Genomic DNA, 70,711 nt, shown 5'->3' on the forward strand with positions numbered 1-70,711 from the left:
TAAAATTGAACCACATGTTAGTCCCAAAATGACCTAATTTGTATCTAGTGGAAGTTAAACCCCATTTCTCTCTATCTCTCTTATCTAAAAAGTGTTTTCTTTTGATGATAGATATTGAAATGGGTTCTGTCTGTCTCTTGTTTTGGTTCCGGAGCATACCTTATTCTGTAATCCAAGAAAGTTCTTCAGGATTTTCTGAGCATTTTACATATAAAGGAAGTAAAATTAATAGCAAAGACTTCTGTGTTCAAAAGGATTAGTCCTCTAGTTATTCTTTTAACAAAACATGTGCGTGCATACGAGTACAAACATGCGTCTTCTTGACCTTTGGATATATTGAACAATCTGAATATTGAAATATGCATGGAGTTTAATATAAATATCACGATATTGACAACTGATGATGTCACAAGAGATTAATATCCAAAATAACAAAGGGTTCAAAGAGATAATTGCACTGTGGTTTGTATTCTGGAATTATGGTCATCTTAGACATCATCTTGAACTTTATCCGTGTGAAATCTTTTAGGGGAATATAAATCATTCAATTAGCTTATTACGTTGATATCCTATCCGTAATATTTATCTTTCGTTGTCATGCAAAGGGAATATAATGCCATTGGCCTAGGATAAAATTCACCGGGATTTACCGGTGCGGTTCCCCCTTGTCAGTGCTGTAGGACTGTATATTCGCTCCGATGGGACAACAATCGAGGTCCCGTGTACACATTGGTGTGTACGTAAAAGAACCCTTGGCAGTTGGAATTCGATATAAGAGCAGGTCTTAGCGCCGATGTCCGGGAAAAATTTCCCTCATAGCACACTGCATGGTGTATGCCCGTCTTCATTAGCCCAGTACGGAGCAGAACAGTAAGACGTTAAATCCCTATTTCATTTCATTGGCCGTATCGGTTTCTGCACCAGGCTGGCTAATGAAGACGAGCCATGAACGACAGCGGTGTTTGTGCCTACTAGCCTGTCCTTTATCGAATTCCAATGTCAACGGTTATTTTACGTTCACGAATATCAGTTTTTCGTCCTGGACCACTGACATGGGGAAACCGCCGTTGAAAATTCCCAAGAAACTTTCTGTGCCAACACTGGAATCAAAACCGAGGGCCTTGAGTTTGGTGAGCCCCCGCCTTACTCATTGAGCCATCGTGGCTTATGTAACGGAATGAAAACAAGCAAATGACTGGGAACCACATTGCAACGAACTATTAGCTAATTTGATTACACCATTTAGTTCGAAACAGAGTATTAACTTCCAGTCCACATGTGGGGGGGGGGGGGATAGCCAAGTGGTTAGCGCTGGCGCGTTGTTTCATAAGGTCTGTCATTTGGGTCAATTGGCATGGCTTCAATTGCCCGGTTGTACGTGACAAGGGGTAGGGTCGCCTGTCCAACCTCGTTGGTTTTCTCCGGGTCTTCCGGTTTCCCCCCACTGCTAAACACCCCTACACGCATGCAAATTATTGAAATAAAATTGAACCATGTGGTACTCCCGAAATGACCTAGTTTGTGTCGAGTGGACGTTAAACCCCATTTCTTTCTCTCTGTCTCTATCTCTCCAGTCCACATTTTTATCGAGTATATATAGGCCTATATATGGATCCAGTTCTCTCGTCAGTTATTAGCAGTCGGTTGAAAATGCTTAAAATAATTTACATATATAGCTTCTGTCAGACAATATTTTATTCAACCTTTCAAGGACGGTTGAATGACAGTTTGTTGTGTCTGAAACAGTGACCCATGACCCCATTGAATTGACACTAACATCAACAGCATACATGAAATAACGACGCCTTGGTGTAATATCCTGGATTATGTTCGAGGAGCGCACATCTATAAAATATGTTTTATAATGTAATTACTATGTCTCCATAATAACAAAATGGGTTCACTAAAAATGTCGCGTTCTCTAAAGTAGGAAGTTCACGAAAACACTGCGTTTTACAGGATTAGTTGCAGCGTGCTACCTAGCTACGAGAAGGTAGCTAAAAATGTTGAGATATACCGGTGTGCTTGTTTTTATCTACGATTTGGTGCTTTTAGTTCCAAGTGGCAAACTCGCTTTCTTTATTAATGCATGTAACATCTTAAGATAATATTATACTATTATGACTAATTAAACTTAGAGAGGCCAATGTAGTAGCACAACTATCGCCCAACTCCAAATATTCGCGTTTAAATTAATGAAGCGTTGTTTTTATTCGACATACACCGTCATACATCTCCCGTTTAAAAATGGCGTTCCTAGTAACGGCTTAACGCTTCGATTTTAAATACGATGATTTATACCTATTTAAGGTAGGATTATATGCTTAATTGTAGTTGGATGTGTCAGAAATATTATAAATAACAATAATTAATCGTCGTTTTGATGAAAAACATCGTCAATTTTGCTTACTGAGTCCCGATGTGATTTGCGTTGGCTTTGCTACGTGGAACTATATAGCACCATCTCTTGTCTCGAAACACGGAGGGATGAGGTTCGTTATCTACGTGCTACCCAAGTTTGGATAATTGGCTACACAAAATCGTGAAAATAACCCACTTATTAGTGTTGTCTAAACATGATGCCTAATGGAATATACTAACATTGCTAATCAAGTTGTCCAATTGCTCTGCAAATGTATATATACTGCCCCCCCCCCCTCCGCCATAGAAACCACCCAAAAAACAAACTAAATTAAATAAAACAACTGGTGAGCCAACAAAAAACATAATCTGTCAAACTCCCCCCCCCCCCCCCAAAAAAAAAAAAATTAAATAAAACAACTGGTGAGCCAACAAAAAACATAATCTGTCAAACTCCCCCCCCCCCCAAAAAAAAAAAAAAAATTAAATAAAACAACTGGTGGGCCAACAAAAAACATAATCTGTCAAAAACATAAAGTGTGAGAATAATGGATATCGAACACAGCAAATGGGCTGGTATCCCACTGACTGACAAAATGTTACGGTGAATTAAAATTTTGGGTAAGTACCGGAATCTGTCCGCCACGCATATAACCTGTAATGCATATGCATTGTAGGGGTTAAGTGAGAGGGACGCGATGGCGAGCCTTGCGTTATGGTTTTGAGTTTTTGCGCCCTCTTGAGTTTTTGCGCCCCATCGCAAATGGCAAATAATCACCCGGTTTCAATGCGGTTTTCAACATTATAATCATAATCATTATGCTTAACCAGTGTCAAACATACCGTGGGTCAGATATGCTACAAATCGGCTCTAGCATGTTCCACACAGCCCAATATTAGCCGGCGGCACTGGGGGGGGGGGGGGGTGCCACCCAACCCCCTCCCCCACACACACATACAAATATTGTTTTTTTGGGGGGCCCGCACGGGATCTTCCTCCTCATGCAAAATCGTGTTTCACCACGCCCCTGGTGCAGTGACAGGTGGTTTGAGTACAGGTAAGGAATCCCTTTTTTTTTTAAATCAATAAATATTGCTATTTAACTACTCAGTATTAAATGTTCCCAATTATGTCAGTGTCAGGCCCTAAGCCACTGATTCTCAACCAGTGTGCCTGTGTGCCGCGAGATCTTCCCAAGTGTGCCGCGCAATTTTGAAAGGCACACTAAGAAAATGCGAAAAGCCACATGATCCCAATTGAGTATTCGCTGATAAGTTCATAGATGTGTTTTTCTTTATTTAGTATAAGACATTCTATGTTTCTATGACTAGTCTCGGTCTACGGTTGTATGTCGCCTGACTTGCCATGTTTTTATTTTGCAAAATTCAAATATTTTTCATACATATTTAGCCAGGTTTGCCGCTATTTTTTCATGTGTTCCAAGGTGTGCCGTTGGCAAAAAAAGGTTGAGAACCACTGCCCTAAGCCAAGGATGCATTATTGCTTTGATTACACCGGACCACGGTTTATCGTCCCATGCGAACGACCAGACAATGTTCCTTTCCAGACCCTACTCCCTGTACCACTAACAACGGGAAACCACGCCGAAACATATTCCGTGGAACTTGCTCGGCCAAGACTGGCGAATACTAATATCTATAGTATTATTATATTATATCAAGGAAAAAGTCGAACGTAAAAAAATCTTTTAAAAAGAAAAAACAAATTTATAATTATTGTTTTTTACGGGGGTAGTTTTATATTAAGAAGAACAACGAAGGATAACATTACAAAACAAAACATTATTATTATGTGTGCACGCCAGTAGATTTCCTGCATGAACAATGCTATGACATATTTTCAAGTACAAGAAAATGTTTATCATTCATACTTCCGTACAACAAATTTCACAGTTGTTTTAATTGTTTATAGTTTGAGAATAATAACTCCATTGAATACAAAACAATGTAAACAAAATAAAAAAAAACTAAACCAAAAATATTCAATAATCAGGATAATGAGGACAGGGCATACGTCATGTTGTTTTCTATAAAGGAGATTTTCGATAATTTTTTTAAACGTATTAAGATGCAACACAGTTCGCCACTACTCAAGGCATTACCCAACCATGACGTAACTCGATTTAAATCTGAAATGAAATGGGGTTTAACGTCCTACTTATCTGCACAAATCGGGTTAATGGGGACAGGGCATACGCCATGTTGTTTTCTATGAGGGAAATTTTGCAAGATATCGGCGTTCCCACTTACTTTACATCGAATTTCAACTGTCTCGGTTTTCGTTGGATCCGAACGACTAGACGCATAATTTATTATGTACGTATGTAATTATATGTTAACAAATATTATTTAATGACATACCTTATTATCTGGGGGTGGTGAGGGAAGGGGGGGGGGTGATTAGCGTGTGCGCGCTGTATCATAAGGTCTGTCATTGAGTCAACTGGCGTGGTTTCAATTCCCCGGGTGTACGTGACAAGGAGTGGGGTCGCCTGTCCAACCTCGTGGGTTTTCTCTGGGTCCTCCCGTTTCCTCCCACTGCTAAAGACACCTACGCGCAAGCCAATTATTGAAATAAAATTTAACTATATGTTAGTCCCGAAATGACCTAGTTTGTGTCAAGTGTACGCTAAACCCCATTTCTCTCTCTCACCGTATTATCTAAAGCACACATGTTGAACGACTCGACCAACCAAACCTCTGCTTTCGACTAAACACGTATCTATATTTACGTGATTTGCTCTTCCGAATCCAAATAATTTATTGTGTACTTATGTAATTATAATTTAATAAATAAATATTTATTTAAATCAATAGACGAACAGTCATATAAAATTATGGCTTTAATTAGATTTTTTTCTGAACTGGTCGAATGTGATAACTGTCTCACATTCATGTATTAAAACTTAATTTTAAACCAAATCCAACAGTTAATTTTTATGAAGGCGGTGGCGTACTTGAAGCTGTGTTTTGCACTTGCGTTACAGAGACGCGTGACGAATAAACCAGACGACATTCGATCGTTCAAAAAATAAAATAAGATCATAAACTTTGGCGGACTTAAACCTGGATCTTGAAAATTTAACAAGTACGTTAGCATGTAAAGTGAAATAAGTGGGAAATAGTAGGGCTCCCTGCGGAGTTTCCTTTGTAATGGACTATATAACCAAGTACATGAACCATTGTAAGGTATATATAAGTTAATAATGTAGGTGTTGGACTTCCGTATCATAACATGGGCTGTGGTCAAAGGAATATACAACTTGCCATTTGTTTGACAGTCTTTGATTTTCTGTGCCAATGATAAGACTCTTTTGGATTTATCATAAACACAATGCATTGGAAATTTGTAATCTTTAATCTAGGTAAGTCAGTATTGTTTTTCTTTTTACGCTAATCAAAGGTGCCCGAAAAGATTGATCGTAAAATGTGATGCGATCGGAAAATAGTTTTAAAATTGACGCATATTCTTTTAGATTTATGGAGAACAAATTTATATAATCTTTAGTCCAGGCCAGTTAATTAACGTGTTTGTTTTATATTAATTACAGTTGCCTCAAAAAGATCTAAAGTAAAATATGATCTGATCGGGAAATTGTTTTAAAATATATATAGCCGTAGCCTACATTCTTTTAGATTGACGTAGAAAACAAAAATTGATCATAAGATTAAATCGTGTAGGGAATACAACGTTCATTTGTGGTGGGAAGTTGCTAGGATGCACCATAATATGTCAATTTTTAAAATTATTTTCCATTTTATCTCATTTATGATATAGTATTTTAGTCACGTTGTAAGTATTTTTGCAGGGATTGTCGCCCACATTGCAGTTGGTGTCATCTATGGCAGGGCCGGATGGAGGTGTGTATTTATTTTCTATTATTTTATTATCAATTCAGAGAGAGAGAGAAAGAGAGAGAGAGAGAGAGAGAGAGAGAGAGAGATTTGTTGTTATTTAGGGACTAACATATTGTAGAATTCTATTTCAACAATTCGCTTTCGCGGAAGGGTATTTAGCAGTGTGTGTGTGTGTGGGGGGGGGAGACCCTACTCTTTGTCACGCACAAACTTGGGATCGAAAGCACGCCACTTGACTCAATGACATACCTTATACCTGAAACACACGCGTTAGACCCCGCCCCCACACCCATTATTAATACCTGACAAAGAAACAGGTAAACATTTTCTGGAAATGGCTAAAATCGGTATGTTCACATCAAAATACGAATTATGTGGTTTATGTGATAAAGCCCCTACTCGTGACATGTGCGATTAATAAGAAAAAAATTCCCCAACGGCGTCGGTAACGGCCGATGACTTGAAATTTAATGGCATAAAACCCGGTTTAGCGGCTTACTTTTTCTGCTTATGAAAACGAGCAGACTGTGTGCTATGGTGGAATTTTTTCCCGGTCAGCCTACTGCCTACTCTTATTGGCATGGGGTCTTAAACGTACTGGCTATGCGATACATGGGACATACATGATATTTTGTAACATTAGAATGACAACGCACTGTCCCCTTCTACCCCTTACCTCCTGCGCACCTTCCAAGGCGAAACCGGACCGGAAAGTTACGGGGAACTTTCTCAATTATTATCTGATGGAAAATGGCTTTTGCATACTAGGCCTGCCGCTTGTTGTTTTGTCACGAAATATTTTAAACTGATTCAGCTTATTTCCATCATAGATTTGGTCGAATTTACAGAAGAGCTGTTAAACCATTGCGGTTAAGATATCTGTGGGTAGGTGAACAAGGGGAGATAAGAACTAAACCGGGACCTGACCCTAAAATTATGGTAGCCGCAACTCAACAGACATCGAGATTAGCTCATTATAAGGTAATTTAGAAATACTTAAACATACATTATGCAAGAGCTAAATCTGCCTATTGCATGTCTTTCTTTAGGCCTGAAATGTTTTCTAAATTGTTAATTAGACATTAATTAACTTATCCAGGCCATAATCAACTCTCCATGGCATCGGATTTCTCCGATATTAAATAGATTAGAACAGTTCAGCCCTATGTTGTTTTAAGCTAAAAATGGAGGAGCGAGACTTGGCTTCGAACAACTAGCTCTTTATCTAAATCTTACAAAATGTATCTTTAAAGACTCTGAGCGAGCTTTAAGCAGTATACTAATCCCCTGCAAACTACAATTTGAATTCGTAAATTGTTAATTTATACAGTTTTCTATCAGGACGTCCATTGGCCGACTATCTCCACCAAGAAACGGAATTCAGCAGACGACTACTGCCAAGACAGGTCGCATGATTTCTTTTGCGCCTCTCTACCTAAGTTTTTGTTTGTTATATTTTGAGTATGTGTTTCTTTTTGAGAAAAGCTTGTGTCACAACAGGCCCGGGAGTGTACATCTTGCGAGTGGCCCCCGGATTCATTTGCATGATTTGAAACAATGTTTCTTTTTCATTGCTTGCAAGGTTTGTGTGTTCTGTCCGCAGGTTTGTCTAACAGAATCTGTTTGCATGTAGTGCGGTCCTCCTGCTTGTGCTTCATTATCTGATATTAAATACGTCCAATGAAATCAACCACTTTGACTTCTTCATTGTGATATCCATTAAATCATAATCTAGCTGTCTACATGCTCTAAATGAACGTCTTCGTATGTCATAAACTTGTCCCAGAGCTTCTGACGTTATAAAATTCTCGAGTCATCCCCCCGGCCTCACTCAAAACTTAACCTTGTCTCCACGCCGAAACCTCCCTTCTCAAATTCTGAACACGACCATGGTTAATATATTGCCTGTTGAATCTTGCGTAGGTTTCAATACAGCCGAATATTGCCATTACATTACAGGCGGCTTTATTAACGGGTTTGATGACACGTCACATGCCAGGTTCAGTATTAGAAGACGTAGCGAAAAACAATGGTTCAGTAGGAGTTTTTGCAGCAACTGAACGTCTAAGTGTTTGGCCTGAATATGCTGACCATAGAGATTCCGTCCAGTGTCAAGGTAAAAAATAAACGCAAAATCATTGCTCTTTAATGCTTAGATTAAACTATTTTAGATCAGAGAAACATACGAACTAAGATATGCCTACTTCAGCAACATGTCTAAAAAAATCAAAACAGAAACGAAACAGTTCATCTCCTATTCTCATATTAAGAAACCAAGTATTTTAAGATATATATATAACATGCACATCGTATAACTAATGATTTAGTTGGACACATTTCTTCACTTCTTTAATTCTGGTAAATCAATACGCCTTACGGTACAGACTGTCTCAATCTGATTAAAACCCAGATCCTACTTCGTTTCGTTTTTTATAGTTCAAAATTTCGTTTTACACAAGAGTTGTTATATTAACGTCGTTCTGGTTAAAGCGAGGGATTAGCTAATGAAACGGTCTGTTGCTACGAGTTCTTGGCATTTGATGCACAGAACTGAGGGTAAACCACTAGAAACGCCAACGCTGATTGATAAATCAATGTCTGACGTCATAGGGTCAAAATCCGCTCGTACGACCCCTGGCGCGACCTTCCAGTACAACCCGTCAGATCTTCATGTAGTGTAGGGCATCGAAAGTATAAAAAAAAACGAAACGAAATATAGATCTGTATTTTAATAAGATTGAGACTGACTGATCAGATACCGTACAGTAGGGCAATCATAACTGATTATGTTCAAGTTATAATAAGCACTTGAACGCTAACGTGAAGAATGGGACATTAAACAAAATAACAAATTATATGGAAATAATTATATATACTAAAATAAAACCATGCAAAGATTAATGTCAGTTCATTTTGTAGTCTTAGCCTGTGGATTTATGGGGTGTTGTCCAGATTTATGGGTTGGATTATTGTCCAGATATATGGTTTATAGTCTTATTTTTAATTATATACAATTTGGGGATGATCACACGACAATAATAATAATAACAAAGGTTATATCCGAACGAGTTAAATGAATATGATATATCGTATACTTATTTGGAAAGTAGGTATATTTGAACTCTATGGTCTCTTTCAGGTAAATGTAGCGGTGTTTGTTCTGTAACCTGTTTAACTGACGGCAGAAAAATAGATAACCTGGTCGGTATGGGCAGTCAGATGGCAGTCGTCAGAGAAGATAACCTTCTGTGTTTACCCCAAGATCCTTACAGACACCGAGAAAATATTCTTGTACATGAATTTGCCCACACTATCAGTTATTATTTATCAAAACGATTAAGAACGAAGGTAAATTATTTACAGAGTTTTTGCTCAGGTATGTTACGAGATTTATTAGTCGGGATATGTCGGCAATTTCCGTAAAAAAACAAAACGGGGTGCGTGGTAGTATAAATTGTTTTCATTGAACTGGAAACGGACATGTTACAATTCTATGGAATACAATTACTGTGTATTACCGAGCAAATTTTCGACAACAAACATTCTCAAGCTCAACTGCGTCTAAATTAATCCCGTGGTTTCCAGGCGCTTCGCCAAGTAGCGGTAATCAACGTTCGATTCCATTCGTGATTGGTTGATTAGGGTGACAAAATTATTGTCCACAAGAAGAGACGAAGAGAACGCAAGCAGCGATTAGACCCTGTATCATGGTTACTCCCAAAAGTTAAGGCCCACTGCAAGTTTGGTCAATGAACACGAGATGTAAACAGGGCTAGCGCTAACCCTAAACCTAACCATACCCCGAGACCTAGCCCTAACCCACAATCTCGTTAACATTCACCTACCCTAACTCTATTTACATCTCGCGACATCTCGTGGCCTGGTTCCCAACCGCTACTGCTCTTGTCGTTCTTGTTGTCTTCTTTGGGGCGTCGCGCTTCGAAAAAACCCACGGCTCCGCCAATACGATCGACATGGCACTTGGGATACGTGTGCCGTGAACAGAGTCCCATCGATTGACGCGCTTTGGTTTTTGATTTATCTTCTTGCCCTTAGTATGGGTCTATCTATTATGTTGTGTGTGTATTTTAGATTAAAGACGCGTATATTCATGCTAAAAGAAACAGACTGTGGAACTTGGCATCCTATGCGATGAGTCACCATCTGGAATATTTTGCTGAAGCAACTTCAGCATTTTTTATGGTATCTAGAAGAGGTAGTGCTGGTGACATGAACAAGTAAGTAAACTTTTAAAACAAGTGAATTTAGCGCTCCCGCAATCTCAAGTTTGTTCTTATTTTGAGAAAACAAAGGAAAACGTAATGAATGAATATTAAACCCCAGCTTATCCATAGATTTAACTATTGAGTTACTAGGTTTTTCTGTGACATACTAGGCAAATGAAGGAAGTTATTAGGTTGTGTCATCGGTGTAACTTCTTACAAAATCAAAAGATCGGAATATCTAGTACAACAGGAAGCACATAACCTAGTATCTACAAATTTGGTCCTAACTTAATTTTGATATAAAAAAAAGTGAGCTACTAGGTTTTGCCCTTTGACGGGAGAGCTATAGTACCGTATATAATCCCATTAAAACCCAGATCCTATTTCGTTTCATTTTCTGTACTTCAGGACAGTAGAATCTGCATGTATTTTGTATTTAAAGTAAATTACTTTCACTTTAATATATAAGATGTTAGCCAATATTTAGTCGAGCTTCAAACCAGATGCACTAAATTATGACAGACATATATAACGAAGAAGAGAACAAAGGACAGCAAAAGCTAAATATAAATAGTTTACACCTGACAATCCCGTCCCCACCCCGGCAAACCGACCAGATCCATACCCACCTCTCCCCCACCCCACTAGCAAACGGCCTCATACGGATGCCACACTGTAGCCTGGAGATCGGGTGTTCGATCCCGGCATTGGCCTAGAAAGTTCATCCAGGTTTTCCGGCGTGGTTCCTCCTTGTCAGTGATGCAGAACGGAGGGCCAGACAAGGACAGCTGTCTAGTCGTTCGGATGGGAGGACAGTTGGAATTCGATATAAGAGTAGGCCGTAGTGCCGCTGTCCGGGCAAAATGTCCCTCCTAGCACACTGTATGACGTATGCCTGTCTTCATTAGCCCAGTTCGGATCAGAACAGTAGGACGTTAAACCCCATTTCATTTCATTTCATTTTCTTGGTTTATCTCTAGTAGTCCATACTGTGGTTCTAGTTGTACCAAGACGGGCCTTCAGCAAGTGAAGGTCGCGACCGAACATGCGGCCGCTCTTATTGTGGGTACGGATAGACAGCCACGCGAATTATGTACGTTTTCAATATAACAATGTCCAAAATACAATAATATTATAATTTAGGTATATTTCAGCTCATTTAGTAATTACCCCATGTTAAATTTATGTATGTATACTATCTGTTTAGGTGTGGTGCAACGTACTGTCGAACCGAAATGGACGCCAGAAAACAAATGAAACTAATTGATCCACAACTATATGCTATTCTTTCTGAAGTTTACACGGACAAAAATCCAGATCAAGACAGCAAATTAAAAACATGTATTTAAGTCATAATTTTATTTATTTATTTTTTTTATATAACTCTGTTTTCATTTCCTTATTTATAATAAAAAAACGTATTTTGTTTTATTAATAATATTTGTTTTAAAAATATTTCATTGATGTAAGCCAATAATTTTCATAATTGCATCTCATATTTTTACTGTTCAATTCCACAAGCGAACCATTTTTTATGTTTGAAATAAAAAGTTTATTTAAAAACAATTGCAATTTCATTCCCTGTGTTTATGCATAAAGGGATATTGTACAGTTAACAGAAGTTTGATATTAAAAAATCGTATACGCATGGTTTCTGTGATAATGTTTCCTTAAATGTTAATGATTTTTGCCTAACGTCCTCCCACACAGCGCCCCAGTTCCACATGTCCGTCTCAAACGCTAGAGTGTACAATATGACTTCCATGAAAGAAGTTATTCATTATTTAGGTATAAAATAGTTTCATCATTTAAAAATAAAATAAGGATTTTTCGTTAACACACCGATTGCGTCCTCATGATAACTGGCAGTTAGTGTTCATAGACTAAGTATTTAACATGGTGACAGACAGTTACCCTCATAAAATAGTTGCTTTAAAAGAAACGAACCGAACAGAATATACAAAATCTGCTGTTACTATTTAGTTAATACATAAAACACGATTTTTCCTATTTACCTCCAGGCTTAGTTAAGGTTAACATTAGTATTTTACACTAATACAGCAAATGGTTTATTATGTGTCAAGTTGACGACGTGGGATTACATTGTAGTAGAGCGTATGTTTTGTGGCCTTTATAATAATAATGAAATGAAATGGATTGAACGTCTTACCATCCGGGCTAATGAAGACGGGCATACGCCATGCAGTGTTCTTTGAGGGAAATTTTGACCTACGGCCTACTCTACTATCCGCTGTCAGGGCAATGACGTATACAGTTGGTAACGATGTATCGAAACTGGTTGTGATAATTTGGTAACGACGTATCGAATCTGTTTGCGATAATTTGATAACGATCATCGCGGGTTACGATTCCACCGGAGTACCACACCTTCTAGTTACGATGTGACTCCCCTCCACCATGGCAAATTTCAGCCAATAAGCCTACAATGTAACACTGCAGTGCTCGCCCAATCATGGTCTTGAATGTCTAATAATGGGGACAAATATTGGTAGTTTGCATTTTCAACCAAAGCAAACGAATCAGTAACCTACTGCGCATGTGCTCAGGCGTAAATCTATGACCCATACAGCTTACCGTACTTTAATTTCAAGAAACTTGTAATTGGACACCTCTGTCGTTTACCGTTATGACTGACGATTCCTTCTATTTTCCAAGTAACAAAGGCGTTACTTTGCTTAGTTTTATAAGGAATTGATGTAGGTATATATTCATGGCTTTTATCAAGATTGTTTGGAACTATTTACTAACATACATAATTTTAATATATTTGCACAAGAGCCAGGTTGGTTATCTTATATTAAGGAATTTATGATCAGAAGTTCACGTTAACCCAGATTCCGTTAGTTTATATATTTATGTATGGTAGAACGTACACATCATATTCTGTCTAATAATAGTTGTAGCCTAATACTCGTCTAGTCTATTATACACCATAATTTCAAACACGTGGTTTAACTATAGACGTAAATTACCACTCCTCAAGAAAATGATTATCTAAAAAGTTACGTTTTTAATTCCGTTTAAATATCTTTATATATATATTCACGTTTTGTTTCGCTTTTGAGTTCCGTATAATGAGGTTGTTAGCAAGCTTTAATCAGATGATCGTAAATAATTACAGTAACTGGTTACAATTTCCTTTAAATAAAATGGATGAAAGTCACAGTGACGACATTTGTATGTAAATTTATATAATATAAAAATGAATTATGTAAGATTGAGATCAAGAGCTCGCAGTTCTCGTTGTATAGTTAAAAATAGATAGCAAAAAGGGAATATATTGAAAATTTCAGTCAAATTACTTTATTCTGAGCGTAGTTATGACCGTTTGACGCATAGCCTAGTTTCGGCACCATTGCTACCGTTGTTATGATATAACCATAAATTATTAACTGCAGAGCGTGTTTAAATCCATTGAAAATCACAACCATTCGATGGGCTAGAGAGTTGATTGTGGGCTGGACATGTGATTAAATGTCTAATTAATGATTTATAGAACATTTGAGGCAAAACGAAAGATCTGCGATAGGCAGATTTATCTGTTACATAATGCATCTTTAAAACTATAATATTTTGATCATATAACGTAGAACACTTTTAACGAAGAGGACAATGCATCCGAATATTTCACACACCTCTGAGATGACGGTGATATGTGAAATAATCTTTCATAATTGCACTTTAAAAAATTTAATAAAACGAAATAACATTCGTTGTATCTAAAAACAATATATAATTTGACTGCAATATCGATCATCATTTAGAATCGACCTTTTCAGATCGACGAACTTTTTTTGTTACACTATCAGCATTATCGCCGCGATTCCGGAAGGATTATTTAATCTATCGCCGGGATCCCCATTTCTTTTGTAATGACCCCTCCACACATTTAACTGTGATAATGCAGATCACACTTCGTGTCTATATTCCTAACTATATATGTAGTGTAAACTGTCAGAAAAACGGCTATGGTAAAGCAACATAATATACGATTCATTAAAACATAATATATACATGTAATGCATGTTAGTTAAATACCGCAATGATTAATTTTGTAAATTATATTTAAGGAGCCAAGTCTCCAACCTAATATTTTCTATAATATTCGAAATTAAAAACACAAATTAGAATTCAATTTTGGTCCATTTCAATCTATATTGATGTTGTTATGTTGCCGTGAAAATGTGGGATCCTAATATCCAATATATATGACACAATGAAAGTTTAAAATATGGTACACGAGTCCTGTACCACATCGTTTCGGACGCAAAAGGAATGAACAAAGAAAAACTTATCCTAAATTATAAAGCGACAGTAAATAGTAATGGCTGATTCACAAATGATAAAATAATACTAAAAGAAAACACGTTTAGAACGGACGAAACGGACGTAAACGACTGCCATTCAGTTTGGAATGTTCACGTATTTCACTGAACATAATTGATTAGAAATTACTTTTATTTAAAAATTGAATATAAATCACTTTATATACACTCATATTACATTAATGTGTGCTTTTAGACTCATTTATGGTTCCAAAAAATAGAGCCATACGCCCTTTAAACATACAAGGATCTGCTAATTGCTTGAATCGATTTGGGATAAGGCCACGTATCGGCCCAGTCTGCTCTCCAATTAAATTTCAATTGAAATAAAATATCGTTTAGTTTTATTAAATATAAAGAAGATGCAGAGTTTTTGCACTGTTTAAAAAGAATTGGTGACGCCGACATTCTTAGAAATGATATTCCAAACCATACTTTAACATAGGATTTTAAATAAGTTTTGTTAAAAATGATATTTAGGCTACTATATTTTATCAAAGTATAAGATTTTATATTAGTTCATTTCGTAGACACGGTGATAATGTGTTCAAATAAAATAATTATATATCTCATAAATTCTTTTAAATTATATAAATTTCCTTTTGTCTCTTAAGCTACACAAAAAGTAAACGCCATTCACACAATTATTTGAAGTTTTAAGCTCTTTGTGGTCTGATAAAAAAAAAAATCAATTTTTAAAGTAAAAACTAATTTATTAGTATTTCAAGGTTAGGTCACGCGACATATATCCTGTTCCATGATATATGTCATCCACATACGAACATACACATATGCCTGTTTAATAAAAATATTTAGATTTGGTAAATGTACCACGTGATCTGTTCCGGTTACCTCACTTATATCCTAGACGAAGTTAGCAACATCACGTTGTTGAACTAGGGATTGACATTAATTTCGTGTGGTATTTATCCAAAGTCAAGTAAAAAGTGCGATCTGCTGAAATGGAGAAACAACACGCTATGATGTTAATGTTATTGTTTGTAACTGTACTGGGCAGAGGTAAGTACGATATGATTTGATATATTTTTTTTTTATCAATTGGTCTATATCAGCTAATCATTTATATCGTTTATTCTTTATAAATTTTGAACAAGTTTGGGTTTTAGTACTGCAGTAAGGGGAATACAATGTTGTATAATCTATTTTGTATAATCTATTTTTGTTGATCAATCAGTCAATTATATGCATAGGTTTTTTTTTCTTTTAACGTTTCACGCGCACTTTGACACGGGGAACTAATTTTGCCTCCATTTCATCGTCTTGTCCATTCTTTAAACATTTTTAAAAGAAAGCCACAACTAAAGAAGTCCGGACTTTAGTATTTCTTACCAAACATATTCTAAATATCTAAGCATAGGTGTTGAAATATCTCGGACATCAATAACATCAAATGCCATGATCCACAGCGACCGGACAGGACGACATCCATCTTTTGGTGTAAATACTTCAAGGCGAATAGGCCCGTACATGTGTAATTAAGGTAGGGTTACCCGTACGTGTAGGAATCTGGTAAAACAAGTTGTAAGATATAATACTAGAACACTCAGTATGGATGGATACAAGTTGAAAGATATGTCAATATACTTTGTAATGTAACACCAACGACACTTGTCACTTGTATTTGCTTCCCAGAATAACATCACAAAGAGACCTGTAACTGAAAGTCTAATCATAATCTTTCAGTGGCAGTAATAGCGATCGGGGAACACATTACCAGAACACAGGGTTTTTTTACTGTTATTCTTAATCCATGCAGATGGTTTCTTATTGATTTCATATATATAATCCACAAGTTTACTAAATGTCATTGTGCTTGATAATGATAAGAGGATACTTGTCGAAACGTCGTGCTTTTAGAATAAACTAGTTATTGTACCACATAAATACTCTGTTCTGTTAATGAAAGTCCAATCGTTGGGATGCGAAGAAAAGTTTCGAAAACCGCTGGTGTCCTCGTAAAAGAAAAGAAGGTAGAAATTTCCCACATGCCACACTGTATAGCGTATGCCAACTTCATAAGCCCGGTGCAGAAAATTGGGACGTTAAACTTTATTTCAATTCATTTCGTCACCTGTATTTTCTTCCCAATCTGATTAAAACACAGATTCTATTTCGTTTCGTTTTTTTTATATTTCAAAATTTCGTTTTACTAGCCTTCATTACACTGGGATCTGGAAGAGTTGTTATATAATCCGCGTTCTGTTTGATGTGAGAGATTAGCCAATGAAATTGTCTGTTGTGGCGAGTTCTTGGCGTGTGTGGGTAGACATTCGCAGCGAAGACAAAGCAAAAGTTGTATTTCCAAATACCCACTTGAAACATCAACGCTGATTGGTTAATCAAATGTCTGATGTCATAGGGCCAAAAGCCGCTCGTATGACCGCTGATACGACCTCCCACTACAACTGGAGACCATCGAAAGTATAAAAAAGGAAACGAAATATAGATCTGTAGGCTATTGTAATCAGATTGTTTTCTTCCCAATGAAAAGAAATTAAATGGGGTTTAACTATTTTGCTGAACCCACGTGGCTAATGACGACGGGCATTATGACAAACAGTGCGATATAGGGGAAATTATGCCTCGACAGCAGCCCTTCATACACGAGACCTCGGGTTTTCTTACCATCCGAACGACTAGACGCTGTTCTTGCCGCTGCACCATGGTGCAAAGAAATACAAACTGGAAGTTTATGACCGGTACAAACTTCTTTGTATTGTCATTGTTTATAAATTCTGACGTCACCATACATAAAAAAACGAAATGAAATCAAAGTATATGGGGTATAACGTCCTACTGTTGTGCTCCGACTGGGCTAATGAAGACGGACATACGCGGTGCAGTGTGCAATGAGGGTAAATTTTACCCGGTTTTCGCCTATATTCTTCATCGAATTTCAGTGCCCATGGGTTTTTTTTTACATCCACAACAACGTGTGCACGACGGGACCTTGGTTTTTACGCATCAACCTAAAAGACCAGGGGCCTGTTTTACGAAATTTTAACTAATAGTCGGATTCGGTTTGTTACATAATTCCCATCCGTCGGCTTTTCGGGTAGAAATCATGGAATAAGCTTTATTTTGTAGGTTTTGATGTTTGATTACAAAAAACCAATGTTGACTTTTTTTCTGAGTAGGTCTTCATAGTCTGGGATGCCATTATTTGAGGGTAGCCATTTTGCGATAATATTGCAACTTATTTTATTATTTTCACCTTTATTTCTACTCGAAAAGCCGACTGATTTACATTAACGATCGGACTATAAAGATAAAATCCAAATTTTAGTAGATACTTCAATTTTGATTGGCTAAGCACTAAAATCAATCTAATATTATCCAATCAAATTACTAAAATTTGGATTTTATCTTTGTTAAAATTTAGTAAAACAGGCCACAGACGATGTTACTGTTCACTTCCTCTATCCTGTAACACTGACTTGGCAAATCAGTCTATAAACTTGCCATAGTATATGATTGTTGCATTTTTGTCAACCAATCGTTGCATTTAACAGAATAGTCCAAAATTATTTACCACGTACAGCAACTTCGCAAAGTGGCTATTTATTTACGTTCAGTTTTGTATTTGATTAGCAAACCTTTGATTTAAATCTTTTCAACGGCTATTCTTTGGAATCTGCGACTTTTGGTGTAAGTACGTTCATCCTGGCCAACTGGTCCTGTTCAAACATGATGTTAGTATCTATTAAATGTCAGATGTCGAGGGCAATGGGACTGAAGTCTGGACGTGAATCGTGCACGTAACTGGAGCAGTCAGTAAATAATACAAATGAAATGAAATAGAGTTTAACGTCCTACTGTTCTGCTCCGAACTGGGCTAATGAAATGAAATGGGGGTTTAACGTCCTACTGTTCTGCTCCGAACTGGGCTAATGAAGACGGGCGTACGCCATACAGTGTGCTATGAGGGAAATTTTGCCCGGACAGCGGCGCACTACGGCCTACTCTTATATCGAATTTCAACTGTCAAGGGATTTTTTACGTGCACGCCAATGTGTCCCATCCGAACGACTAGACAGCTGTCCTTGCCAGGCCCTCCATCCTGCATCACTGAAAAGGGAGAACCAAACCGGAAAATATAACATTAGGTCGACAATCGGCATTCATCGATACATTACGGTAATTTACGATGTGTCGGTTTAAATATTTTCTAGTACGACATGATTATATACAATGCTGGTATAATGGATTTAATCACAAGCGACGTGTTTGATTATGAGGGTTATGACCCTCCTTTTAGAATCTGATCTGTATGCTATTTATATGCATTGCGTGTAATGTAATTAGTAAAACGAAGAAGTCTATCACATTTCAACAATTTCCGTTCCTTTCAGTTTGTAGAATCCGATCTGTATTAAATTTTTATGCATTATGCATTTCAATAATTTGCGTTCGTTGCTCCTAGAAAATTATGCCCACTCGTTTTACTTCGAATAGCCAATCCCTTGACTAAGTTCTATAGTTATCTGCTCAGGTCAAGCAGAGGGATAAACGGGAAAAAGAAGGAGAAATTTTGTTCACGTCCACTGGATCCAAACTAGGTCATTTCGGTACTAATTTGGTTCAATTTTATTTCAATAATTCGTTTGCGATTAAGGGTCTTTAGCAGTATAAGGATGAAACCGGAGAAAAACGTTGAGGTGGGACAGGCGACCCTACCCCTTGCCACGTTCAAGCTGGGAATCGAAACCACGCCACTCGACTCAATGACAACCTTATGATTCAACGCGTTAAAACCATTCGGCCACCCAACCCCCAGATAGATAAAAACAAATTTAATAGCTAAATGTTTTATAAATGAGCAATTATAGAGTATCATCTATTTCATTTGGAGATTGGGGCCGACGACATCACCCTCGCCGTTTGTTTGTTGAAATTATGGGTCGTCTATCGCACTGAAACGACGAACCCCATTGATTTGTAACGTTTTCCAATCGTCATGTAGCTTGCTTGTCTATTCATTCCATTGAAAGGACGAGTCCTATTGATTATCAACGCTTTTTGATACCGCCAGAGCTATTTACCTTTACCGTTTTCATTAGCCCAGTCGGAGCAGAAGACTAGGACGTTAAACCCCTTTTCATTTCATTTTAATTTTATTCCCCATTATTACATAGTCTTGTTAGCTACAATGATGATCTTATCGCTTTGAAATTTTCTATGGGGCGTTTAAAGTAGCTAAATCGCTAATATTTGGGACCTAGAAATTGACACAGATGGGTCGCAACGCATAATTTTTATAATAATGTAATATGAATGTATTTAAACTGATTTACATTCAATCGTTTCTGTTTTTACTATAATTTCTAATCATTTATGTTCGGCGAATGGCAATCTCTAGCGTCTGATTATTCCAGTCTAAACTGATAGTTTTTATTACGCATGCTCTCCAGATAAGAATATGTCGTCACCGTTTGACATGATTTGTGGAATATGTATAGCCTGGTTCTTTGAGTCCATTGTTACAAATGGCACTGAAACGCATTATACCAATGCTAAAATGTTTATTTTGTCTTAAATATTGGATACCAAAAGCCCATCTTTCCCCGGTAAGCTACTTTAATTCATAACTGCTTGGACGAGTAGCTGTTAGTAGGCGTATGTTTCGTTAACTGGTAACCTATGTTTATACAGTCCAGTAATATGTCGAATCTTTAAAGTACAATAGAGTTTACAGAGATATTAGTCGGAATATTGTATAGATTCGGTGGGCCCATTATCCAATCTAATGTGGAATATATTGTGTCATATATTTAATATATTTTTCGACATAAGCAATGATAGCAATAATTTACTGTATCTTGGGTTTTTTCATTATCTGTATTAGCTTGATAACTTTGAGAGAATACTCTTCGAAACGTCGCCCAAATAAATATGTATGTGTTATAGTTAATTGCTCTATCCAGTTACTAAATGCCTTAAAATGATTATTGTTGTATTTTTCAGTTGATGGCTATGCCCAAGGTCCTCCAACGAGTACGTGTCTTACACAATTCCCTAAACATAAAAACACAGAAAAACAGACTGGAACGCCTCCTTTCAGAATTGAAGTCGATCCACAAACATATGAACCTACACAGACAATTTCAGGTATTACTCACGCTAATTACCTTTATAATTTGGACAAAATGGGTACTGGTACTGGCCTCCAGTGGATGGAAATATAGTTATTTACCTTTCTCCACTATTAGGTGGCGGTTTTGGTAGAGTTACGTTGAAATGTAGGGCGGACAGTTGCATGTTTACTAGTATACTACTTCCAGTTTTGGTAGAGAGTTACGTTGAAATGTACGGCGGACAGTTGCATGTTTACTAGTATACTACTTCCAGTTTATGTATCTCCCACCATGGTTAAACTGGTACATGCTTTTGAGAAATAGGTTGCCACATGTGGCTTCATCTTTGACTACTGCTAGATTTATCGTTCCTTTCACCTATGATTGTAATTAATGTTTGTATTTACAGTAAATCTTGAAGCGTTACCGAATGTTAACAACCAGTTTAAAGGAGTTTTAGTCAGTGCACATCGTAAAACTGGTAACACCGAGGAGATCCTGGGCAGTTTTACCAAAGTTCCCATTGAGAAAATCAAAACATTGGACTGTTTAGATGGAAGAAAGGTAAGTCAGTAGTAGCAAACCTGGCAACACAGACGAGATCCCGAATAAAACTGATGAGATCCTGGGCATTTTACTCAAGTTCCCATTGAAAAAAACCCCAAAACTTTGGACTGTTTAGATGGACGAAAGATAAGTCAGTAGTATCAAGACAGGTAAAACAGATAAGATTCTGGACAGTTCTACTAAGGTTCCTATTGAGAACATTTTACTGTTTTGATGGAAGAAAAGTAAGTATGTAGTATCAAAACTGGTACTACAGATGTGATTCTGTGCGGCTTTACTAAAGTTTTCATTGATAAAACTAAATCATTGGTCTGTTTAGATGAGATCTTGGGCAGTTTTACTAAAGGTCCTATTGCGAACACTGGAACGTTTAGGTGAACAAAAAAACCATCAAGCTAGTGTATTAAAGCAGATAGAAATGCATACTAGAAAAATAGATTTTGCTGCTTTTGTTATTATATTGATGAGCAGATAGTGGTTGAAACCTTTAGTCGAGGGAGTCAGTATTGCACTGACTCAGTGAGTATGGCACTGCATCACAAACCTGGAGGTCCAGAGTTCGATACTGGAACTGAAAGGGAACGATAGCGCGTTTGATCAAGGACATGCGGGTGGTAAAATTTGTCAATGGCTCCTATATCCCAGCAATCACTTGTTTTCGTTTATAACCCTTTCTTGGAACATGAGTAAACTGGACACCTTATTTGCAATCATCTGTTAAAAGGTGTGCCATGTATGCACACTTCTTTAAACCAGAAACTATTTAATGAGAAGTTTTAACCTGTTTTAATAACATTTGGTAAGAAATGGCTAATCTATGTAAACATCTATAATCATTTGGTCAAAATAATTTTTTTTTTTTTAATTTATTTTTTTTATAAGCAATATTTTTATTCAGATTTCTATCTGAATAGGGATTGGGGAACAGGCATAGCCTATATTAAACCCTTCTCCCTGTCAGATATAGATACATGTATTTACATAAAGAAACATACAATGTACAAGTGCAGTTATTTTACAGTGAGTGTGTTATAGTTGTCTCTGGAATGGATTTACAGTTTAGTAATAGGCAAATAATGTACAAGTGAAAATATATTTACAATGAATGGTTATAATTGTCCCTCGAATCGTCTGGTGATTTCAAAAAACGAGTGAACAGTTTTAAAAATAATGAATGAGTTTTCTATGCTGTCAATTCCATACAATAGGGTTGTAGTATTTCGGTGAATAGTAGGTAAATTATTTATTGTATTATTTCGGGCATCTGAATTTGTAATCTAGCAATCAGTGAATCACATTTAATGTTTAATTTTGTAGAATGTAGCTATTCATAGTAATTCTAACCCTGTTGATGCTGTGGCCTTAGAATGGGTGTCTCCCTTCAACTATGGCGACATTGAATTTAGGTGAGTAAAAGCAGAACCAAATTTTTATGGTATATTCCTGTCCTGAGCATTTTATCCCATCGTGTTATATTGCTTTATTGTAGGTAGGCATTATAGAAAATATAGTAACATGGATGACAAAGTACATTGTTGGTGTCGACGTAAAGGAACCCTTGGGAGTTGGAAGTCCACGACAGAAACGCCACTGTTTGGGCACCCCCCCCCCGCGCACACTGTCACCATTAATCTTACTTAATTACGTCTAGATAAACAATCAATGAAGGACACTCTCTTAATACTCTTAAATATTTGTATACAATTATATAACATGAGTTCAGATCTATCGACACCCATCAGCGTCTAGGCTAATTTATGCTTTTTACTGGATTATTCTCTCGCTATATTTAATAATAACGTGTATACATTTTCATTACACTATATAATCTTTAAAATATACGTTCTTAAAAATATATATGAATTAAATATCCAAATAAAATATCTGTGCATATTCTCCTCAATATAATAATGCATACCGTTACAGTATGCCCGACCGGATCGGGAAAGTTAGATGTTAAATACAAGCATTTCATTTCATTTCCCCACTATAGTCAATTTTGTTTTCTGTCTTCGTTTAGTCATTGTCTACAAATCAGATTTGCTGACAGATTTCTTGTTATTAATTATTTACAGGGCAACTTTTGTAGAAAATTTTACACGATTTTGGACAGGCTTATCGGCTGATTTAAGAGCCGAAAATAACAACGGTTTACAGCTTCCAGATTATACGGTATGATACTGATTTGGACTCTTAAAGGGCTTAAAGACTTTGTTCAGTATTATCCAGAGCCTTCGACAGTGTAGTGGTGTTATCTTACCTAGAACACGTGCGCTCCTGATATCCAATATTATCCAGAGCACACAGTGAGCAATAATTGTAAAAACAAATACACGACGACGTGTACACTATGCTTTCGTGCGCGATCTGAATTGAGGCGCCTTGATCAACGCGGATATGTGTCAATGCGGAAGTGAAATTATTTCGAAGAATAAAACTGATTAGAAATTACAATAAAATAAATGTAAATCCGTTTACGTACACTCATATTATATTGATAAGTGCTTGTTGGTCCATTTTCTTCCATTTTAGGTGCCAATGAATAGAGATTTGGCGCCTTTAATATTGAGTTGACGATGTCTTATTGGTGATTTTAGTATTAAACTGATAAATATCCAGCAGCGTCCTCAATTGCACCTGATATGCAGTCCATTATTGTAATCGAATATGAAAACATTACATAATTTTATAGAATTTAAATCATATCATCAGATCCTTATGGTTAACTGGCGTGGTTTCGATTCCCCGGTTGTACCTGACAAGGAGTAGGGTCGCCGGTACAACCTCGTGGGTTTTCTCCGGGTCTTCCGGTTTCCTCCCACTGCTTAAGACCCCTGCGTACAAGCGAATTATTGAAATAAAATTGAACCACATGTTAGTCCCGAAATGACATAATTTGTGCCGAGTGGACGTTAAACCCCATTTCTCCCTTTCTCTCTCAGATCCTTATGTATGAATCTTTGAGTTGCCTACCTCGTGTATTTTCTACGGGTCCTGCGGTTTCTCCCCACTGCTAAAGACCCCTACGCGCAAGCTAATTATTGAATAAAATTGTACCAAATGTAGTCCCGAAATGACCTAGTTTGTGTTGAATGGACGTTAACCCCCATTTCTCTCATGCTTTCAGTTACCAGCTACCAGTAACATCTTTACGTCTATTCAATGGTCAGACTGTGGTAAAACTCGGGGATGTTTCTTTCACCCGGAATCATGTACCGGAGAAAACTGTGATGTTGCTATGACATATATGAAAAACACTGAGGGTTCTTATACGTTTGAATTAATGGCGAAAGCTGAGGGATATGTTGCCGTGGCGTTTTCTAAAGATAAAAAGATGGTAAGTATCTTTTGCTTGTAATTTTTGGATGAATAAATGAAATGAAATGAAATGGGGTTTAACGTCCTACTGTTCTGCTCCTATACTGGGCTAATGAAGACGGGCATACGCCATACAGTGTTCTATGAGGGAAATTTTGCCCGGGCAGCGGCACTATCGCCTACTCTTATATCGAAATCCAACTGCCAAGGGATCTTTTACGTGCATTCCAATGTTTACACGGGACCTCGGTTTTTCGTCTCATCCGAAGGACTAGGCAGCTGTCCTTGTCAGGCCCTCCGTCCTGCATCACTGACAAGGGGGAAACCACGTCGGAAAATCGGGATGAACTTTCTCCAGGCTAGCAAGCCAGCGCCTTACCCACCTAGCCACCGTGGCTCCCCTTTTAGATGAATAACATAAATTTACCAACAATATAGATCTATTGATTTTATTAATTTTATCTGCAATATCGGTGTATTTATTATGTCTATCTACAATATAGGTCTATTTATCTTATTAAGTTTGACTATAATATAGTTCTGTTTATTTTATTAGGCTAATCTACATCTATAAGTTTTATTTATTTCATTATGCTTATCTACAAAATACGACTATTTATTTTATCAAGTTTATCAACAATACAGGTCTATTTATTTGATCAAGTTTATCAACAATACAGGTCTATTTATTTGATCAAGTTTATCAACAATATAGGGCTATTTATTTGATCAAGTTTATTAGCAAAATAAAAATAGGTCTATTAATTTGATCAAGTTTATCAACAATCTACGTTTATTTATTTATTTATTTATTAAGTGTATTAACGATATAGTTCTATTTATTTGATAAAGTCAATTAAAGATATAAGTCTATTCATTTTATTTAAACGATATAGGTCTATTCATTTTATTAAGTTTATTAACGATACAGGTCTATTTATTTTATTATAAATTCAAATTTTATTAATGATATTTATAGGGTGAGGATGAAGCAGCCCTGTGTACTGCTGATGGTGGTAGAGTTACAATACAGCATGGTTATAACCCAGGACATTATGTAGATCGACAATATACTGTTAGTTCTAATTCTACTATTTTATTACAGTTCAAACTACACTTGTCCATTCCACTCGGGTTAACAAAATAATGTTAATTTACCGTCTCAAGCAAGAAAAATTTCTTAAACATGTATTACACATGAGCTAAATCTGCCTATTGCAGGTCTTTTTTGGGTCCCGATATGTTATCTAAATTATTAATTAGACATTAATTAACTTATTAAGACCATAATCAACTCTCGATGCCACTGTTAGCCTGCGATATATCGTGGATTTGGATACGTTTTATGATGGATGATTTAACGCAAAAAAGGGATAATTTAGTATCGTATCAAAGGTGTAGAATGACGATCGAGGCTCTCCTAAAATTGAATCGCTAATACCTTGGTTCGGAGTGAAGCAATTTGACTGAAATCTCAGTATATTTTGTTCTCATTGTCTATTATTTAACTATCATAACGTTTACTGTCAGCTCTAATACCCCTTTACGTACAGATTAGCAAGCAAATTAAATATCCCGAAAACTTTTTCTTGGATAGCTTTATCAGATGTTTCTATTTTCCCCATCCGTTTATTGGCGAAAAATTCCCATATTTTATCTCTAATCGATGTTCAATCCTAACAGTGACAATCGTGTGTTTCATTTCAAGGGAGCTAACACGTTGAAAGCCAGTTCGTGTCTTGTTGAACTATCAGCATGCGAATACGTTCCAAGTTAACAAATCAGTATGCGAGCTGGTGAAAGTTTTATTATCATTTAACGTTGTCGATTCGGGTTTTTTCCCTACCTTCTACTGTTATAATGACGTCATACATGAATGTCGAATATTCATATATTGACAGTAAGGCCCGTGATATCTTTATCTATTGATTTAGAACACACGACAGAGCGTCAATATCTAATGAGTTGTAAGATCACTGTAGCTGCGTTCACACTAGGGGTTTAATCTGAATTGAATTCAGAATAAAGTCTTATTCCGGACTTTGGCGTCACACTCAATTCGATAAAAACCGAACTGAATCTGAATTAACGAATCCGTATATTTTTCCGAATTCAACCCGGAACAATTATTCAGAATCGGGTTATTCGCAGTCAAGATTTGAGTGTGACACGCTTGACTCAGATCAACAGTTTTACCGGGAACGATAACTTTGTACGAATGTTGGGATGTAGCCTACATAGCCGCAGCCCTTCGTCATTGAAACAAATGCTGCAGTAACATAACCAGCTAATGATAGGTTGTCAGGCAACGAAACACACGCCCTTAGCAGCTAATTCCTCCGATGAGTCAAAAAGGGTTGTGGCATACTTTTCCTTTTGTCAGTAATGCAAACATTTACAACACACTAAATTCTGATTACGAGTTCTGCCCTATACTAACATTTAATATCATGGCCCATAACTCTGGCAGTAATTATCGTAAATCGTTCAAAATCAATTGGCTTCTTCATCCATGAAGTTTAAACACTGTGCATAAATATCATGGGCCATAACTCTGGTAGTAATTATCGTAAATCGTTCAAATTCAATCTGCTTCTTCATCCATGACCTAAAATACTGTACATAAATTTAAAGTCAATCAGATATTAACATTAGCCTCTAGCGCGTCGGACAGGGGCGACCACAATATACGACCACATTTCAATGTGGGCATATAAAAATTGAAGTACAAAGATAGGTGTATTCAGATCACAGCTGGCCATTCACGGTCTAGAACTTGGGGGCAGGGCAGGTAAGCTTTAGTCGTCTCGAGTTTAGTGGAGTCTAGCCTCTAGCATGTATTACATATAGCTGGATAAAATAACAACAAAATGTATAGCTTTACATTATGTAGGTTTAGTGCTGAAAGGATTTGAATTATGAAATGGGAGTCACGATAGTTCAATGAGCAAGAAGCTGGCTCAGTAGTCTGGTGGTTGAGGGTTCTCTATCGGTGTTGACCGAAAACGTTCATTGTGATTTTCCTGCGTATTTTCCCTATGTCACTGTTGCAGGACGGAGGGTTTGACAAGGACAGCTGTGTTGTCATTCGGATGGGACGAAAGACAGAGTTCTCGTGTACACATTGACGTGGACGTAAAAAATCACTTGATAGTTGGAATTCGATAAAAGCGTATGCCGTAGCGCCGCTGTCCTAGGAAAATGATCTATGCCCGTCTTTATAAGCCCAGTCGGACCAGAACAGTAGGAAGTTTAACCCCATTTCATAACATTTCAATTATGAAATGTATCTTCGCTAGTACAGAGTCAAGAGTGAAGTACATGTACATACGTGTTGATGTATAGTAAACGCTACCAAAAGAGTAATCATCCTCATTCGCATTTCATTTTGGTGCCAACGAAATCGTGTTCGGTGCTACATGGCAAGGCGTCGAAGATGTAAGACCCGGCGTCGTGATGTAGCCTTGCTTGCCTCAGGAAATTAAACATAAGCAACATACGATCACCAATACGAATGTCTGGCGCATCCATTTTGCATATGAATGACCTTCACTGCGCATTCAGTGTGGCGCTTTTCATTCTGAATTCAATCCGAATAAACTGTAATGTGACGCACCGCTTTTAAAGCGGGAAAAACCAATCCGAATTCCGGTCTCCGGAAATCGCATTGAATGCGCATGGAGTGTGAACGCAGCTTGTGTAACCTTGATTAATTCGGTTTGAAAATCTGTCACGATTCGCCAGACAAGGTTCAAACAGTGTCACTGTCTTTCGGATTGCGGAAAAGACAGCGAGATCTTGACACTTTTTTGATATTTCAATTATTGCTGACCAGTTACCACTGTTTGATTACTTCGCTTAAACATATGTCGTGATTCGTCAGATGACAGTCGGACAGAAAGTGTCATTGTATTTCGGATTCTCGACCGGTTCATACTTTGGATCATTATTAATTATTTATTTTTCAGAAAGGTTTTTCTGATATTCAGATCCGTCAAGCTGATGGTAAAATATTATGTCGTTTTACTCGACCTAAATTTACGTCAATGTTAATGGGTAGAAAATGGTTTAACTTAACAGAACCATGGTATCTACAAATGGCATGGGGGTATACATTTATAGGTAATATTTTAAATTCTTTATACATGTCTTTTCAAGTCCGTTATAAAAACTTTCAATAATATCGTTGGGTGTCCCTTTTCAACCAACGTAGTATTTTGGCCACGGAATCGAATTTAACAATCCCCAAATTAATGAACACCGTTTAAAATCAACACCCCTGCATCCATTCCAATCACCGAGTATCAAAAGTATTAAATCCCGTTTGATATCTGTGATATTACTATATACATAAATAGTCTGAACTCGTACTACATGGAGCAAAGATCGTTGGTCAGTAGTGCTCTGGCTCACTAAAGGACGTCCTGGGTTCTGTCTTGGTGTTGGTCTACAACGTCCCTCGTGATTTTCCAGCGTATCTTTATATGATACCGAAGTCCCGTGTAAACGTGGCAATGTACGTGACAGAACCCGTTTCGAAGACGAAAACACCACTGTTGGGGCAAAATGTCCCTCATAACACACTGCATGATATATTATAGCTCGGTGGGTGCAGAAAAGTAGGACGCTTAGCCAAATTTCATTTCAGTTCTCAATACCAGTAACATACCCGTTTCGTTTGTCAAATATTGAACAAATTAAGACAATTGTCCCAGAACATACATGTCTGAGAAAGGCGCTGTCTTACTAACCACACAGTTCCGGATTATATACCCGTGTTGATCGAGAATGATCCTTAGGAATTTCCAGCATGGTTACAATAGATCAGTGGAGAAAGAATGAGGGCTAGGGTGTTTAGGCGCTCTAATGGGACGAAAAGCCGACGTCCTGTGTATACAATGCCCGGGCGAAATTTACATCATAATACATTGTATGACGAATGCCCGTCTTTATTAACTCAGCTGCTGCTGAAAAGTAAGACTTTAAACAACCATTCCATTTCATTTTAAATAATTTCAGGAACTGATGTTATCGGCAAGCACACAGAAGCACCGATTATAACTGATGAAATGGTTAAATTATCAGAGTTTAAAATTCACAGACCAACAATATCTTCATCTGCCCGTGTCACCACGTCACTTCCGTTGTTCATCTCTGTCTTCGTGTTTTCTATGTACATTTAAATTATGTAACCATGGTTCTCAAATGAGAACCTCTATGTGTTCTTCTGTTTTAATATTTATACTTAATAAAAAAAAACCAAAAAAAACCAAGATGTGCTGTTGTTTGGAGATTTAACGCCCACTTCCACTGATAGTGATATCGCGGACAAATCGTTATTGAAGTTAATTTAGCCCATGCCCAACGGCCTTTCCACGAGAAGGCGCCCATATCTTTAAGTCAAATACACTCACACCAGGGATGGAAACCACGACCACTAGGCCATCCCAGCCCATTAGATGAGGATTGATGTGTATATTAAACAGCAAAAGAAACGTCAGGTTGCTATGTTATTCTGAATAGACGCATTGCATGATACTTGCCAAATGTTGTTATTGTATATTTGTGACCAAATCTCCACCGGAAAACGGCCAGGAGTTCTGGATGGAAAACATGCCACTTGACTTTATGAACTATAAAGCGCACGTATTAGAACATCATTAAATATCCTGTCTGCTCACCCAACAGAATACATCATTAAATTTCTTGCCCGCTCTGTACTGACTGAAAGTGAATGACGTCGTTGATAAAACCATAATATCTTATTTCTATTCTATTGAAGAAGATTATACAGTCTTTAACGCACATTTCTAATTCAGTTTGGACGCTTGTTTTAATGTCTTCACTAAATATTTTAAATAACTACAAAAATGTACGTTTAGATAATAAACAATCTGTAAAATCTTTAAAGCATATAAAATGTGCATGCATTGTATAGTTATCCTGCACTATATTTTTAACCGAAGGTAGAGATTAAGGCTCTTTGGCCTTCTTTTTATATTGAGCTATGATAAATAAACAAGAAGTAGTTCGTAACACGCGGACGTCGATAACAGTCATCTGGCAATTGCATATACACCAAGTTACCAGAAATTGTTTTAATTTTTAAATATAAGACTACTTTTAGAGAAAAATTACTGACATATTGTTCATGATGAGGATCTTTCCTGTTTTGTGTTTTTGCTTGGTTATTTATGTGAAGAAAGGTAAGTCAGTCATTCTCTTACCCAATCTAAGTTTATAAAGGGGCGATGTTGAACATGAATTGAAATGAAATAGGGTGTAACATCCTATTGTGTTGCTCTGAACTGCAGGGCTAATGAAGACGGACCTAAATGAAATGAAATGAAATGGAGTTTAACGTCCTACTGTTCTGCTCCTAAACTGGGAAAATGAAGACGGGCATACGCCATACAGTGTGCTATGAGGGAGATTTTGCCCGGGCAGCGGCGCTACGGCCTACTCTTATATAGAATTCCAACTGCCAAGGATCTTTTACGTGCACGCCAATGTGTACACGGGATCTCGGATTTTCGTCCCATGCGAACAACTAGACAGCTGTCCTTGTCAGGACCTCCGTCCTGCATCACTGACAAGGGGAAACCACGCCGGAAAATCTGGTTGAACTTTCTCGGCTAATGCAGGGATTGAACAGGGAGATTTTGCCCGGACAGCGGCACTACGGCCTACTCTTACATCGAATTCCAACTGTCAAGGGATCTTTTACGTGCGATGTTGAACATATCTTTCATCGACGATTTTGTTATCCACATCTCTAATGGTTTTGTTGCAGAATTATTTCAAACAGTTATTTAATTTTGAATGCTTCATAAAGTTATTATATGATCTTTCTAGCTATCAATTGCGGCTAATCGGTAAGAAATAAATTTACTTTTGACCTGATTTCTATACAATGAATTTATTTCTATTAGTTAATGTGTCGATATTAGAGTACAGTTATTGTATTTGTATTTCTATTAGTTAATGTGTCGACATTACAGTACAGGTATTGTAGTTGTATTATATTATTGTTAATGTGTCGATATTAGAGTACAGGTATTGTATTTGTATTATTATTAATGTGTCGATATTAGAGTACGGGTATATAGTTGTTCTCTCTTTGTAAGACATTGGGCCTGCTTCATGAAATTTTAACGAAGATAAAATCCAAATTTTAGAAATTTGATTGGATAATATTATATTGATTTTAGTGCTTAGCCAATCAAACTTGAAGTATCTACTAAAATTTGGATTTTATCGTCAGTTAAACATACATTATGCAAGAGCTAAATCTGCCTATTGCAGGTCTTTCTTTAGGCCTGAAATGTTTCCTAAATTAATAATTAGACATTAGTTACCCTATCCAGACCATAATCAACTCTAGATGGCATCGCTAGCCTGCGATCTTAAGTGGATTGTGATCCGCTTTACTGCATAACTTTCCATCTCGATTAAACGATTAAATGGATAATCGAGACTATGCTGTTTAACGTACTGACTTTAGTAATGATGACCGAGGCTAGGCAGAAATTTTATTCGCTTAGTTCTCGGTTCATAGTGGATCAATTTGAATGAAATTTTCAGCAACTTGCCTCTACGTCATCTAGTTTTTAATTATTATAGTGAGAACTGCCAACTCGTTATCGAATCTCCCATAATGTATCTTTAAGATTTCGAGAAACAAGGTCCAAAACTTTTTTTTTTCAAATTCTAATTCGTGTTTTTTATTTTAAAGTTACAATTTCATATTTTCTAAGAAAGTCAAAACATAATTATTTCTATGTCTTTTGCCAACTCACTATTATACGATCATAGGTTATCTTTCTCACACTTAAAAATCTTCACACCGGAAATAATAACACAATTACCTCCCAATTACCTCCCTTGTTTTCCTATTCCCCACCATGGAATAGCTATCTTCAAACGTTTGAATTTGAAGTTGAAAATTATATTCATGCCAATTTCTCAACTGGCAATAGTTAATTATAGGATTAATAGGATTATTCTTTAACAAGGTAGGACTGTTTATAGATACCATCTATTTTAGGGCTTTATTTTAATACATTTTAAAAATATAACTTAAAAATATAAAATTTTAACTTTAAATATTATGGAAAATATTGAGTTACAGGTTTAGCTCCTTTAATATGTAAGGCCATTGAATCGCTAATCTTTGTTGGAATAGATATTGTTTGCTTAAGGGATTTGTTGAAACGGGTATTTTTAGAGTTTGTGCTGTGTCACTGGCTTTTCAAAATATATTATTGTGTCACTGGTTATTTTGCTTTGTCACAGACATGACTGTTACGTTCCTTCAAGGTTAAATGGGGATTGTCATCGATTCGAGTTCTGGTATATCAACCCCGGGCTTTTATTGGACACGAAGTAAAGTTGTCGGTAATCGAAACGAGTGGACGTTTTTGGGAGAGAGAGAGAGAGAGAGAGACTTCAGTTGTTGGAAGAAACCGGAGGACCTGGAGAAAACACACGATATTTGACACGATGTAAGGTCGTTTGCGAATCCTGTGGATGGTGTTACTTTTCATTTCTGATTACGTTGTTCATTTCCCTTAGACACTGTAGAATCACTGATCAACAACACAGTAAATATATGAACACCAGACAGTGAATCAAATCTGATACTTCTATAGAAAAGGTTTACCAAGACAGACAAGAAGAAGCTCTTAAAATATACCCCATAGTAATAACCACTTTAATATTGAAGAATACATGGGATTAAATACACTTTATGTTATTAACACCATTATCATGAATATCAAATTCTTATTTACAATACAAAAATCCAACAAACAGCGGTTGAAATCCGAGTTAGATAAATAGGCATTGCTTATAAAAGAGGGGGCTTTATCAGAATTTGGCTTAACCCCCAAAACAAACAGCAATAATGACGGACGCCCACCTGTCAATACTGTTCTTTTCGGCTAATACAAAAGATTATCATGTATCCAGACGCAGAAAAATCCACAGTCAATCAGGTTTTCTACTAGGTGTCATTTTTAAATTACACGTACCTTCACGACAAATTGATAAAACGATGCATCTTAAACAAGCATTGCCGCAATTCTGGTTCCCTTTTTTTCGTTTTACTTTCCATTTTTTATAGTTTACCGAACTCCGTATTAGAAAATTAGAATCATAAAAACGAAAGGAAATAAAGATATAATTTTAATTACATTAACATTGATATAAAAACGCAGTCACAATTATTTCACACTTTAACAACAAAGAACCAAGTTTAATAAATAAATCCCAAAAGTACAGTTCCTTAACACTTACATTAGATATTCCTATATCAAAGAGGCAGCCATGGTACCTCAGTGTGTAATACATTGGTTCACCAGCCAGGCGGTCCCAGGTTCGAGTAAGTTTTCGAAGAGGTGAAAACGGCGCCATCGGGGCATGTCTTTCAAAGCATAGTGTATGCCAACCTTTATTATCCCAGTCGGCGCAGAGAGATAGGACGTTATAAATAAATGAATACATGATATAGTTCATAAAATTATGATATTATTACCGTTTGTTTGTTTGTTATTTCTTTATTTTTTAAGTAGTAGAGGTTTGAAAGACCAGGGTCCTGTTTCACGAAATTTTTAACTAAAAATAAAATCCAAATTTTAGTAGATACTTCAATTTTGATTGGCTAAGCACTACAATCAGTCTAATATTATCCAATCAAATTACTAAAATTTGGATTTTATCATAGTTAAAATTTCGTGAAACAGGCCCCAGGCCCCGAGATCACAAAGCATTCTCATACTTAAGTTAACAAATTTACTCAACTTTCAATCATTGTTTATGAGAGATATCTTTGATCCAGAAACACAGAACTTTGCACATAGTTTCTTATTGATGTATTTGATACATTAAAACAACAAAAGTTTTATAAAGGGCTATATTTTAGTTCAAATAAGGCGAACAATTTTGAGTAAATTCTTAACTTAAGTCTAAGAATGCTTTGTGAATTTGGAGCTGGAGAGATTTAAAGTATCGTAGATCTGATAAATAATAGTTGCTGGGCCCATATCGGTTGGAGAGGTTTTACCTTTTTGCCCGTACAATAGACACCTGTATGTACGCAACTGTGTGTACAATAAAGTTGGCTGATGCCTTTAAACTATTATTTAACATATATCCACCGAGTACAAATTTAATTCAGATATGATGTACTTAACATACGGACAAACTATTTACAGGCCTTGCAATGATACAAGCTAACTGTGGTATCAATACACGATTTTACACATAATTCATACGATAACCCATTGATGCACGAAGGCTTATCATGCAGTAAATATGATCCCGACAGCTAAGAGATACTGGTGCGAGGTTCTTTATTAAAAAGGTCAAACATTCTATTTACAAAACTTCGTTTGGTGTTGACCTATTTGCATAAGAATACATTTTACTGAATATGCCCGCCAAGCTTAAATCGCTTTATTCCTATAGATCAAGTCTAATGATGCGAATACTCGCGAAATAGAAAGTATGATTTTGTACGGTCGAATTATTGACTTACATCTTCTTTTTGGTGGACGTCTGAGGTATAAGACGAATGTTGAGCATAGAACGAATGCGTCCATGGCATGCATAGTGTCTATCCAAGGAATGCTGAGCGTACGTTGCAAATGGCAAACGAATTCCAAACATATGCCAAGCGTGCTGCAACCGGTTACATGGCGTGTTTTCGCTGATCCATGTATACGCTCTTCGACTCAAGACGTCCATGAGTCGACACCCTAAGGAGTCGACATCTCCAGACCAGTTCCACTAAAGTTCCAGTTCCAGTATGTCTCCCCAGAATCCTATTGGCATGATTGTGAAGATGCAGTCGGGTAAGAATTAGCCAGCCAGCAAAAATTGCATCACCATGGGCCAGCCAAGGCTACATCCTCTCCATTCCCTCCAGATTCACACAGATCTCCACCCCACTCCCTCCATTACTCCATGGCGCCGATGACTCTGTTCACGGGTGCCACCACAGTTTCTCAATCACCTCCAATGTCTCCGAGAAGAACTATGGAGTAGAAATTCTGCAATACACAACTGAGCCTCACTAAAGACCATATCTTATAAGAGAACCAGACTGAGAATTAGGCTACAATAATCGTACTTTAAACCCTACTCCATTTCCTTCAATGTAGCACATATAAAACACTCAATATATAAATCAACACTTGAAGGCACTCTGGAAAATGACGGTCTTAAGGTTTTTTCGAAACGTAGTTAATGATGATGCATTTTTCAGAGATCCACTTAAACTATTCCATAATTCAGGAGTAGCATAGCTAAAGGCTCTTGTCCCTGCGATTGTCTTATTTTTTTTTAACAAGTAGGTTACTTGAAGATGATCACAGGGATCTGGATGGAGTATATGGGATCGGGAGATGTTCTAGGTATTCTGGGACAAATTCGCTGTTTAGAGTTGAATAGGTCGTGGATAAAATATTGAATTCGATGCTGTAATTGATTGAGAGCCAGTGAAGTTCTTTCAAAATTGGACTGTTATTCTCAGATGACTTCGACCTAGTAACTATCCTAGCAGCTTTATTTGTAGTTTCTGCAAACGGCCAATTTGATAATTGGGAGAATTATATAGGAGTGAGTTGCAATAGTCGATTCTGGATGTTAACTAGCATCTTCGCTGTTGGCTGTCAATAAAATTGCGTTTTTTTCGCAAAAATTGTACGCCCAAATTTCGTACAGACTTCAACTGCAGTGTCACTAATTTTCAAACAATTGTTTTTTGTTTTGCTGACATGGTATTTACTTCCAATTTTATGTAATTCGATCATGTCATCATTTAACTTCAGCTTATTTGTCTTCATCAAGTATCGGATTTCTGACAAACACTTTTCCAGTCTACCAATCTCGTCTTCCCCATTGGAATGCTTGAAACCTATGTAAAGCTGCGTATCGTCATCATATAGCTGGTACTTCTGGTTATTGTGGCGTGTGGTAACACCAAGGAACGAATAGCATGGGGAACTAAGACCGAACCTTGTGGTACCCCGTACTTCACGGCATTTGGTTTAGAACTATGTCCGCCAACTACCACAGTTTGGAATCGCCCACTGGGTAAGATGTAATCCATGATAGAGCTGTTTCTGTGATGCCAAATTCTGCTGAAAGTCGTCTTAACACACTTTGATGCTCAAGGGTGTCGGCTGCTGCACTAAGATACAGTAAAACAAGAAATTCACTTTTATTGGCATCCATTTCCCTAAGGATACCATGTTGTTCTCTCATTAAGGCTGTCTCAGTACTGTGTTTGGACTTGTAGGCGGATTGCCAAGGCTCTATCAAATTGTTGCAACGTAGATGACAGATCATTTGTTCAGCAACAACGTCTTCCATAATTTTGGATATGAATGAGAGATTGAACACTGTCCTATAGTTTTTAAGTTCATCTGGATCTGATGATGGTTTCTTCAGAAGCGGATTTACTAAAGCTAGTTTCATTTGAACTGGAACTCTACCTATTTCAATACAGCTGTTCACAATGTCGGCTATGGCCGGGGAAATTTCAGATATACATGATTTAGTAATTTTCGTCGGTATGTTTTTGAGGCATAGACATAGACTGGGTGTTATTACCACCATACATTATACCCTTCAAATTGTTATTGATAATAAATAGACTGGGTGCCATTACCATCATGCTTTATATCCTTCAATTTGTTATTGAGCACACAGTCTGGGTGTTATTACCACCCTTCTTTATTCCTTCAATTTGTTATTGATAATAAATAGAACAGGTGTAATAGCACCCTTTTTATACCACCCTCTTGTTGTTGATAATAAATACACCAGGTGTTATTACCACCATACTTTAGACGACCCCTCTTTTTGTTGATAGCCATGGACTGGGTTATAAATTATCTTACATCCCCCATCTGTTGTTGATAATTACAAGGTTAGTTCGGTAGGCTACACATGGAGACTTTCATTAAACTTTTATTTCAGGTACCTGCTATCCAAATGGTGCTCCTGCCTCAACATGTTTAACTTTGTATCCGCATCATCAATCAACTGTCCATCAAACATCAGCTACACCTTTTACTTTTGCTGTTGATAAAACTACATATCAGCCTTCTGACGAGCTTACAAGTAAGATACACATTTTATAACTAATGTTAATAAAACTATCAGAAATGAAATGGGGTTTAACGTCCTACTGTTCTGCTCCTATACTGGGCTAATGAAGACTGGCATACGCCATACAGTGTGTTATGAGGGAAATTTTGCCCGGGCACCGGCAATATCGCCTACTCTTATATCGAATTACAACTGCCAGAGGATCTTTTACGTGCATTCCAATATATACACGGGACCTCGGTTTTTCGTCTCATCCGCACAACTAGACAGCTATCCTTGTCAGGCCCTCCGTCCTGCATCACTGACAAGGGGGAAACCACGCCACGTGATCCCCCTAAAACTATCAGCCTTCTGAAGAACTTACAAGTAAGATACACATTTTATCACTAATGTTAATCAAACTATCAGCCTGATGGTGAACTTAAAAGTAAGATACAGCATTTGTAACTATTTGTAATCAAACTACCTAACAGCCAGATGATGTACTATACACATGTTACTAAACTGTTAATCAAACTGGGGGATCACGGTGGCTAAGTGGGTAAGACGCTGGCTCGCTAGCCTGGAGGTCGGGTGTTAAATCCCTGCATTGGCCGAGAAAGTTCATCCAGATTTTCCGGCGTGGTTCCCCTTGTCAGTGATGCAGGACCTGACAAGGACAACTGTCTAGTCGTTCGGATGGGACGAAAAAACGAGGTCCTGTGTACGCATTGGCGTGCACGTGAAAGATCCCTTGACAGTTTGAATTCGATATAAGAGTAGGTCGTAATGGCGCTATCCTGGCAAAATTTACCTCATAGCACACAGTATGGCGTATGCCCGTCTTCATTAGCCCAGTTCGGAGCAGAACAGTAGGACGTTAAACCCCATTTCATTTTGTTAATCAAACTACCAACCTTCTGATGAACAATAACTGATAGTCAAACTATCAGCCACCTTATAAGATACACATTTTACTATAACTGTAGATCAAACGAACCAACAGCCCCTTGATGAACTTACCAGTAAGATACTCATTGATGTGTATTTGAAATTAATATGTTTGTCTATCGCACTGAAATGATAAAATTTGGTTTTCTACGGTGTTTTTCATAATCTGCACCCGAGCCATATTTAGAGATAGCCTGGAAAACTGTTAGCTGAATTGTTATTGGGTAAGAAAGAGACCTTTGGCGGTTAAAATACAGGTCGTTTCGTTGTTTTATACTTTCGATCGCCTCCACTAATTTGATTAACCAATCAGCATTGATGTTACTAGTGAGATACCTACAGTTCAGTGCACCGCATGTCAAGAACTCGCCGCAACAGGCCGTTTCATTGGCCAATCCCTCACATCAACCAGAACGCGGGTTATATAACAACTCTTCAAGGTCTTAGTGTAATGTAGTAAAACTAAATTTTTAACTATAAAAACGAAACGCAATAGGATTGTCGTATGGTTATACGATCATAGCTTACGTTACGTGTCTTGGGGACCTATGTTTTACGTTTTCTATTATTTTTAGTTACGATTGGATCGACAAATAATAAAGAGTTTAAAGGGATAGAAATAAAGGTTCACAGAGTTGATGGCAATCAAGAAGTTCCTGAAGGACAATTTACAGAGTTTGATGAAATTAAACTGAAAACGAATGACTGCTTTGGTGGACAAAAGGTATAAGGGTTGATTCTTAAAATGGACGAAAATGTGTCAAAAGTATACATTAAAGGAACTAAATTCCTATTTTTTGGAACCTAAAATTTACGAAAATTGTTCAAAAATTACATATCGCATGTATTATTAGTATATGTAAACTGATTTAATTTTTTTTAAAACTTAATTGTTATTTCTTTTCAGTCGAAATACGTCCAAATTGTATCTCAGTCGGACATAGCTGGTTATTTCGGTTTACTTAACCACTGACATTTTGCCCGATTACAAATGGCACTGAGAGCATGGAGTACACTATACTCCTCGCATTGTTTCGTTTGATTATACCTAAACCCACTTACCACTGCTGTAAAGGAAGCAAACTTCTGTTCCAAATTATGACTGGCCAATAGTCCGATTAACAACCAATAGCTAACTGCGTAACAGTATCATTACGCTTTAAACAGAGCTCCAAATTGGATCAAATATGTTTACATAACGTTACGTCATGCCTCACGATTTTATTATGCCCAATTAACCAGTGCATAGCAGAATATTGCAGAGAACAAATTGTGTGACAAACGAGGCTATCAACATGGATACAATGTAGCAATACTGTATGGCGACGAACATTACTTTCACTGTTTTTAATACCTTAAATCATTGTCCAAAGTTTTAGGGAAGACCCCAGATTAAACGAAGTGCTGTCATGTTGCTGTACTTGGGATAGACTCCCTCCAAAACTCAAGTATCAGAAGCCAATCCAGTAATGGCCAGAGAGGGATTTCTCGGGCCATTGCTTCAGAAGTATGAGAGTACACGTCCTTGTCGACTGATTTAAAAATGTTCACTGTGTCTTAAATGGTGTATGTATAATAATTATAAGTATCCTATATTGTCAGGTAAGATAACAACATCGACTAATAAATCGTGTCTGGATAATATTGAGTAAGAACTTTAGCCGTTTAAATGAATCTTTGTTCATTTGTAAACCACATAGATATATGATCATTTTTATTTCTATTCACAGAATTTAATAACACACAATAACAGCGACGCCGTGACGTCATTGACAATAAAATGGCGGGCACCGGGTCAGAATATAGGAGCTATTCAGTTCACGTATGTATCCTGATGTATTAAATGCCATTGTTATCGATTGAGGTATTCACTAGAATGTATATTAGGGTGAAAGCAATAAAAACATTAACATAAAACAAAACATAAAATTGGCATGCTATGGCATATTGATGATTCATAGTATCTATAACGTACCATAACATTAATATATTCCTTTCCAGGGCAACAATTGTTGAGAGCTTTAGCGTATTTTGGTTTAATGTTAAGACTGTTGTTCAACCTGCTTCTAACAATAATATTGTTGATCCTGTATTCCAGGTGGGTTTAAAATAATTGACATTAATACTATCGTAATAAGGCGGCAGTTGTTTTTAAAGTGATAGATTAGGTTATGCGAAAATCTCGTTTATAACGTAAGTGGAGATTTGGGTTTGGATTTTAGAAGCTATATACATAAGTAAATGACATTTATAAGAATGTAGTCCCAAAATTGTGTTAGATATGTAAACTCAAATATTGCAGTTCCCCCATCATTTTTCCCCATTATATCATTTCTATAAATAGTAACCTGCTCCAGCCACAGCGGTGGGCCATCAAAGGCCCAGCTTTGGGCATGTTTTGTAGTCAAATGACTACAAAAAAGTTACTGGCCTATAACCCCCTTAATTTCCAAATACACTGACCTCAAACTGTACTGTACATAGCTTAACATAGCTTGAAATAAAGGTGAAACCTTGCCGAATAATTATATGATTTGATTAAACCCAATTGCTATGCGAAATTTCTGTTCATTTTAATATGGCCGCCGAACCACAATCACGTGATATCATGTCACGCCAAAATACAGAAAAACTGTTCGGAAAGATAAGATTAAGACTTCAGTGGCCAACTCTTCACTGTTTGTAACATAATTACTTATTTCATTGCAAACTGTGGTGATATGTGCTAAAAATTTTTACAATTAAACCTAATTTTATTTGCTCAAAGCCTCAAATAGTTTATCAATTGTAGCTGTGAATAAGAATTATCACGGCTCAAATATTGCAGCTAACTGCATGATGTACAGTTTCTTAATCCGAGTCAGTGTAGAAAAGTAGGCCCTTACCCCATTTCAATTCATTTTCATCATGCGTGATATATGTCATATAACTTTTAATTGAATGAACGCATGAATAGATATGTCTTCTAGAAAAGTACAAATATGTATAATAATAGATTTTGAGAGAGCGACATACAAAGAAATCTGTCTTATGTAATTTACCTCTCTAGAAGTATCAATGGGAAAGAATGTTATAATAACAGAATTTATGTACTTTTCGCGTCGACATCGACAAAAGAAAAATCATATACTTCAGGTAGAACTTGCATTGAAAGGCAAAGTTTCTCGCAAGCTGCAATGGATGACTTAAAATAGGTTCACACACTTAATTTTAAGACGAGCCCTTGACTCGTTAAAGGCGAACGAATCGCGCTATAGATATTTACAGCTTAACTGATAAATTCCTCAGTAGAGTAAGATGGATTTTGTGAATGAAACATGCATATTATGCTGGGTAGCTAAAATCCCTCTTATGGCCGTCATCGTGAGAAAAATCGCCCGTTTTCATTCCACACACATACAACTAAAAACGACAAAAAGTTGAACTGTTTTGCTTAAAAAAAACTAGTGCGAAAACAGCATGTTTTATTTCTTTGATCAATTAAATTTGAACTATCTGAACACCTGATATCACCTACAAATGTTCTTCTATTGACCTCAGTATGTGTGATTTATATAAAATGTTTTGCCTTTTAATGTTGCACGCCTTGAGTGCCGATATAGCGCCCAAATAATAGAAATCGAAAATAATAGAGATCGAAAATGGAAACTATAATATGCTGATAAGGTTATTATTAGGTTATTATGTATAAAGTCGTTTGTGACCGTAATAGCCCGAAATCCAAAGACGCCATACTTCTTCCTGCGAAATTGAGAGTTAAAGGATTAAAACTAACAATAGGATATTAGTATTTGGGAACTAATTATCTCTAGCCTCCACTTTAAAGGAATACATAAATACATAAAAATATATACATAAATAAATTAAAAAAAATACGTCCAAGTAAATTCATATATGCTAGCTGTCTGCTCTTTATAGGCGTCTTCAGATATTAATAATGTATACAAAAAATTAACTTTATAACCATACATAATATACATTCCTAGAATAATAGATTTCCCTGGCAATGGATTATAAACAGTATCGGGTAGCATACACGAAAAGGCCATATACTATATAATACATAATATTTATAAATATTTACACAGAAAACTTCAATTATTCATTGTATTATATAATGCTTTACGGATACTATAGTACACTTACACAACATCTGAATATTTTTACAGATACCTACTATACCAGCAGAATTTACACCAATAAACTTTAATAACTGCGGTCAAACTAAGGGCTGTTTTTACCACCCAAAAACCTGTACGGGGGATGACTGTGCAGTGGCTGTAACTTATATGGATAATAAAGACGACACTTATACTATTGAATTAATTGGAGATGCAAATAACGGTGCTGGTTATATTGCTGCTGGGCTGTCTAAAGATAAAGCTATGGTATGTATTGATCTGTGTTTTATCCCGGTTGATGCAAGAAATGTGACGTTGAACCCCGGAGAGAGAGAGAGTGTGTGTGTGTGTTTAACGTCCACTCGACACAGACTAGGTCATTTCGGGACTAACATATGATTCAATTTTATTTCAATAATTCGCTTGCGCGTAGAGGTCTTTAGCAGTGAGACGAAACCGCAGGACCCGGAGAAAACCCACGACGCTGGACAGGCGACACTACTCCTTGCCACGTACAACCACATAAAGTCCGGAACTTCTTGCCTAGTCCATTGTATTAAATTAAACAGATGTAATTTTATCCACTCGTTTTGGTTACTTTGTCTTTAATAAAAAAAAAGAATAATATGCTTTAATATCATCAGGGAGAAGATGTGGTATTCTTCTGTTCAGTTGGTTCTGATACAGTTGGTGTTAAATTGGGTTACAATCCTGGTCAATATTCACAATTTGACTATACGGTAAGTATCAAATTACCAAGAAATAAACAGCTAGATGTGCACCTGAGAAGAGTCTGTAACTATGATAGTTAATTTTAGGAAAGCCGCGGTGGCTTAATGTGTAAGTCGCTGGCTCACTTACCATGTTGGTAGAGACAGTGTGGTTTTCCCTTGGCATAGAGCCTGACGAGGACACAGCGTCTTGTCGTTGCCGTGTACGTAAAAGTACCCATCTACAGATATAAGAACCGCAGCGACCGCTGTCCGAGCCAGATATCCCCAATAGCACACTGTATGGCTTATGCCCATATTCATTAGCCCATACTCGGCGCCGAAACTTTGGGCGTTAAACCCTATTTCATTTCATTTTAGATACAGATTGACAGAGTATGATTATCTAATTAATTAATATTGTTCCAGTCGGAGCGTAATACGTAAACCCCCATTTCATTTTCGTTTCGTTAACATTGATTTAAGGGACAACATACAAAACTAAATAAACATACACGAATTTCTGCACTCCCATTCCTAATATATGTAATTTACTTTTCACTTCATAAGTTTGTAAAATTACTGTTTATTAATGAGAGACTAGTCTTCATCAAACAGTTAAAATATATAAAATATGATGAGTCAATTCAAGTCAAAGGTGAAAGTGGTATAATGTTAACACAAGTCATCATGTAGGATCAATCTTAGACCCTGTTTGTGTTTGAAATCTGACGAGTTAAAGGCTCAATACCACTCTTGTTGTAACTGAATAATATGTCCCATCTTTATTCTGGTCAACAAATTGTACTATTATACAATATTCCAATTAATTGATGATACAAATTTTATCTTAACACACCTAATTTAAAAAATTGGAAAAATTCAACTAAATAATTTGAAAAGCCTGACGTAAAGCTTTTCAAATGTTACTTAGATTTGAAAATATTTTTGAACCCTCTGGACAAGTAAAGTAGGATTTAATAGATAATTTACACAACAGGTAGGACACTAACACATCTAGTACTTAGAATAAGGCTATTTTTTATTTTCTGGAGCTGTCAAGCCAGCAAGAGTGTTATTGTCCCTTTAAGGCATATGGTGATCTGATTAACACGGAACGAAATATAGATCTGGGCCCTTATTCACGAAAACTTAAACTAAGATAAATCGAAATTTTAAGAAATACTGCAATTCGATTGGCTGACCAGTAAAATCAATTTGCATATATCCAATGAAGTTGCAGTAGTTCTTATAATTTCGGTTGTAACTTAGTTTAAGTTTTCGTGAATACGGGCCCAGTATTTTAATCAGATTGGGTATGTGGTGTTGTGCACCAATAATTATAGCAATTCTTAAGTATCCACCTTTAATCAATATTGCCATTAACAGATAAGAAATCGGAGCAATCTGTCATTATTTTACCGACTACATAGCTTGAAATATACTTGAAAACATTAGCTAATTTTAGACTTAAAAATAAGTTCTCAGTAATATCAGGGTTTTATCTTATACATAATTCATTTAATAGAGAGGTTTTACCAATGTTCAAACCCGTTTCGTGAATGGAAAGATATCCTGTCGATTTACCAGAAATAAAAACGCAACTCTGTACCAGGCACCAAACCTGAACTTTGACCTTTCCGAGGCATACTATCTTCTTGTAGCTTGGGGTGGAACTTATAGCAGTAAGTATCATTGATTCATTTAATATGTGCAGATGCTTTTGTTGCAGTGGGGGAGCGGTTGCACAGCACTGGTGGTTCAACCAGGGTGCGCCAGTGTCGATTCCCCCGTATTGGCCGACAATGTTCTAGGTGAGCGGATTCGACGAATAAATCAGAGGCCCCGTCCATATGTTGACATGCCTGTACATGAACCATTGGAAGTTGGAATTCGAAATACGAGTAGGCTGTAGCGGCTCTGTATGGACGAAATCCCCTACCCCCTATCCACATGACCCCATTTTATTTTTCTTTTAATCCTTTTATCTGATAAAAAAGAGCCATCGAAAATTGGGGGACATAAAAGGTGATACTATATGTATATTTTTAGAGTAGCACTGAATATATACTGAGCGCCATGGAAAACGCATCACTTAGTTTTTCGTACAACAAAATGATCCTGTAAACATATCTTATTTATTTTGCTTCTTATTGTGAATAATAATATTCAAATGGGAACACATCAATAACAACACATTTGTACACTTATGGCTTTTTAATCTGTAATCAAGGGTACAAAGTCAGAGGGGTCAAAACCAAAAGTACGACACAGATGTCAGTAGCGCGTTTGTCCTCCACGGGCCATCATCACGGTAGGTTACAGCATTAACGCGACCCCTGTGTAGGGCGGTCCGGTGATGAAATGTGAAGCCTCCCCACACCATTACACTTCCCCCACCCCATCGATTCGTTTCGAAGACGCAGCAGTCTGCAAGACGTCTCCACACACGTTGACGGCCATCAGCGTGATAAAGATGAAAGCGACTCTCATCACTGAAGAGCACACTTTGCCAGTCTACTCTTCTCCATGTCTGGTGTCCTTGAGCCCATATCAAACGCCGCTGACGGTGATGATCCCTGAGGATAGCTCCAACATAAGGTCGTCGTGCACGGAGTCCTACTTCTCTTAGACGACGTCTTACGGTGTTGGCACTTACTGGTCCTTGTCTTCCGACGACTGCTGCACCTATTCGAGTCGCTGGGCGGAATCTGTCACGCAGATGAGTGACCCGGATGTAGCGGTCTTGAGCCTGGGTTGTAACGCGTTGTGGACCAGGACGTTGACGGTCACGTGTTGATCCAGTAACTCGAACACGTTCCACCAACCTTACAATAGTGGACTGATGACAATTGAAGTGTCTGGCAATAGCACGTGTAGACATGCCAGCCCTGGACACTCCCATGGCTTCATTCCGTTGATTTTCAGTAAGTCTCGGCATCTCTAGCTCGATTCCTTCACACGTCCAACAACAAATTACGACAGATTGACTTTTCACAGTTCATGTACTGCACATTAAGTTGAAAACATGCTTTTAAAGGGCTCACACACAATGCTGCACGTGAATATTGGGTTTTCCATGTGCATCTCGTGCTATATTTTTTTTGTGCACACGGGCCGATATTTTTTGCGTTTGGGAGCATTGTGTGAAACGGGGGGTTGGGATGGCTTAGTGGTCTAGAGTGTCACGCTTCGACCTCTAGTTGGCCGGTCACCTCTGGCTTGCGGCTGTGGTTTCGATCCCAGGTGTGAGCGTATGTGGCTTGGAGATAGGGGCGCCTTCTCAACCTCGTGGGTTTACTCCGGGTACTCCGGTTTCCTCCCACAGCAAAGACCCCTGCGGGTGCGCTAAGATCATTAAAATGAACTTGTCTGCGATATCACCTTCGGTGGAAGCGGACGTTAAACGCTAAAAACAACAACAATTGTGTGAAACAATAGTTCATAGTATTGCATAATATTATACATACAAAACCACTTAGTAATAAAATTTTGAAAAAAAAGTGATGCGTGTTCCATGGCGCTCAGTATATAAATGATAAATGACATCAACGTACTGCAATTAAACGGCGGAAAAAGAAGTTGACAGAAAATAATTAAGAATTTACTTAGGCCTCAATATGTATGATAAATGGACAGTAAGTTATGAAAAATTACCCTCTGAAAAATGGACCTCCCCTCAACGAATTTAGTTGACAGACATGGCGTCTAACAACAGTTTATTTATAACTTTAGGTATCCGACTACGAGACTTACGATATCGCCCTTAGTGGAAGTGGACATAACGGTCACCCGCGAAAACAAAGGTTTGAGAGGATTTAAAGCAAATGTTTGATAGATTAATGAGTTTGAACATGATTTAGGCCAAATATATCATCAAATCACAGAGTTTTTACGCGGGAATGTATCTTTAAGACAAACAACTCATTATACCATTTTTTGTCATTTTATTTAGATACGGGTGAGGTGATGCATCACACTGATACTCCAGTTACCACCAACGAATTAGTCTCCCTGAAGGACACTACTCTACTGACAGTAGACGGGCCTGTATCTGGTGCTCAAACACTACGATGTATTCAGTTGATCACTGTCATTTCTCTACTACTTGTCTGGCTGTAAGAGGTCAATTAAAGAGAAACATACGCCGTATTAGTATATAATGAAGTGCACTTAATTACTTTTAGTCTTTACCCCCCCCCCCGTCTTCCCTTATCACTGTGTAGATAATATCTATAGTTCACCACATAAAATGTGACTTACCATCGCCGCCCCCCCCCCCAATTAGAAATCTTTGCTGGCACGTCAGCTGCGCTGCAACCGGGCGATATTAGAAGTATAATCGACTGGCAACGGTAATGATTTGTTCTAACATCCTTGAGACCCTTGCATTCAATCCAAATGTGTGAAACTGTCAAAGGAACATGACAATGTTCACATTCTGGTTAAGGCTCCCACGGGGAAATGAAAATTTGAGTTTAAAAATTTGACCAAGGCGAGAGTGACATCTTCTTCTTATTGAAGTGAGGGTTGTTACGTGAAGGTATAAATATATCCTGTATGAACAAAGTTTTATCGTGTGTTTGACCGCCCCCTTCCCTTCCCTAGCTCTATCTCATCAATAAATGATGAAATGTACACCATGTACTTCAATAAAATAAATATCAAATGGAAAATAATGTGTATATTGATCTTTTACTTTAGCGATTGTACAACTAATCTTCTTGGGAGCCTTTCCATTAAACGGTGGTTGGTTCATAAACTTATTGAAATCCAAATTTGTCTTAGACCTGCTTAGCGAATAATATTCATAGCTTGGAAATTTAGTTTCCAACCTATCATACGACCTGTCTTGTCACCTGTGTATCAGTCTGCACAACTAGCACTGAGTAACATCTTAGAGTAGGTTCCATTCGGCGGCGGCTTTATCATGATATGGTGTTTCCTTTCATATGACTGTAAGCTTCCACTAGTAACAGTTAGAAGTAACCTAAATGGTGAACGATACCAAAGAAATATCCTGAACAGGATTGCAGTGCCACTCTTTGACAATCATCCTCTTCTCATAAGGCAAACTTTATGGACGACAACCCTAGACCACGCCGTGTGCGTGTCGTTATTGATTTTCTACGGCAGGAGATCAGAAACCGTGACCTGAATACAATCAATCATACATGGGACATTCTTGGGCATAACATCCACCAGAGGGGTCCACCAGTGCATAATCTTGACGATTTGGTTCGGGCACTACACCAGGAATGGCACAGACTAATGCAGGCCCAGATCCAAGGGGCTACACCAGATACTGACTTTATTTCACTGTTTTGACGGCTCTATAACATGGACAAATTAACCATGAAATGAAATGAGTTGATCTATATGATTCCCTATGATTGACATATACTAGTTTGGACTTGATTTCACTCCCACCCCACAATTTTTTCAACTCGGGAGAATCACATTAAATCCCCTACTTAAACTTCAGTTTTTATCTAGCTTCCTTTGCTGCTTCAGTGTTTCTTAGAGGCATTTCAGGGAGATGGGCTGCCTTCCAGAACGTATCATAGGTAACATATCTGATCAAACACTAGCCCTATATTCAAATAGGGATGTTGCGATACCTTTTTTTCTATTTGTGTATAAAATGAAATCGACACTGCCCGTACTTCTGCCCCAATTTGTTTCAGGAACAACATATTTGGATTTAATCTCTCGAGGTTAAATCACCTTTTCAAAGTATCTCACTGTCTCAGGTCTACTTTCCAAACATACATGTATCTTCTTATAATTAATCCCCATTTTCTTGGCATTTCTAGGGTGGCCATCTTTACTTGTCAAGACGGAAAATTATCTTGCATATTGATAATAACCCCTTAGTGTGTAATGCAGATATTTCGTCATTAATCCTGTCATTTATGGTGCATAATATTCAGTTTAAATCCATTTACGTAAGTTGTGTAAATAATTCAACATGCCCCCTATCAACAGCAATCCTACGACAATACACGAACGGTTCAAGATAATGACATTAGATTAGATCCGAAATTAATTCCGTATTAAATACTGTCACTTTGTGGGGATGCGTGAAACTAGATACCAGTTTTAAAAAAGGCTCTAAATGTATTAAGTACTCCAGTACAATCCTTTAATACACACTCTTTCCGCATAGGCGCAGCTACAACTGCGTCAATGAGTGGTAAAACGACGAAAACATTCAGGAATTGTGAATCTTGATTAAAACTTTGAATTTGGCTAACTGTATGCTGGGTTATCCATGATAGGACATGTTTTGTATTATACTTCATTTTGTTTCATGGGACATTACGTTAACATATATGTTAGCTAACAAAGGCCTTCCTACGGACCCGTTCCTAACACAGTGATAATCAGCTGGGGTTGGCAAGGGCAACGCGGGATGTTGTGGTCTCAAGTCCTTTGAAGAATCAGACAACGCAAGAAACGATATATCAACGGTAATACACTGCACCATTCTATGATTCATGCAACCAAACTTTTCAAACAGTTGTTGAAAAACACCATGATTATTTGGTCGGAGCAATTGCCTCGTCTAAAGGCTCGTTAATATAGTAATTGTCAAGCACGTTCAGTTGTCGGAACCCAACCCTTGGTTTTTCCGACCAGACGGTGTTCGTTAATAATTTAGTCAACAATGTACATTGTTATCAAGGTTGACAATACGCAAGCAGGTGTCGAATTTACTCGAAAATGTCTCTGCCAACATACAGGAACTATGTCGTATTTTTTAGAGGCGCTAATGGCTATTTTGGATCTATTCTCCTCGCAAACATGCGATACCAAATAAAAAAGAATTGAAGTAAGGCTAGGTAATATCCGTGATGAATTTCACAGAAAATTCTACTCTTAAGTTGCTAGAGGAAATCCAAAGCTGACAGTGGTGTCAAAACAAATATCAGTTCATCATGTTATATGCCATTACATTAACAACCATAAGTTAAAAACAATATAAATCAAAGACACCAAGAAAATGTTTTCGTAGACAAACTGAGTGAGAAATTATTTTAAGAGAGAGAGAGAGAAATGGGGTTTAACGTCCACCCGACACAGACTAGGTCATTTCGGGACTAACATATGGTTCAATTTTATTTCCATAATTCGCTTGCGCGTAGGGGTCCTTAGTAGTGGGAGGAAACCGGAGGACCCGGAGAAAACCCACGAGGTTGGACAGGCGACCCTGCTCCTTGTCACGTACAACCGGGGATTCGAAACCACGCCACTTGACTCAATGACAGACTTAATGATACAGCGCGCACGTGCTAACCACTAAGCCATCCAACCCCCAAATTATTTTAAGCAGATGAACGTTTTCTTCGACCATTTGTCGAAATAACAAAATGTTTCTGAGCGAACTAGACCCTTCTATTGTGTTATAAGTGTAAAGCGGGGATTTATGTCGACTTCGCAGATCACAGCAACTAGTTCCAGTCAGTTTCAAGTGTGCTTATGTCGATCTTATCAGCAACTGGGGACAATTAAGATAACGATTACATTTATCACGTGACTGTTAATTTATTCTCAACGTGGTCAACAAATTGGCGAATTCGTTAGAAAAAGCACTTCGAAGGCATGTTCGGTCTTGTCACAATTCTTTTAATACATTATTGTATTAAGCAAATTGCAGATAAGTAAACATGTGCAACACGCTTCAACTGACTGGAACTAGTTGCTTTGGGTTGTAAGAGGCTCCCAGGTCGGCCCGTTTCAGTCCAAACCAGTTGCTCCCAATTGCCGAAACGCAAGTTGCTCTCAGTTGCCACCCCACCCCCTTGAAACCTGACCAGATTGAAACCAAGAAATTGCTATGGTAAGTTTGGGGTTCTGGAAACGCCGAGGAGTGCAGTTTTTACTCAAAGGGAGACAATTCTATTTGATAATTGTCTACTTCAATTCTCTGACATTTGTGACCTTGGAACTGTGACCTTTGACGACTTTGCGATAATTTAATATGTGACATTTGACGACTTTGCGATAAATAAATATGAATTGAACATTACATCTAGCAATATTTAGGTTTTATTCAAATAATGACACTGTTTACGAACTTGTATGTTGAATTTAAGTAAGAAACCTGCGGTGGCCTGCCCAGACTCGGGGGCTTTTTCCGGGTCCTCCACTGTTAAAGACCTCTACGGGCAAGCCAATTATTGAAATAAAATTGAACGATAGATTAGTCCCGAAATGATCCCTAGTTTGTATCGGGTGGACGTTAAACCCCATTTAGGCCTACATGTAGTAGTGAAATCAAAACGGCAGTATGAAGTAATATCACGAATACGTGACAAACACATTGGCTAACTGGAAGGCCCTGTCTCAGTTATGATGTGTTCTTACTATATCAAAAGAAAAAAAAAACAAAATCGATTTGTGGATGGAATAATAGCCATTTTAGGATTGACACAATACAGTCTCCTGAAATATTTCAATTGACCATTTCCTTCTGACTGCCACCGGTATGGTAAAAATTATGGGGGGCAAGTAAAAGCTGTGAGTTTCAAAGTTGTGGTGCAGACTGCTATTATCGCCTAGAGATTTCAGAGTCTAAAATGGTTAAGTCTGTTTCAAGGGAAGTAACTCATCTTAACGAAAGTTATTATTGCATTGCCTCACTTGCAAGGGGTTTGAGTGTAAAATAAATGTACAAATCTTTAAATGCTGTTAAAATTAGCATATGAAACTGTGAATAAAAGGATACACACAACAGAACCAAGGACCACAACAATGCAGGGTACTCAAAAATATCCAGCAACCAACAAGAAAATGTCTCGACTAGGAATTAGGAAATGAAGCAGCAGTTCCAAGAAAACTCCCCAGGATAGGCAGAGATAAGCTACTTCTATCAAATGTTTTGTGTAAAGAAATTAGATGAGCGAGATTTGCAAATGGAATCAAAGAAAGAAAAGGTAATACGAAGAAAAATTTCAGACAAACTTTTGGATAGATATACCCTATAGGCTAAGACGAAAAATAAATAAAAACACAGAATTTTGTAGAAATGGTGTCAGAGCAAACGGAAAAGAAATTAAAAGAATTCCTAGAAAAACGAAAAATACTGCAGGAGGAATTTCGAGCCTTTAGTATTTAGGGAGAGGTGATTACAGCAGGGTGCTGCCGGGTAAAGCAAAGTTTTCAGCTAAGTGGGCACAACTTTTGAACGCGCATAATCGTTAGGGTTCTTCTTCCCATGACCCCAATTCTACCGACCAAATTTGAAAACAATCTGTTAAATAAGATACCCCTTATCGCGTTGTAGATGATATAGTTTTTGTCATGGTTTCTTTCTTTCAAATTCAGTGTGACGCATTGTGAGGACAATTCGCATCGTTATTTAGTGCCGAACACGTTAGATACTACGTTTTTATAGCATTTATGTGAAGCATTGGGATCATGAGGGGACGAACCCTATCGATATTCAGCGTTCTGCAACCTTCCGTTCTGAACATGATGAAGCTACAGTGTTAAAGTGTTTTTTTCGAAATTTGGTGTGAAACGATGGGGTCATGAGAGAATCGACAACCTTCGTTCTGGAATTACCTTCCTTAGTTTTTTTCAGATTTGATGTGAAGCCACGACGTGTTCCCCGTCCATCGCTTGTAAAATGTGGGCGTGTCGTGCTTGGTATCCGCTTGTTTGAGGGTTTTTAATGGTGGGGAAAGATTATATTTGTGCGGAAAAATATCATCGGTAAACGAGCTGCGAAGAGTTTGTCGTCACATCCGAATGACTAGACACAATGTTGTCCTGGGCCCCGCACATGCTCCCAAACCGGGGACATTCTAGTCTTACAGTTCAGTGGCCCGGCGGTTCGAATATCAGGAGAATGATCAAATTGTGATATTGGTTTGCATGACAACACACCAGTGTACGATATATAAGGACTTCGGCAGTTAAGAAAGTGTGTTGTGAATAACGTATTTCATTTTGCTATCCAAGAACCACTAATCTGTGCTGAGAAATTAGTAGGTTCACCCTTGCTGGTGTTAGGAATGATTCGGACCAAGATGCTATTTAAAAGTATGATTGGTCATTATAGATCTTATTAAAAGACCACAGACATGTCATATTGCCCTTGGTGTTGCGATAGCCAGTTAGTACACGTTTGGAAGTATGTCGTTGTTTCTGTACAGCTGCTAATTGGGTTCGGTCAAACCGCTTAGGTCCCAAGTGACCAGTAACCTGTAACCTGTAAAATAACAGCCACGAAAAATTGTTGATACGGGTGCTACAATTTGGTTCTATGTTTGTTTTTTTCTGTACATTTACTAAGTCAAGACCCCGTTTAAACAAAAAATAAACTGATAATTAACGAATAAAACCACGGATTGTTTTATTTGATGATTTTAGACACATGGTTTAAGTGTACCAGGTATATTTGGATTATTATTAGTATAAACATATTCTAATACTTTATATAACATAGGATCATGTTTAGCTATATACTGACGAGCAGCTAGGTCACTTGAACACACGTGGGATCCACCACACCTGCAAATACGTTATATAAAAACAACATTCATGAGAATGGTTAATTATTCTGGGCACAGGCAAAATGTTGGACAAAACAACACCATATTTTAAAATTAAAATGTCGGACAAAACAACACCATATTTTGAAATTAAACTTTAACTAATCGTCTTTAAGTTGCTACAATTTATAATCTGTCCAAAAATTAGACCATTCGTTCTGGTTAAAAGACTTTAGAATCTGCCCTAAAAGCAGACCAGTTGTATTTGCACGTACATCCTTGTTAAAGACACTAAAAGCAGACCAGTCGTATTGCACGTACATCCCAGTTAAAAAATATTAGAATCTGTCCTAATCGCAGACCAGTTGTACTTTCCGTACATCCAAGTAAAAGATATTGGAATCTGTCCTAAAAGCAGACCAGTCGTATTGCAAGTATATCCAGGTTAAAGATTGCCGATGACATCGACAAGAGTGCAACCCGCAATAACGGTAAATAGGCCAAGGTCAAATAGTGGCAGTGTCATACTACGATTTCTCAGCTTCGACTAAGAATTTATTACCGAATTAAACAAAATCCTTACATATTTAGTCCCCCAGTAACGTCTGTTCTGACCGTAGACAGGAAGAAAGAAGCCGTAGCTTCAGCCCAGTACTCTCCACTAGTAGCCATAGCATACTGATGATTATTCCATAGATTATTAGATTTGGCATGGTTGTAAGCGGCAGTTATCTAAAATACAAAAATGTTATCGCCCATGAATTACCATTTGTAGGTAACACGATGGTTCAGTGTGTAAGGAAGGCACTGGTTCACTAGCCATGGTGTGGTGGGTTCGATCTGAGAAAGTTCCCCGGGCTTTTCTTCCATGGTGTTTCATTGTCAATGGTGTGGCGCGGATGACCTGGCAAGAAACAGTGTTTAGTCGTTCGGGTGATACGCAATACGGCGGTCCCGTGTACACATTTCCGTGGACGTACAGAACTCTTGACAGTTGGAATGCGACGAAGAGAAGGATGAGCTAACGCCGTTGTCCAGGCAAAATTTGCATCTCTTAATGGTGATTGAAACAGGTTTTCCCCCCTACCTTTATGCCCCAACCGGGATAAATGAAGCCGGGATACACATAGAGTGCGCCGGGAGGGAAATTTTAGCCCAGACAGTGGCTCTACAGCCTACTCCTATTTATGATTCCATTAAGTTAGCCAGCCAGCGTCTCCATTAGCCCTGCTGGTTTAGAAAGTCAGACATAGAGTGCGTCGTGAGGGAAATTTAGCCCGGACAGCGGCGCTACGGTCTACTCCTATTTCTCATTCCATTTGGTAAGCGAGCCAGCGTCTCCATTGGTCTCAATTTTGCCCTTTGTTTATTGGACCGTGTCCTTGAGACTATAAAATGCCGGACCTACCCATGTTTTGGCCCACTGAGGTTAATACACAGTCCTACCTGCGATTTATATTTTGATGGCATGTAATGATTAACCAAATGTCCAAATTCATGAACCAGGGTGTTCTGGTGATGGTGATTCTTATCCTGAGAATCACATATAACGTTATCATCGACTACAGCAGATATTGATGACGTCAAACCACCCAAAGATTCATATTTCCTACCATCAAAAGTACAGGTGTGTGCACAACTTCCGCTACAAGAACCTGTAAATGAAATTAAAATGTACCTGCTGTATCACGATGAAGACTGGCCAAATAGAGACTGACTTTAAGAATAAACAAAAGCTTACCATGGCACGATGGGGTATCGCGCAGATGGGAATATTCCGGATAAACGGTTAACCCCTCCTTAGCTGAGAAAATACCAACGCCATGAGATGTAGCTAGATGGGTAAACACCTCCGATGGCATGTGTCGTACCATTTTACTTACTACAAGTGCAGCCTTAAAATACAAATAAATATATAATTACAGTAAATAGTATATTGCCACCGCTTCCCTGTATTAAATCATTCGTGTGTTTTAATAACAAAAAGAAGTCTTTAATTGTCACAAAATCGTTTATTGCAACTAGTTCCTCTTTTAGATCACGCATCTTTCGTTACGTTACCGCAGTATGTTAATACATGACGTTAAGATAAACCGTTCGTTATAAAACATTAAATCGTTCATTAGAATACGTTAAAAGATGGCGTGATTATGGTTTTGATGATTACGTTTGATGACTACGTTTGATGATTACGTTTGATGAGATGATTACGCTTTGATGATGACTACATTTGATGAATACGTTTGAGGAGATGATTACGTTTTGGTGAGAAGATGATGACTACATTTGATGAACACGTTTGATAAGATGATTACGTTTTGATGATAAGATGATGACTACATTTGATGGTTTCTCTACAATAAAAATAATACATCCTTACAATTAAATAATAAAATGAGTTTAACATTCTCATATCTGAACATCGTTACAAATAAACTTACTCAAGTACTAGAGGGGAGAGTTGTCCCTTTAAGCGTATCGTCCCTTGTACTTGCAGGAAAGCCACGTGCGCAACGACATACACGGGCGATACGAGTGTAATTCATCGATACAACGCAAACATTAAACATGCATTATGCAAGAGCAAAATCTGCTTATTACAAGTCTTTCTTTAGGCCTGAAATGTAATCTAAATTATCAATTAGACATTAATTAACTTATCCAGACCATAATAAACTCTCGATGTCAATAAGGCTAGCCTTCGATGTTGGCTGGATTAGATTCCTATATGCCGCTAACGGCCATTGATAATTAAATCAAAAGAGTGGATAATCGAGACTATGCTGTTTATATTAAAGATTTTAGTAATGATGACCGAGACTATGCAAAAATTTCACCCGCTTCTTTCTCGGCTCATAGTGGATCAATTTGACTGAAATTTTCAGCAAATTACCTTTACACTATCGAGTTTTTAACTATTATAGCGAGAACTGCCATCTCTTTATCTTATCTCCCATAATGTATCTTTAATTTATGCAGTTAAAAGGTAAAACATTTAAAGAACTATACATAAATCTTGATCAGAATACATCTATGTACCAAATTATAATCATTAAAAAGCTTACTAACATCTTGTGGGAACTACAGGGCAAAAAGAAAATACGTTTTACATTTTCATGAACAACAAACTATGGTGACTTTCGTTAACTATACGACCTTGACCGTAAATAAACTAATTTAAGAAAAGGACAAGAATCATAACATTATAAAATAAAGCCTCGGATACACCATAAATGAAAGTAATGCCAATTCTGCCGTAGCAGTATGTGATAACCTATTATATTGTCATATAAATAAGTTGCTTAGTTACTGCCATCGTTGTATCTACATTGAGGTAAATAAAATGAGACTGAGAGTAATATTAATGTCTGGAAAAAGAAATCGCGTTCGGAAAGACAATCTAGCTAGCTGACGTAGAATTGATTCACCACTCCTACACCTTATCTCCTTCTTATCAAAACTGGGACCTCTATGTAACCTATAGGTGCCTCAGGGTTATTTTTATTTGACTAATCATCGCTAGATTAAATATCATGTGATGTTACATTTTGGTGGAAACGGGGACACAGGACGCGCACATATGTCGCCGTGATTTCAACTGCATCATTAACCAGTCGAGCAGGGCTGGGGATAACCCATTTGTCGATACACATCGAACCGACCCACAATGGTCATTAACCTAATGGTCATTTACCTAATTCTATTGTGCTCATTAGTCCCAACGTTTCAAAACTTTTACCTAACATATAGCTATGAAGATGAATCTATTTTCTGCTAACTGGTGATGTATCAATGGGTCGCTGATTAAATGTGCATTATGTAAGATCTAGACAAAGAGCTGGCCGTTCTTGTTATAATAATTCAAAAATAGATAATGACCAATGAATATGTTGTAAATTTCTTTCTGAGCGAAGTTATCAGTGTTTGAAGACGGGGTGTTGTTTATCTTCGTAGCAACGGTACTTGACTGTCGAGACTAATTCTAGATTATCCAGTTTTAAATCAAATTATTAAAAGGCGATCGTGTTTCACTCTGTTTAAATCTCAACCACCCGATGATCAACAAAGTTGATTATAGTCATGTCCCCCAACGCTCAGCCACCGTCAATGGGAAAGCGTACTAGAAAATAGCGGGAACTGTCTGTCTGCCAATATCGGGATCCAATCCCACATCTCTTGATTAGCGAGCCAGCGCCTTACCTACCGAGCCACTCTAGTTCAAACAATGTATAAATAGAAAGAATAAATAAATAAATTGTTGTACAACCTTTTCAAGTGCAGTTGAATGGCAGTTCGTTGTTGCTGAAATAGTGACCAATGACCCTGCTGATTTGACATGGGGAAATAACACCAGCATTATTTACATATCTATGAAGGAACGACGCCTTGGTGTAATATCCTGGATTATGTACGAGGGGTACAAACCTATAACATAATGTTTTACAAAGAAAATCGTTATGACCACTTTAAAAGCTTTGTATTTATGTCGGTACATTCGAGTATGGGCATTATATTTGGTTTTGTTTAAACCAGTAACATGGGCTAAATTGAATTAGAAAGGGACATATTATGTTGATAAACAGCAGTGGTACATTGGTAGCTCATTTGCATATTTTAACATCTGGCTTATCTCATTGCATTCTCTCGTCTTCAAAACATAGGTAGAGGAACTTCATCTGTCATCTGTGCTTGCCTGGTTACATAGATATTGGAGAAAATGTGTCGAAAATTGGCAGTCTCAAAATTGAACACTTGAATCACTAGATTACGGGCATAACCCGTGACTATACAAGTGTTAAATTTAACTTACTGAACTCCAGCTAAATGATCCTCAGATGGTGGTTCTGCTGCCACACAAACGGCAACCAGAATCCCTGTATTTATATATAATACATTACAGTTATAAATTAAAGTTGGCTCATCTTGACCCGCTTCTCGTACTATCGACGATGTAATGTTTTGCTGCAAAACCCGGTAATGAACAATTCGCCGATGTCAATCAAATCATGTCATCGCGTCCCAATCAGCTTTCTCTAACCAGGCTCTAATGATACCAGCATTAAAGGCACATCTCCCAATTGGCCATGTCTAGACAACTTTAAATCTGGTCTTTAAATCTGAGAGAGTTGATAATGAACGACATTTGTTAAATCTTTGACCTACTGGGTTGACACTATCTCAATGGTAGCTATAGCTCCATAATCATAAGATGGCACTTTTAATAGAGGCCGGTTAGCAATATGGAACAGTGCAATAAATAAAAACATCCATAGCCGTGTCATCATATATGTTGGTTGAAAGCTCGGTGTGAGTAAACTGTCTGGCATAGTGAACTGCATGTTCGTCAGACCCGAAGTCAGAGACGAGTTATTATAGATTACTAGCTTAATATGGAAACAAATACCAAATGTAATTTGCTTGTAAGCTGATTCTGAACTCTTGATATTATTAAATGTACCTACATTGCTACCGAGTTAACAATGTAAAAATCTAAAATCTGTTTATTACGCTTCTTGAGTTTCAAATTTCACAATTTGAGTATTTAAAAAACCACGAACCTTTCAATAATCATCAATCGTTTTACCTTCGTTTTTAATTTAACAAGCATATTTAATTTAATTTCATATTTTACATACAAATAAATTTTCATTTTTACATATAAATAACATTTCATTTTTTTTACATACAAATAAATTTTAATTTTTACATACAATTTTTTTATTTTTATTTTTTTTTTTTCATTTTTAAATCCAAGTAATGAAGTTTTCGTTTTATATTCTAATAAATTTTAGAATTTATTTTCTAAGAAATTTTTATCTTCATATTCAAATAAATGTAAATGTTTCAACTCAAACAAATTTGTTTTATATTCTAATAAATGCAGCGGCATACCTATGATAAGTGTCATCCTCGCCATAGTCGGGTTTTATTTAGCACTGCTATCTGACTTAATAGATAATGTTTAGAAAACGTGGCAAGTGTAACCGCATTTTCTTGCATGACCTCATGGCAACCCCATTGATAAAAGATATCAAAAGATAAACGCCATTACATTACTGTTTCCTTTTTAGCAGTAAAACATGCAGCATACACCTCGCGGTGATTCGTTTGATTAGACCTATATAATCTAACTGCCATACTCTATGCTAATTTATGTCCCAAATTATGACTGGTTAACAACCGATACATTATAGCGTAACAATATCAATTGGAATTAACAAGAGCTTTAAATATGTTAACGGAAATGAAATGAAATGGGGTTTAACGTCCTACTGTTCTGCTCCGACTGGGATAATGAAGAAGGAATGTGTTAACGTACAAATTTATGCGGCTAAATTACGTCATAACGCGCGAAATTTATTATGCTGAATTAACCATCTATTGGGGAACTATGCAGACGAACATTTTCACCATCTTTTAATACAGTTTTAGACATGACACCCCCCCCCCATCCCATCCCCGGTTTTAGCTCTCAGTACAGCAGTGGCTGTAGAGGGAAATTGCATCAGAGATATTGCAAAGCAGTGGCTTTATAGAATTGTTCAAATTCAAATTCAAGCTAATCAAAGCGAAAAGGGCTTAAAACAGAGTTTTCGTATGAGATGTCAACAAAAGAAATGAAATAGTGTTAGTCTTGATTTTTCTGTACCATCCGTGTTGATCGAGACGTTGAGATGTAGATGTATTTATAGTTCTTTATAGTATGTTTCAAGATTTATAGCAGAAGTGTGAGCAGGTGTGTTGGAAATCGTAAGTAAGCATACGCTGCCTTTGGTACCTACTTTCGGCGATATAAAGATAAATATGGGCCGAGTACACATCCATGAGGAACTCCAGAACTTTATATAAATTATTTCATTTAAAAACCTCCCAAACTAGGTATTGTTGTCTATCACTTATATAATGTTCAATCCATTTAGAGAATAAAGCATGCGAAACTTTATAAAACGCTTTTAATATATTACCATCATCAGTTCAAATTTCGTTGCATTTAACAAAATTACTTATTATAGCAACATAAAAGTTGATTTATCGTAGAATCGTTCGTTTCAAACCAAGTTGATAATTATATAATAAATTATTTATAAAATTATAAAGATTTAGCAAGATAAGGTGTGGTGAATGAACCATGTGTTAGTCCCGAAATGATCTAGTTTTTGTCGAGTGGACGTTAAACTCCATTTCTCATTCTCTCTCTTGCTCATCCGTGGTTGGACTATTTCCAAACGCCTGCATCTTTTAATTCCTGTATATAATTTAACAGAATTTGTATTTTCCACATATTCTGTCATGTTATATGTATTAAATGTTGGCACATGATATTTGTGTAAAACAGAGTCTATTTCAGATATAAAATGCAGCACTGAAGCCTTTGCATGAACTGGGTTGTTGCCCGTTTTTAATATTCCCGGAGAATGGGGAGATGCCCATAATAATTTAGGCCAATTGTGATGTCCTTTTGTTTTTACTGCAGGTTTGATATACTTTTTGTTAATGTTTGATATATTAAAACCGTCCTGGAGGCCAACACCAAACATTACCAACGATTTCGGTGCACGTTTTATAGTTTGTATCCTCTTGACGAAGCCGGCGCCGAAACCAGAAGAGTAAAAGTAGTTAAACATTAGTTTAAACTTTCCACCACACACATCTTGTAATCGAGAATCAGATTCTAGCTTGAGTCTACAAACCTTCTCTGTAAACATATACATCCCTGTACATTGCTCATGGATAGCTGAAACATACAATGAACAAATACTTAATAAAGTGAAATTGGGTTTAACGTCCTATTTTTCTGCAACAACCAGGATAATGATAACCGGTACATGTTACTATGAGGGCCATGGTGGCAAGTTTGGCAATTTCCGTCTACTCTGCATCTAATGTCAATTATCATGGATTTTTCGTTACGTGCACGCCATCGAGTACACGAAATGGAGCTCGCTCGGAATTTTGTACCATCCAAAAGATTTTTATTTATTTTTTTCGTGGGGGGGGGGGGGGAGAGTTTTGCAGCACAGAAATGGTGAACTTAACTGGACAACCTTGAAGATCTTTCGCGGCCAAAACCAGGGCCGAGACAATCTGGTAAGTGAACCAGCACTTCTGGGCTGTCGTGGCCTCTTATATAATATAATATAGCATCAAAGTGCTTTTAGGAGATCACGTGGCTAAGTGGGTAAGACGCTGGCTCGCTAGCTTGGAGGTCGGGTGTTCGATCCCTGCATTGGCCGAGAAAGTTCATTCAGATTTTCCGGCGTGCTTTCCCCTTGTCAGTGATGCAGGATGGAGGGCCTGACAAGGACAGCTGTCTAGTCGTTCGGATGGGACGAAAAACCGAGGTACCGTGTACACATTGGTGTGCACGTAAAAGATCCCTTGGTAGTTGGAATTCGATATAAGAGTAGGCCGTAGTGCCGCTGCCCGGGCAAAATTTCCCTCATAGAACACTTTATGGCGTATGCCCGTCTTCATTAGCCCAGGTTTGGAGCAGAACAGTAGGACGTTAAACCTTATTTCATTTCATTTCTTTGCAAGTTTGTGTTTAGAGATGTCCACGGTACTTACAAGTTAGAGGTGTAAATTCTCTTTGGATATAAGAGACTTCGTATAATTTTTCAATTTAATATACACCAACATAAATATACTTATATCGTCATTCAGTACTATCTATCGCGACAACTCAGTTACTGCATATAGAAAGGGACCGTATCTAGATATATGTGGACCAATGTTCACTTTCGTAAAGGATTAAAGATACATTATTGGAGATTAGATAAAGAGCTGGCGGTTCTCACTATAATAGTTAAAAACTAAATAGTGTAAAGGTAATTTGCTGTAAATTTCAGTCAAATTGATCCACTATGAATTTAGCGATTTAATGTTGGGCCTAGCCTCGATCATCATTACTAAAGTCGGTACGATAAAAAAACATAGTCTCGATTATCCATTTCTTGATTTAATCATGGATGAGCGTAGAGCAGCAGATCGGGTCCTAATTCAGTAAATATCGCAGGATAGCGATGATATCGAGAGTTGATTATGGTCTGGATAAGTTAATTAATGCCTTATTAATAATTTAGATAACATTTCAGACCCAAAGAAAAACCTGCAATAGGCAGATTTAGCTCTTGCATAATGTATATTTAAAGTAATTATTGTAAATAAATTTAACATTATAAAGGATTAAACACTATAATACTTAAACAAAAACAATAAATAGGATGTTAAAGTGAATAAAGGGGCATTATTTAAGATTTAGGTAAAGAACTGACAGTCCTCGCTATAATAGTTAAAAATGGATAATGAAAAGCCGATATGTTAAAAATTTCTGTCAAATTACCGCCGAGTTATCGGCGTAAAGTGAACAGTTTAGTCTCGATTGTCATTGCTACCATTTTTAAGATAATAAACCGAATTCCTATTGGAATCTGTTGAAAATCTCGAGTATCCGATGGCATCGACAGTTGATAATTGTCTTGGTAAGTTAATAAATTGTTAATTAATATTTTATATAACATTTGAGGCATATAGAAAGTCCTGGAATAGACAGGTTTAGCTCTTGGATAATAATGCCCCTTTAATGCAAGAAACATTAATGATAGCAATTGGCGGATTAACACACTATTATATTATGTTAATTTATAACATCTTTGTCGACGACCATTAAAATGATTATTATGAACGTTTGTAAAAAAAATAAATAAAGGTTGGGGGTGTAACTCCGGAACGCGAGGTCGTAGAAAGGTTTACATCGATGTACACTAATTTTTGCTTTCCATAATAAATGACCGGGATATTTCACCAACGTTTTAGTCGCGGACGGTTTTGGTCATTTAGTTTAAATAGGTGCAAATGGTGGTAATGAGAACTAACTTGGTCCGTATTCATGAAAACTTAAACTATTTTTTTTTTTAAGGATGTGGTCAAATGCCTGCCCTGTGGGTTATAAGGTTTAGAGTATCGGTTCTCACTGACAGCGCCTCCTACCCCTTTTTCCATTTCCAGGTCTGATGGAATCGTCTTAAACTAAAATTCCATCCTAACTTAAGATACGTTTCACAAAACAGTTTTAAGCATTTTTAGATAAAATCCACTAAAATCCGGGTCACATAATTTTAACATACATGTACTATCATTCACAAAAAAATTCTCATTCAGTTTCATTTCATAGCATGAGAAAATATAGCTGCGGCCCAACCGTTTATTTTATTGTAGGGCAGTTTAAGCAATAAGGTGACGCCCGAAATTAGAACCCAAAACACTAAACAAAACTCTTTGTTATATATTACATTATGATTCAAGTATAAATTATACCATTTTCAAAAAATTAATGGATAAAAAAAAAGACAACAAAAAAACCTAAAACAAGATCTGAACTCACTTCACATCTAATGGCATAGAACGGAGAGCACTCTAATCTACATTAAAAAAATCTTTGTGTTTGTATGCAATGGTTTGAAATTGCCAATTCCTTGGTATTAGAAAGCCTGCAGGCCATATGAAAAGTGGTTATGATGATTTGTAAAAAGATAATCAATAACTAAAATTTGTTAAAATTGCATTTTAAGTTACAATCAATATTCGTGGAACGCATAAAATTTAAAATTTCATTTTGATTTTAGTTAGAATCTATTTTATTGATTTTAGTTTAAGTTTTTGTGAAGCAGGGCCCTGACTTCTAGTTTTCGTCAAATCCAAACGAATAGAGATATTTTCTCCTGGTTAGTAAGCTAGCTTCATCATACTCACCGAGCAAATGTGCTCACGTCAAAGTCGCAGTAAATGAATATCCCTTAGAATATATTAATTTGACTGACGTTTTCAATATATTCATGTATCATAATTTTATTGAGTAGACTATTATAGCAAGAAGGACTAGCGCTATCTAAATCATAATAATACAAAATTCAATATTAGACATGCACAGAGAAAGCACCCTCGTAGTTAAGTGACTTGCCATATGGACTAAGGGCAATTAAACTAATAACAATTTTCAGTATATTTAAAAGTGATTTAAATTACAAAATTATATATTATAAATACAATGCATATAAAACAGTCTTACCTGAAACTGTGAGGTTTTAGTGACCTATGATTTTGAAATATACGTAATTTAAGATGTAGCATTCCACATTTGACAAAATTTTGAAAAATGTCAATTATCACGAAATTATTACCAAATTTGACATAATCTGTTTCTTTTTAATGTTGTAAACAAGTGAACAGTCAGGTACAGTAAAATATCTGAACAATCTATTGTAAATTTAAAGCTGTAATCAATAAAATCTGTATTCAGTATTTAAGGCCTCTGGCCATAGTACATAGTATAATAAAAATAGATCCGTATAATAAAATATATCAACTATATATAAAACATAATTATATTACAACAGATAACTAGTTCGTTTGCTGTTAGGCTTAAATATAATATATTCTGCTACATTATTTGCAATCTTTATACCTGACATAGCTTTTATATACATGTAAGTGTCATTACAATAGGATGAGACGATCCATGGCATAAGTTGTGATCTATAGGGTCTTTATACATTTGACAAGATACAATGAAATGAATTTCATATTCGATAGTCGTGCAGCCTAGATTATTCAGGCAACATTTACATGTTCTGTCAGATCTATCCACATTGTATACTATCTTTAAGTTTCTATTGCTAAGTTGTGGTTCCCACATCTAAATCTGGTTAATGCTATTCGATATTTATTATTATAAATCACGGACAAATATTTCTCAGGTTCGAGAAATGGCTGTACTGTTCAAGTTTAGAATTGGAAGATACATCGTGTGACCACTGTTGTGAACAGCAATCTGCTAATCTTTGCTTGAAGCTTTGTAGAAACCTCTGAACATTTCCAACGTATTGTAGATCCCAGACGAACCCGTATCCATATTTATATAATATTAATTTGATGTTTGTAGCCCACCTGACTCTGCCATTATTATCGAATTTTACCAGCATATTATAACAAGCTTTCGGAAATCTATCATTTATTTTTGACATATATAACAACTTAATCCAGTATTTAATACATTTAAACCAATAATTTACTAGATTTATATTGGTAAGAGGACACCAATAGTAAATTTTGCCCAGTTGAAATGAATACCATTACAACAAGGTTAATAATTATTATCTGTTTAAGATTCTGGTCAAAATCACTGACATCTGACGGGTTATGACTCAGCCAGTTTTATTTTAACGTGACGTAATTAAATTATTATTTATTTTTAAAGTGCAAAACTTTGAAATCAGGTCAAATATTGATCGTAAACGACCCAGAAGGTCATTTGGTGTCTATTTGAAATGAAATGAAATGAAATGGGGTTTAACGTCCTACTGTATTGCTCCTAAACTGGGCTAATGAAGACGGGCATAAGCCATACAGTGTGCTATGAGGGAAATTGTGCCCGGGCAGCGGCGCTACGGCCTACTCTTATATCGAATTCCAACTGCCAAGGGATCTTTTACGTGCACGCCAATTTCTACACGGGACCTCGGTTTTTCGACCCATCCGAACGACTAGACCGCTGTCCTTGTCAGGCCCTCCGTCCTGCATCACTGACAAGGGGAAACCACGCCGGAAAATCTGGATGAACTCTCTCGGCCAATGTAGGGATCGAACACCCGACCTCCAGGCAAATTTTGAAGCCAAACGATTAAGTGGGTAATTTGGTGCTTATTTTAAAACGTCAGTTTTTTCCGGTTGAATAGTTACCATTAAATAATTCCTTTTTCTTCTCGTTTTTAGACGGCTTAATCGATTTTCTGAAACGTCTGCAACGGGAGGTCAATCTGAATCCAGCAATATCAGTTTCAGTTATCTCCTTTTATTTTTCAGATTATTTTTCGCCCGAGTGAAATGTTTCTCGTTAGAACTTAACCAGTTTTTGACCGATTTTAATAATTCTTTTATTGTTTTAAGGTTTTTGATATGATCCATTATACATGACGATGAATATGAAAGCTTCCATATCTGCCTGACAAATCTAGTTATTATTATTATTGTTAATTGTTTTGTTTTGTAGTAGGCTAAGTAGCTTTCACATGATTGATGTTGATCATGATACGCAGTTTTGTTTTGTGTTATTTTTGTTTTGACCCAGAAAAATTCTGACATTTTATTTATTTTTGTTGATAGTAAGTTAGTTTTATTGATTTTGTTTATTGAAATAAATATATTTTTTACTGGTCATAGAACTTGTGATTTTCCATTCCAAAGATGAACACTCTCTGTGTGTTTTTGCATGTATATGGATCCATGGTATAGTTAAAAAAATTCAATTTGAGTAGCTATTGCCTAATAAATAAACAAGATAACAATGCGAAAACATTATTTGCATATCCATCACATCAAGAAACTAGTTGGGTAGAGACTTCAAAGCTCTGGGATTTCTACATGGTTTGTTATTAACTTTCACGTCATTTTTTGCAGTGACCTTGAACGAAAATAGTCTCGGTCGTAACTTCGAGAGTCTGTTACATAAAAACAATATAACCGAAGAGCCTCGCGATAACTTGCTTCCATCAAGTACCAAGTTCTGCAAGTTTCATGGACGTACCTTTTATAGTTTCTGAGATATTAGCTTCGGTCAGGTTTTTTGCATGTATCGGACCCTAACTTCATGGATTATGGCCCCTGATTGTACGAAAAATCATGCTTTTAGCATGTCGACAGTCTAGAGGTCACAAATTTTATTAGATTTTAATTAAACTTGACATGTATGTTTATTACCCAACGATCTCGATTCCTGTCGATATTTGTACGAAAAATCACGTTTTATCACAATTTGTATCCGATTTTAAAAAAAACAAAAACACTCGAATATCTCACGGTTACACCATAATGATGGTTGAGTTCTAATTTCGTGAAAATCGGACCGAAACTGGTGGTTAAACTGGCCGCTTTCTGTACGCAAATAATGTTAAAGTATATAACATCAATTAGTGGACCCTCTAGAGGTCATAATTTTGATGAAACTTAAAACATATGTTTATATCCTTTCGATATTGGCGCAGATCGAACCGTAACTTCCTGGACTATGGCCCCTGATTGTTCGAAAAAATCAGATTTTAGCTTGTGGACCCTCTAGAGGTCACCAGTTTTATCCGATTTTAAAAATGGTTTTAATATTTCATCATTACACCCTGATGATGGTTGAGTTCGAATTTTAATAAAAATCAAAATGAAACTGCCCGACAAAATGGCCGCTGCTGGATCGCATATAGTGTAAAAGTATGTAATACCAAGGTTGTGCACCCTCTAAAGTCACAATTGTTATCCGATATATGGTTATATCCCAAGGGACTCGGTTCCTTTCGATATTCAAGCATATCAGACCATAACTTCCTGGATTATGGCCCCTGATTGTACGAAAAATCACATTTATTATATTTTGTTCTCTATCCTTCTCTTGCAAAATGTGGGCGTATCTTGCATGGCAACCCCTGTTATTATGAACCAACGAAATGACCACCTACCCACCTTCAACTAATTATTACAACACGAATTGAATACAAGTTAAGTCTAGATTTCTTGTAGGACCGATAAACCGAAATACGTCAGGAGTTAGAGTGAGATAAATGACTAAGGGGAGGTAACTATAATTAGTGTACAGCGTAGGTCGCCTACTATGATGACTTTGACAATGACTGTTTTCGAAAGTTATTCGGAATAGTTAAAGTCTAGATAATATATTAATGAGTGGGTGCAACGCAGCATACGCCCACATTTTCTACGCCCACATTTTTTAATGATATAGCACCCTTTTACTTTAAAAAATGTTTTTACACGTCCCAGAACGCTACCATCATCCAGCGTTCATTGTCATCCAGAGGTCCCGTGTACACATTGGCGTGCACGTAAAAGATCCCTTGGCAGTTGGAATTCGATATAAGAGTAGGCCATAGTGCGCTGCCCTGGCAAAATTTCCCTCATAGCACACTGTATGGCGTATGCCCGTCTTCATTAGCCCAGTTTAGGAGCAGAACAGTAGGACGTTAAACCCCATTTCATTTCATTTTCATTGTCAAGATATCATAGATCCACTACAGCTTGAAATCTAAAAAAGAGTAAGCTTTAGTGTGTCAGTGTGTCAACTCACCCCACCCCCCTAACACACAGTATATGCCTGTCTCAAGTTGCTCGGTTGGTGCAGAAAAAGAGAGAGAGAAATGGGGTTTAACGTCCACTCGACACAAACCAGGTCATTTCGGGACTAACATATGGTTTAATTTTATTTGAATAATTCGCTTGCGCGTAGGGGTCTTGAGCAGTGGGCGGAAACCGGAAGAAACTTTAAGACGTGTCAACACGACGTGCTTATTTTCTATGGAAGACCAAACATAATTTTCATCATGGTTTCCGTGCTAGATCAACTTGTGACTGCCGATTTGTTTGTTTTTGGACAAAGTGATCATCTTCAAACATTAACACGGATCAGTTGTAACCGAATTCAGCCTGTATAGAGGAATGTAGGGCAATATTTGTCGGTTTAGAATTTGTATTAAAAAATTCAAGTGTAAACATTTCATAACCATTTGATTTATTTTCATGGGCCTGAGCGAAACGCCACGACTTGAAAATGTCAAATTTGTTTATCCCGTGATAATTATGTTTTATCGTCCATTCAACTTGGCATCGTAAATAATAGTACAAAAAAAACTATATTAAAATAGATAAACTATCGCTATGTGAATGCTGAACTAATATCGCACATTATGGATACAACAAATCGAACATTTGTGCTTTAATGTTAAACTGACAAGTATCTATTTATTGCATTCCACATTGTCACATATCCTTATCCAAATTCTGAAGGGCTTAAAGGGAGAGAGAGAGAGAGAGAGAGAGAGAGAGAGAAATGGGGTTTAACGTCCACTCGACACAAACTAGGTCATTTGGGACTAACATATGGTTCAATAATTCGCTTGCGCGTAGGGGTCTTTAGCAGTGGGAGGAAACCGGAGGACCCGGAAAACCCACGAGGTTGGACAGGCGACCCTACTCCTTGTCACGTACAACCGGGGAATCGAAACCCCGCCAGTTGACTCAATGACAGACCGTATGATACAGCGCGCGCGTGCTAACCATTCGCCCCCCCCCCCCCGGGCTTAAAGGGAGCCACGGAGACTGTAAATGGCGTTATGTAAATGGCGCGGGGTTTCCCCTTGTCAGTGTTGCAGGACTTAACGGATCAGCAGTGAATATTGAAGTATTAGAAAAATAAATAATGATGTGTGAAGTATATTTGGATAAAATTAAACTCCTATTTAGTGTAAATATATACATGAAATAGTACGCCAAGACGTAAACTGAGTAAAAGGCACCATTCTGTCCGGGCCAGTTTTCGTCACTATCTCTTGTGTAAATGCACGAACTATCGATGCCAATGATGGGCGCCGTGTGATGTGATTCCGCACGTAGAATGTATGTGATTTTTATAAAGGTCAGTCATTTTACACATAGTTACTGCAGACAAGTAAGCAAACTGGTCAGCAGTGAACATTCGTTTCGTCGC

General features: G+C 37.1%; 2 protein-coding genes and 2 long non-coding RNA genes across 6 annotated transcripts; 3 read left to right on the top strand and 1 right to left on the bottom strand.

The window, feature by feature from the left end:
- The first annotated feature begins 5,378 nt into the window (after positions 1–5,378).
- On the top strand, positions 5,379–12,032 carry LOC126815490 (uncharacterized). Its single transcript, XR_007677929.2, has 7 exons — positions 5,379–5,747; positions 6,192–6,243; positions 7,071–7,221; positions 8,200–8,356; positions 9,380–9,588; positions 10,333–10,478; positions 11,674–12,032. It is a non-coding gene; the product is annotated as an uncharacterized LOC126815490 (long non-coding RNA).
- Positions 12,033–13,053: 1,021 nt separating this feature from the next.
- LOC126815487 (DOMON domain-containing protein FRRS1L) lies at positions 13,054–30,065 on the top strand. Of its 3 annotated transcripts, none has more exons than XM_050541157.2 (10): positions 13,054–13,183; positions 15,629–15,832; positions 20,798–20,941; positions 21,317–21,471; positions 22,792–22,880; positions 23,550–23,646; positions 24,602–24,811; positions 25,772–25,867; positions 28,761–28,914; positions 29,812–30,065. In XM_050541157.2, the coding sequence occupies exons 2-10, from the start codon at positions 15,775–15,777 to the stop codon at positions 29,973–29,975; spliced, it is 1,167 nt and encodes a 388-aa protein (XP_050397114.1). In that variant the 5' UTR covers positions 13,054–13,183; positions 15,629–15,774; the 3' UTR covers positions 29,976–30,065. The 3 variants fall into 3 exon arrangements, with proteins under 3 accessions (XP_050397114.1, XP_050397116.1, XP_050397115.1); XM_050541159.2 differs by having other exon boundaries at positions 13,070–13,183; positions 15,749–15,832; XM_050541158.2 differs by having other exon boundaries at positions 13,083–13,187.
- A 104-nt stretch (positions 30,066–30,169) lies between these two features.
- LOC126815485 (putative ferric-chelate reductase 1) lies at positions 30,170–47,867 on the top strand. The gene is made up of 9 exons (XM_050541156.2): positions 30,170–30,998; positions 37,777–37,920; positions 39,414–39,562; positions 40,569–40,660; positions 40,840–40,936; positions 43,008–43,226; positions 43,604–43,699; positions 45,198–45,354; positions 47,625–47,867. Exons 1-9 carry the CDS (start codon positions 30,944–30,946, stop codon positions 47,789–47,791), a joined length of 1,176 nt encoding a protein of 391 aa, XP_050397113.1. The 5' UTR covers positions 30,170–30,943; the 3' UTR covers positions 47,792–47,867.
- A 10,653-nt stretch (positions 47,868–58,520) lies between these two features.
- LOC126815489 (uncharacterized) lies at positions 58,521–60,113 on the bottom strand. The gene is made up of 3 exons (XR_008787632.1): positions 60,064–60,113; positions 58,982–59,045; positions 58,521–58,596 (listed from the first exon to the last, which is right to left on the bottom strand). It is a non-coding gene; the product is annotated as an uncharacterized LOC126815489 (long non-coding RNA).
- Positions 60,114–70,711: the final 10,598 nt, after the last annotated feature.

The sequence above is a fragment of the Patella vulgata genome, chromosome 3 (genome assembly GCF_932274485.2).
Source record: "Patella vulgata chromosome 3, xgPatVulg1.2, whole genome shotgun sequence".
In the NCBI taxonomy this organism is placed as follows: Eukaryota; Metazoa; Mollusca; class Gastropoda; family Patellidae; genus Patella; species Patella vulgata.

Coding starts and splice junctions, on each gene's coding strand:
- LOC126815487 (XM_050541157.2), top strand. CDS start 15,775: ATGGAGAAACAACACGCTATGATGTTAATGTTATTGTTTGTAACTGTA. Junction 20,942..21,316: donor ACCTACACAGACAATTTCAG/GTATTACTCACG, acceptor TTGTATTTACAG/TAAATCTTGAAGCGTTACCG. Junction 21,472..22,791: donor ACTGTTTAGATGGAAGAAAG/GTAAGTCAGTAG, acceptor TTAATTTTGTAG/AATGTAGCTATTCATAGTAA.
- LOC126815485 (XM_050541156.2), top strand. CDS start 30,944: ATGATGAGGATCTTTCCTGTTTTGTGTTTTTGCTTGGTTATTTATGTG. Junction 30,999..37,776: donor GGTTATTTATGTGAAGAAAG/GTAAGTCAGTCA, acceptor CTTTTATTTCAG/GTACCTGCTATCCAAATGGT. Junction 37,921..39,413: donor GCCTTCTGACGAGCTTACAA/GTAAGATACACA, acceptor TATTATTTTTAG/TTACGATTGGATCGACAAAT.